The sequence below is a fragment of the Mytilus edulis genome, chromosome 1, assembly GCF_963676685.1.
Source record: "Mytilus edulis chromosome 1, xbMytEdul2.2, whole genome shotgun sequence".
NCBI lineage: Eukaryota > Metazoa > Mollusca > Bivalvia > Mytilida > Mytilidae > Mytilus > Mytilus edulis.
Window position 1 is genome coordinate 122003208 of NC_092344.1, and position 72089 is coordinate 122075296.

General features: G+C 32.0%; 1 protein-coding gene across 2 annotated transcripts; it reads left to right on the forward strand.

Annotated features, from left to right (window-relative positions):
* Positions 1-7023: 7023 nt before the first annotated feature.
* LOC139504829 (orexin receptor type 2-like) lies at positions 7024-59235 on the forward strand. 2 transcript variants are annotated; one of them, XM_071294766.1, is made up of 9 exons: positions 7025-7469; positions 19235-19607; positions 25954-26077; positions 48050-48168; positions 49064-49144; positions 51815-51842; positions 54088-54457; positions 56023-56092; positions 59026-59235. In XM_071294766.1, exons 1-7 carry the CDS (start codon positions 7107-7109, stop codon positions 54170-54172), a joined length of 1173 nt encoding a protein of 390 aa, XP_071150867.1. In that variant the 5' UTR covers positions 7025-7106; the 3' UTR covers positions 54173-54457; positions 56023-56092; positions 59026-59235. The 2 variants fall into 2 exon arrangements, with proteins under 2 accessions (XP_071150868.1, XP_071150867.1); XM_071294767.1 differs by lacking the exons at positions 51815-51842; positions 56023-56092; positions 59026-59235 and having other exon boundaries at positions 7024-7469; positions 54088-54326.
* Positions 59236-72089: the final 12854 nt, after the last annotated feature.

Consider the following 72089-nt stretch of genomic DNA (forward strand, 5'->3'; position numbering starts at 1 on the left):
TTAAATCCTAGACAAACAAAATAACAATAGTACATTAGACAATATCACCTCTTCAACTGAAACATTGGTCAGGAATATTGTAACTATATTGTTCCCGATATTTGCATTATCGTTGTTTATGCACTTAATTTGAAACTAAAAAGTGATAAATTAGCCCCTATGATAAACTAGATATTAATTTGTATTGTGACGATTGATGTATGAAGAGCAAATATACCAGCATTTCAAAAGAAAGAGTTGGTAAGGATGATATGATCAGTTTTCGACTGCAATGCTCGACTACAAAACTCATATCATTTCGATATATTTTCATTACTTTTTTGTTTTAATATGTAGGACTCAAAAGTGCGATGGTACTCTAAAGTGGGATGGTACTCTAAAGTGCGATGGTCACGCTAAAGTACGATGGTCTACGCTAAAGTGCGATGGTGTCAGACGCTAAAGTGCGATGATTGTTTGTTTTTTAAGTGCGATCAGAAAGCACGCAAAAGTGCGATGGTATGACACGCTAAAGTCCGATGGTATAACGGGAATGTGGTTCAGGCAATGGTTTTCTTTTTTTACTGACGTCCTATTACATTTTCGTTTATTGTTTAAATTATGTGTCAAGTCGTAGTCTTTCTCTTTTGAATTGTTTTACACTGGTCATTCTATACATTGTAACCCTATATAGCTAGTTGCGTCATGGACCAAGGCTTTACGTTGACAGCCATATGAATATCAGCTGCATACATGAACAGCATTTGGGATTTGATGGATAGTTTATTCTACATTTTCTTATGTTTATTTAAAGTACGATAGTTGTCCAAAAGGTGTAATGGTTACACTGTAATATAGTTAGTACATCTGGAATTTAGTGGAAGTCGTTTTTTATAATATATTATAAGACAATGCCCCGTGTAAAAAGTCATACTTAAAGTTGCACATTTCAATGACATTAGGTCGAAGATAGATAGTTGTCGTATTGGTAATCATATACACATCTGCTTGTTAGGTTGCTGTCTAATTGACGTATATTTATCATTTAACAGACATAACAAACCATATAGTATTTATTTTGCATTGAATAATTCAATTAGAAAGTGACTGTTTTGATTAAAGTTATTTCTACAATTTCACAAATTAAGGTAGCACAACACAAAGATTTTTCTCCCCAATCAGACATCTTTAAACTAATGTAATTCCACTCATCCTTCTTTAAATTTTATAAATGAGGTACCAAAAAGAAAGAAGAATGAATTATCTTTCAAATTGTGATAATTTCATGATGACATAATTATTACATAATTAATTGTTATGTAATTAGTTGATATATTGTGATGTCCATACTTGAATGAATTTAGCTTCTTTGTTATTCATAGCATCCCAAAATTCTTGCACAACACAGTTTGACCTCCATTTTAGGGTCTCCATCGCACTTTAGCGTGGCCATCGCATTTTAGGGACTCCATCGCACTTTAGCGCGGCCATCGCATTTTAGGGTCTCGATCGCACTTTAGAGTCCTACATATGTACATAAGAGGTTTAAGATGTGGTATGAGAGTTAGTTACATAAGAGGTTTAAGATGTGGTATGAGTGTCAATTACATAAGAGGTTTAAGATGTGGTATGATTGTCAGTTACATAAGAGATTTAAGATGTGGTATGAGTGTCAGTTACATAAGAGGTTTAAGATGTGGTATGAGTGTCAGTAACATAAGAGGTTTAAGATGTGGTATGAGTGTCAGTTACATAAGAGGTTTAAGATGTGGTATGAGTGTGAGGTACATAAGAGGTTTAAGATGTGGTATGAGTGAGAGTTAGACAACTCATCATCCAAGTCACAGTTAGTAAAGTGTAAAATATTATAGGTCAAATTATGGTCTTCAACACGGAGACTTGGCTATCACCAAACATCAATCTATAGAGGGCCTCAATCACTGACTATTGTAAAACCATTTAACGGCGATATTAACGTAATACTTTATATATAAAACGAGATACGAAAAACACTTTTGACTTACACCAACAAACGATAATCATTGAACAACAGGTTATAGTTTTTGGACAAGTACAAACAAATGCAGTGGTTTTGAACATTTTCATGTACCAACCTTCAACCTAACCTGAAGCGATGGTTGTTAAGTTACGTTTTAGATTTTTATATAACAAATATTTCAAAGGGAAACCCATGGTGGTTTTACCCTCGGTTGTCTTTATTCAATTGATATGTAGTGTTCGTAAGCTGTCTCACTGACCTAGACTCCTTTTAGCTACCTATAAAATCAGGTTGAATCCACCGTTTTCTACATAACAAAATACCTGAACGAGGCAAGAATATTACAGTATTGTTCATTCGTTTGAAGTTTACGTGTCTGTGATTTTGATTTTGCCATTTGATTTAAGACTCTTTTTTGCTATTTTACTCGGAGTACAGTATTTTTGAGATTTTACTTTTGTCATTCATATAATCCGAACTACTAAAGGAAGAGACCTATTTCCTTGAGCACTAATTCCTCTGAACCATACAAAGTAAAAAATATTTTTGATATGATGTATAAAATGTAGTGTTGTGTACTTCCTAGAAACTCTTATAGAAATTTCAAAATACAGGGCTCAATCGACGTACTGGCCGCGAAATTTAAAAACTATTTGTTTCAACACTTGCCTAATTGTACCGCAATTGCGAGAGCAACTTCAAGTATGATATTATATCTGAAGGATAGCATGTCAAACGGATCTGTGTTCACATTATAATCTAACTCATAGTAATATTTAATACACAGGGGAATATCGGCTGTCAACATTAGAACAATTACACCTCTAAAAGACAGGTAGATAGGTCATAAACAATAATTTCAACTACTGAATCTAAGTGTCTGTAAAACTTGTTTCTTTACGTACATGACATTTTCATCAAAATTTTAATCATGGGATGACTCCTCATAGTCTGTTATTTTCCTCTTCTCTTATTTGCTGTCTACGGAATTGATGTAAAAGAAGTACAATTCCGGTTTACAATGATAAAATATTTTTAATAAAGATATTTTCGTTTCGAAAAATCTTTTAAGTAGTATTCCATTTGTGATCTGTTTGAAAACATCTTTATATTACTGTTAGATATCATGTGATAGAACTGCAAACGAAGTTCGAAATTACAAAAGATATAAATAATGACTCAATATATCATTTAAACTTGACTATTAACTGTAATTACATGAGGAACACGATGGATGCCACATGTAGAGCAGGATCTGCTTACCCTTCCGGAGCACCTGATATCACCACCGTTATTTGTGGTATTCGTGTTGCTGAGTCTTTAGTTTTCTATGTTGTGTCCTGTGTAGTATTGTTTGTCTGTAACAGGCCAACAATTACAATGAAGTGTAGAAAGCACTGAAAATTGAACAAAAAATGATTGTAACCCGCCATTATACACGTATGAACCAAGAATTGTAACTCACAATTGTGCAATACTGTACCGAAAGTTGAAACTCGCAACTACAGAAGAATGAACCTAATGTCTTGCATACATGTATGTTAAATATATAGCACTGATTTTACGAATAAACGTATTTAATTGCCGAAAAAAATAATTTTCAGTGGATCAAATATGTTTAATTTAAAGCGTGGTTATATTTGATTTGCTACATTAAAGGGCAAACACACATTTCAAAAGTTAATAGCACTTTCTATGATAAAATGTTTCTATTTTGAACGCATGCATGATATTTATAGTAGGATTTAATAAGATGATACATTTAAATTTACAAGTAAAAGAATTGTTGCCCTGAGATTTTGATCAAAGTAATTCAAAGCGATTTATGTGTTTATGAAGTGTTTCCCCAAATACATTCTTGCAGGAATGGATACCAATCCTTATTTTATGTAAACCTGTTGTGTGTTCGCTGTATACCATGTTACCTAAGTTCAATATCGTAGCAGCTACATAGCGGCTACGTATCTGCTATTATAAGTTATATGGTTCGCTACTGACCCCCTACGGACCCATAGAGGGTAGGTAAAATCCATAGGGGGTGAGGCCGGAGGATTTAATTCACTCTCTATGGATCCGTAGGGGTCAGTAGTAAACCGTATAACGAATGTATCGCACGCTGGACTTTTTCTGCTGCGTTTTGTTGAAAAATAACCAAAGAAACACAACAAGATTAATAGATGACGTCACCATTACCACATCACGAACCCCCTATGAAATTTACTAACCCCCTACGGTCTCATAGGGGGTCACTACATGTACGTGACGGCGTTTAACCAATCAAAACGTGATAATTTACCCGTAGTGCGATAACAATATCTATGTAGCAGCTAGTCTATAGCTACACGTTCAATAGTCAAAATCTACGTAGCACTACGTAGTAGCTACGATATTGAATGCGGCCCTGGGTTGTGTTTAATATCGTAGCGGCTTCATATGGCTACGTAGATTTATGACTATTAAATGTGTAGCTAGCCTAGCTGCTACATAGATATTGATAGTTCAGTAGACAAACATCTACGTAGCACTACGATGTTGAACGCAACCCTGCTTTAACAAACACTAGGACACATTCTTGATCGAATCATACATACCCTGCTGCCTGATTTCAAAACCAATACGACAAAACCTTGTGCGATGTATACCATGTTGCCGGATTTCTAAACACATAGAGGACGTGTAGTTTGAGAAGTGTCAAAAATTGTAAGTAAGAAGGAAGCGTTACGTAAATTTATTGTGAAGATGTTTTTCTTTTTCCAATATCAGGATAAAGATCGATTATTGATGGGTTGTATTTGTCAAAGGTCCAGTGACAAATATTTTAGGCATGATTATTTCACATGTATATCTTTGAAAAGTGTTTATTAAGCAGCATTATTTCTTTTTGTACATCTCTGCAGACAATGATTTGTTTCACGTTCATGGAATCATTTTCAAATTAAGGATTAAATTTACTAGTTTGACTAGTATTATGGTAGGCCAAGGACGGGATTGGGAAGTACAATATTACAAAACAAATCAGTTAACAGAATTACACTACAGTAGTACAGACTCGGGGATAATTATCTACTAGCAGCGGTACTGACTCGGGGATATTTGTCTACTAACAGCAGTACTGACTCGGGGATAATTTTTTACAAGCAGCGGTACTGACTAAAGTATTATTATCTACTAGCAGCGGTAATAACTCGGGGATATTTATCTACTAATAGCAGTACTGATTTGGGGATACTTATCTTCAAGCAGCGGTACTGACTAAAGTATAATTATCTACTAGCAGCGGTACTGCTTCGGGGATAATTATCTACTAAAAGCGGTACTGACTGAAGGATTATTATCTACTAACAGTAGTACTGACTCGGGGATAGTTACCTACAAGCAGCGGTACTGACTCGGGGATAATTATCTTCTAGCTGCGATACTGACTCGGGGATAATTATCTTCCAGCAGCGGTACTGACTCGGGGATAAATATCTTCTAGTAGCAGCACTGACTCGGGGATAATTATCTACTAACAGCAGTAAAAACCCGGGGATCATAATCTACAAGCAGCGATACTGACTCGGGGATAATTATCTTCTAGCTGCGATACTGACTCGGGGATAATTATCTTCCAGCAGCGGTACTGACTCGGGGATAAATATCTTCTAGTAGCAGCACTGACTCGGGGATAATTATCTACTAACAGCAGTAAAAACCCGGGGATCATAATCTACAAGCAGCGATACTGACTCGGGGATATTTATGTTCTAGCTGAGGTACTCACTCGGGGATAATTATCTGCAGTACTTACTCTCGGATTCTTATCTACAAACAGCGGTACTGACTCGGGGATTATTATCTTGTAGTAGGAGTACCGACTCGAGGATAATTATCTTTTAGTAGCGGTAGTGACTCGGGAATAATTATCTACTAACAGCAGTACTGACCCGATGATATTTATCTACTAATAGCAGTACTGATTCGGGGATACTTATCTTCTAGCTGAGGTACTTATTCGGGGATAATTATCTACTAGCAACGGTACTGACTAAAGGATATTATCTACTAGCAGCGGTACTGACTCTATCATAATCATCTACTAAAAGCGGTACTGATTCGGGAACATTTATCTACTAAGAGGAGAACTGACTCGGGGATACTTATCTACAAGCGCTGGTACTGACTCCGGGATAATTATCTACTAACAGCGGTACTGATTCGGGGATAATCATCTTCTACCTAATAGCGGTACTGACTCCGGGATAATTATCTACTAGCAGCGGTACTGATTGGGGATAATTATCTTCTAGTAGCGGTACTGAATTATGAGAAAAATTATATGGTATTCTGTTAGAACAATGAATTTGCCTTCTTCACTGTGTATTTCAGGCATTTGAATCAGGTTTGTTTGGGAGATAAGTTGTTAACTATTTTGATTAGTTCAATAACATATTTTGTTTATTAAGTTGTAAAAGCTAGAAATTAAATTCGATATACAGATGCCGTACATCGAATGCTAATTACTTTCATTCAATAAAAATCATACGTAAATAATACACATTTTTAAGTCTTTAATGTAATTGGACATTGACATACGCAATTATAGTAATTTTAAAGCAATACGCACAAAAGAAAAACAATTTTATGATATGTTTAAGATCTAAATTTTGTAAGATTAATCTCATATGTAATGCTTGGCTCGTTTGATTTCAAATTTGAAACTACATGTTATCATATTGGGTTAGTATGAATGCTTTTATAGCAATTACACGGTTTTGTGTTTCTGAAGTAATTTATTTTACAGAGTATTAATTGAGCATATTTCATATCTAATGTCAGAAGCATCCTCGATTTACATAATCTCGACTCCTTGTTTTAATAAGTCAATATGCTGACAGTTTGAATACTTCTTTAAGTTAAGTATCACTTATCGTAGGGTTCTGTGAAGATACTCGGCTATAACATTTCTGTAATTTACCAAACCATCTTATTTACTCAGTTGATGAACATGCATTTATTATAATTATTCGAAACAGATGTAATTTGTTAATTAAATTCAAGTGAAATATGTTTGGTTGATTGATATATATGACGATTAGTGTGTGGGTATTTCAAGAAGGGAGTTAATCAATACGTAACATCATTCATAATGAACGGCACGAATGATACCACGGATTGTCATCACTTTGATCTTCTATGTTTGGACAGACATAATAAAACGGACCAGGCATACACAATTCTTATGAAATATATTTTCCCAAATTTGTATGAATGGATTTATATTGCCTTATTTAGTATAGTTTTTATATTTGGTTTAATTGGTAACATTTTAGTATTTTACGCTGTATGGAGTAATGTTCATCTACGGAATACGACAAACTTTTTCTTGGTTAATTTGTCCATAGCCGATTTCTTGGTTCTACTTGTATGCTTGCCACCAACCGTTATACATGACATTGCCCAGACATGGTTCCTTGGAGATACAATGTGTAAGATCATTACATATTTACAGGTAAGACTTATAATATCTCTCTCTCTCTCTCTTAACAGGTAAGTAGCTGTTGTGTTAAAACAAGTAATATCTTTCTGTGCAAGAAAGAAAGGGACATATCATTGGGGAAACACCTTTAACTGAATAAATATTACTTTGCTACTACCGATTTAATTTAAAAATCTCTACTTTTCGTTCTTAACGTATGGATTTAATTCTACAGTTTTTTTTACAACAGATTTCAACACAAAAGAGTAAATAAATTTCTTTTCACAACCTGTCTTTATTACGGTCTATACAATTGTATATATTTCTTTAGTAATGGACTGTATTTTTACAACAATGATAACTTGTACAAATCTTATTATAGGAATAGAAACGATCGTTAGGAGGATCAAACGTTTGCATATTATAAAAATCCTTATATAAAGAAATATACTTAGTCTAGTGTTAGGTTCACAAAACACATTCGAATTTAATCCCAATTGAGTCTTTTCTTACATATGACCCATGTAATTACGTTTACCTTGCTGATATTTTATGCCCATGAATTTTGCTGAATAAGTTCGACAGTGATTCGTATATTTTGAAAAGTTTAAATTGGTTCAACTGTTTACAAACATATTTAATCAAGCCGAATGGGTTCAACAGTCACACAATTCTTTTATGATATTAAATGTTGTAAGAATACAATTAGAATGTTTTCGTCTTGCTTAAATATACAGAGGGAAAAGTTATATCGGTTCTACTGCTACCCATACATTTTGGAAATCTGAATTGGTTTGACTGTTACAGGTATATTTGGAAACGCATGAAAAGTTTACAACTCTTCATGCGTAATTTTTTTTACCACGTATATATAATACGCATTTTCGCACATTTTTAATTAGAACTTTAAAGACTTGTTAAGGACTGTCACTTTTTCTTTCAAGGGTTCCACGTTAATGGTTGTTATATAAACAATCATTGGTTGCTAGCACGATGTTAGAAATAGTTTATTATCAGTGAAGCCAGTTTCTCCAGTGCATTTAAAAACGGGTTGAATTCAGAGATTTGGAATTGAAACAAATTCTATAAGAATTTACAAAGAAACTCATTATAGATACCAGTATTTTTTAGTATATACGCCAGACGCGCATTTCGTCTACAAAAGACTCATCAGTGTCGCCCGAATCCAAAAAAGTTAAAAAGGCCAAATAAAGTACAAAGGTGAAGAGCATTGGGAACCAAAATTCCTAAAAGTTTTGCCAAATACAGCTAAGGTGATCTATGCCTGAGGTAGAAAAGCCTTAGTATTTCAAAAAATTCAAAAATTTGTAAATAGTAAATTTATAAACATAACCATATCAATGACAACTCATGTCAGCACAAAAAGTGCTGACTACTGGGCTTGTGATACCCTCAGGGAAATAAATCTCCACCAGCAGTGGCATCGACCCAGTGGTTGTAAATAAACTACACTCTCTTCCTTCTGGGTCACCTTCCCTTTATATATTGGTATTGTATATAAAAGTGGACATCTTCCATTATCAATTTTATCTTATAATATTGCAAATAAGACCTCTATATGGCAAAGATATGATAAATGACAAGTCACTATACAGGTACAGGTTACATAATTTAACATACTTTTAAATGTATTCACTGCCGACTTTATCTATTCTTTAAAGTTATATATGTATCATTTTCCCATGACGCAACAAAAAAGGAAAAAAACTTCCTAGAAATAGATATGTTTCACAATGAAATAAGATTTTGTTCATTTGACCTTACCCTATTTGATTTTCTAGTTATAACAATACTATGAGTATCCATTTACTGAAAGAGAAGTATGTGCATATTCACTGACATGCTTATAATTCATAACAGTAGACAATTTTTCTTCGACACATTTTAAAAAAAACGCATGTTTTTGTCAAAAAGCTGTTGGACCAAATCGGTTTTATTTTTTAAAAACGAATATCCTGTGTACCAATGTATGCTATATTTTTTTTCTATAACATATTTAGTGAATAAACACAATTACTAACAAACATGTATCTTTTCTGATGTAATAAGATATTTATATGAAATGCTTCATTAATGCATGATTTTCTACCACAAATGTTTAAATTCTTATCAGGAAGAAATTCATCTTGCATGATTTTATATTTTTCTTTGATTTTTTTTTAATACCAACATTTGAGTTTAATTACAAATTTCAACTTCAAACACTTACACAAAATGAAAAGGTTGTGTTTGTTATGTGAAGCCATACTAATTGTCGCATCAAATAAATGACTGTATGTGTTATGTGAAGCCAATTAATTGTCGCATCGAATGAATTACTGTATTAGTTATGTGAAGCCAATTGATCATTGCATCGAATGAATGCCTGTATATGTTAGGTGAAGCCAATTGATAATCGCATCGAATGAATGACTGAATTTGGTAGGTGACGCCATAAATCGTCAAATAAACGATAATATAGATTTGGATATCATATAATAATCACATTTGATTATGTTTGAATGCTTTTAAGTTTCGAAAACAAGTGCAACTGTTTTAATGTCTTGTTTTATTTAAAATCAAGGTAATGACCGCTCTTGATGGCCATATATTTTTTCTCAGGCGAAAAGAATGACCATTTCTATAAAGTTGAGTGGTCACACATTCAATTGGTAATCAAACACTACAAACCATTAAAAGTCTGAAATGGCCTATATCTGTACTCGACTGTACTGATTTTTACTCGACCAGTCTGAATTCGTCTGAGATTTACTGGATAATACTCGACTGTAGTCTGAACCATACTTAACAGTCTGAATGTGTACTTGACCAGTACTTAACCATTTTATACTAGTCTGAACCGTACTCGACCTAGTCTGAACCGTACTCGACCTAGTCTGAACCGTACTGGACCTAGTCTGAACCATACTCGACCTAGTCTGAACCATACTCGACCAAGTCTTAACCATACTCGACCTAGTCTGAACCATACTCGACCAAGTCTTAACCAACCTAGACCTATTCTTTGTATCTATCAACTGAATTTTATCAATTTAGGATTTTTTTTAAATAAAAATGAAATTTGAACAACAAATTGAAATTAAAAATGTATTCAATACAGTATTGAAATTAAAATTTCACAATAATCAATCATAATATAACGTCAACACAATATTAATCAACACTTACGTAAAAATATATATCAACTTTTAAAATATAAATAAAACAAGCTGATCACATAATCCAAGGATGTGTATAGTATCCTTGCATAATCTAAAAAAAATGAATTGTGACTAACAAATGACTAATATTTTTTAATATTTATTCAAAATTTTATGAATACTTCGGAAGTATTTTATGGTAACTGGACTATTTTCACCATTAACTTAAACCTAGTAAAGATTTAGTTGAGTTGAATTAATAATGCAGTGAATGTTTTTTTTTTATTAATATATATATAAAATAGTATATAAAACAACTTAAAAAATTAAAAAAAATGAGAGCTTAATTGTTTTGTTTTATTAAACCAAGAATTTAATGTAATCATGATAATAGAATTTCCATAGCAATCCTTGATAACCTTTTTAAAAAAAGAAATGTATTCCAAAGTAACAGTAAAAATTTATTTCAATTAATTTAAGTAATTTTTTTTGTCAAATTAACATGGCATACAGAAAGCACTTTAATATGTTCTAATTACCTCAATACATGTGTGTTTTACAGGTAAAAAGAAAGCCCTATTTTCTTAAATTCGTGTATTACTTATCTAGTACATACATGTATATTTGAAAGGCCTTGTTTTTTAACTTAAACAGGATGTTGCAATTTTGAATCAATGTTATTTAGAATTTAATACCTCTGACCAGGTGTGATCTTATTTATGAGTTTGCCACAAGCAGAGGTTATTCTTTATATTTCACCACTAATCAGAAAAACAATTTTATTTATTTATTTAATATTATCCCTTTTTGATATAAGTTTTATATAATATATTTTTTTTCATCCTAAATATAATCATAGATATATTTCTAATATAAGGTTAAATTTTTTTATAAATTTTGTTGGCTGTTGTTATATATGTCATTAAATAGAAATTTATTTTAACAGTTAAAAAAGTAGAGTTTTTTGGTCTAGTAGGGTTCAGACTGGTCGAGTACTGTTCAGACCTTTGGTTAAGTATGGTTCAGACTGGAAAAATAGGTCGAGTACAAGTCGAGAATGGGTTAAGACTGTTTCAGATTGGTCGAGTAATAGTACAGACTATTTTCAACGGCAAAGATAAGGGTCAAGTACGATTCAGTACAGTCAAGTACGGTTCAGACTGGAGTCGAGTAATGTCAAGTAAAAGTCAGACCAATTCAGACTGGTCGAGTAAAAATCAGTACAGTCGAGTACAGATATAGGCCATTTCAGACTTTAATGGTTTGTAGTGAAAGTATTATACGTTTATTTCACGTGTATTTCTCTCTATTTGTTTTATTTAGTTTATGTCCTATACTTTTAAAGTGCAGGTTAGCTTGGTAACAGCGTTCAGTAGAATACATTTATAGATATCTAGTGGTTTTTCTGAAGTACGTCTATCTTTGAATTCAGACAGAAGTTGGTTAAACTTGTGATTTGATGTCTTCGAAGTCATTGGAAATTTGAAAAGTCTTAATTGCAAAGTTTTGCTATTAGGTTTCAAGATTCTTGTCAAAAGAATGTTTGATAAAAGTCCAGTTCACATTGCCTTCATCTTAAAATGATGAAAACTTTGAATTATCTTCATTAAGAAGTAAGACTTCCAAGTCATGTAGAGATAACCAAATCAATTCAACAATTAATGTATTATTACATTAAATGTCATTTGAAATATTGATTCCGATGGGAGTTAGAACGCATCTGATTCTAACCACAATGATAATTATGTAACAACATTTTCTTGTTACTTGCACTGCTTGTTAATGTCAGCTATGGTTGTCTGTCTCAGCATGATAAACGTTTTGATAACATTATATCCTTGAAAACTATAAATATTTAAAAAGTAAAATCACAAAAAAAACTGAAATCCGAGGAAAATTCTAAACGGAAAGTCCCTAATCAAATGGCAAAATTAAATGACAAAACACATCAAACGAATGGGCAACAACTGCCATATTCCTGACTTGGTACAGGCATTTTCAAATGTAGAAATATATTGTTTCTATTTAGAGATTCGTGCCTCCTTCTCTTAGGCCTGTATAAAGCAAGTTTTATTATAGCTTATTACGGAACTGAAAGTAGAGAAGATGCTGTCGGAATTCCAACATCATTTTTTTTCTGTTTGATAACCTTCATGGATTTGCTGGAAAAGTAATGTCTATAATGCCCTCTGATTACTTTCAAAAGTTACAAGCGAGAGGTTTAGGTAACTCTAGAACCATGTTTAATCCACCATTTTTTTCGGTCGCATAATAATATTGCTGCTTGGACCAGCTTGCAGTTTGAATCTGAACCACATAACTTTTTTTAATGTTCAGTTACGCGTCTGGCGTATATACAAAATTTAGTCCTGGTATCTTTGATGAGTTTATTTACGACAATAAAAGAATTAGAAAATGAACTGAAAGCCACTACCATTTATATGTACATGTTTTATTGCAATAGGGGGTGTAACCAAGCTTGAGTCATAACTAGACCCTAAACATGCTTACATATAAATATGTAATATAGAAACGGCATCAACAAGTACATATATTGTAAAACTGTACTTCAAGGAATAAATGAACTTTTTTTAAACGTAATAATAAAGTTTTTAAATTGTTAGCTTCCTTGTCATATAATGGATTTGTTCGAACTTTGAAGACTTTTAAAATGTTTTCATAAAGTTTAAATAAATTTTCCTTCAGATTCAAAGACAGCAATGAGAGTATTTTGTTCTGAGATTGCAAGACCGATACGAGGAAGAATCTGATTTAACTCAAGTGTCAATCAATCAGCTAATGATGAATACAGCTTTAATACAATAAAATGTTGACAAATCCTTAGTGTTGATTATTGTATACCTCTACTTATACTAGGAAACAATTAACTAGAAAATACTCTCATGTTCATTACACGCTACTCAAAGTACATTCCTATCATTGGTATTACAAGTTAATTTCTGTAAACCCGAGAAAAGTCAACAGCTATATCCTGTCATTTGGTCTAACAAAGTTCAAAAGTGATAGAAAATAAATAGAAGAAGCCTGAGAAAAATAATGATACATTGGCAGCAACTGTTCAATTTGTCCGCCATATTTGATACCAGACATACGGTCTAATTGATTTAAAAAGTAAAAACACAAAAATACTGAACTCCGAGGAAAATTCAAAAATGAAAATCAAAAATCAAAAGGCAAAATCAAAAGTCCAAATACATCAAACGAATTGATAACAACTGTCATATTCCTGACTTGGTACAGGCATTTTCTAATGTAGAAAATGGTGGATTGAACCTGGTTTTATAGCTAGCTTGATTTAAGTGTGCTCGTTTTTTCACTAGTACCTTAAGTTATCTCATTATTTAATACAGCATCATATACTACGAAAATAAAACCAGCAGATCATATGAACATTATTAAAGATAAAAAAAATATGAAAAAGAGACATAAAATTTCTTGAAAACTTGTTGTTTTTCAATAACTTGTAATCCGAAGAAACACGTATACCAGACAATATTAGCGAAGTCTTATCAATATTTCATTATCGTAATGTTAAAGGGCAGAATCTATCCTGTTCATGTCTTTTTGTCTTATTGTTTACGATATCATAACTGTACATATGTACTTTTAGGCTGTAAAAAGATGATGCAGTATTTTTAACAAGATTATACTTACTTAATCATGGCTCTAAACAGTCGTTTTTAAAGTAGTTACATGATAAGTAATAATTTAAAACAATTTTGTTCCTTAAACTAATGTTAGATTATATCTTGCGAACACTTAAAACGTTTATTTAGGAAAGTTTTGAAACTACACATACATTGTAGATTGTTAGTTGTGAGAAAGACTTTTAGTTTGATGCAACAAAACAATATTAGTTCATGGTATACTTCATATAGTTCGAGGCTAAAATGTTTTATATGATTAACTCGGTCCAATAAAGGGTCGAATTAAAAAATATTTGAATTCTTTCAGATGTTTGTAGAAGTGTTTACAATATATGCATAACAGGTAGCTATATAGTATAAAAGGGTATTTCCGATATTCTAAGTTTAATAAATCAATAAACAGTAAAAATTTCCATTTTGTATTATGGTAATAAAAGAGAACAATTACCCCATAAAGACATTTAAATTATCATTTTGTAAAAGCTATCGTGTCCTATTATGTCATTAATCGCCCTCTTTTGTTACATAAGTCATCATTATTCGTTTTACAGCGAATTCTTGGAAAATGTGTTAACTTTTCACAATCATTGATGCATTAAAAAAACACGATCAGTGACCTACAATTGTACAATTTTTTATTTATAGTTGGAAATAGTAATATATAGAGTTATATTTTGGAAATGTATCAAAACGTTCGTGTTGTATTTGGTTTACACCCAATATGTACCATAAGAGTTTATATAATACATACCCATACACCAATTTTTCTCTATTTATACAAAATGGCAAAATGTACGCATAAAAACATTGAAAAAATGGTGAAAACAGTTCGTACTGTAGTCACTAGTACACCCAATTGGGAGTATCTTGGTTTTATTTGAAAATCTGTAAAATTACAAGTTCGAGAAATGAAAAATGAAAACAGAACAGTTAACCCTATACCCCCCCCCCCCAAAAAAAAAGAAACACATCATTACATGGAACTATTTTTATTTAAAAATCTATTGAATTGACAACGCCATGGCTAATAAAGAAATAGACAAACAGACAAATATTTTCTATGTCAGGCGACCATTTTTCATTTTCTATTTCTTTCATTTCTGAGATGTTTTCCCATTTTTTACTTACTTATAATTTCTACTATAATTATTTCTTATTTTGCAGTTGATGCAGTTAGCTATATATAGAATAACGATGTTCTAAAATATATTCTGTTTGTAATTTCTTTTAATTTCCTCATTTACTTTAACAACATTCAGCTGCTGAATTATCATAGAAAATGTTTTGTTATCAACAATGTTTACAGTCTGCCAATTCTGTTTGTACTACGTTTACGACCTGCACATACATAATAGTTTTCTTTTAATTGATTGGCGGTAGTGTATCGTGTTTTTATTAACATCTAGGCAGAGCTCCTCCTGAAGTGTTTAGCAATTTAAAATTCAAAACTGTAATTTTGAATATAGTTCAGTATTTTACCAAATACAGCATAAAAAAAAACACACGCCCCTTTTACTTCATCATACAGCGTATATATAGCCCAACTCGCTTTCAATGCCCGTGTGTGAAGTAATGTCATAATTTGATCGAGCGTTATCAATGCGTCACTGGTTAACTATTTTAAAAGGGATTTCGTTACAAACTTTTAATAAATTCTTTCATAGATACAAAGATTTGATTGTACATTTGGCTGTACCTGTAGCAAACTGTGTAAATTCATCGAACCTTCAAAAAAAGTTATAAGTAAAGCTTATCTTACCAATGTTGTAATTAGATGGTTGAATGTAGTTACGTTTCGAACAACGGTATAATACTGTTGCCTTTATTTACATTGGCACACATATCGATTCTGTCCTCAGGAAATTTAAACATTGTATTCTTTTTAAGCGGGATGGATATACACATCCACGTTCATTTTGTTTTCTATAAAGAAGTTAACTCCTAACTATCCTACTGCCTGTCGAAACATTTATTTTTGGAATTTGTACAACTCGTTTCTCTTTGACCGTTCATGACGTTGAAATATTTAATTTCTAGTTACACGTTTTTTATATATATAATCCCGTAGGTTTCCCCGTTTCAATGGTTTAGTAATATTGGGGGCCTTTTATAACTTGCTGTTCGGTGTGAGCCAAAGCTACGTATTGAAGACCGTACTTTGACCTATAATGGATTACTTAATCAAATTGTGACTTTGTTTGAGAGTTGTCACATTGGTATTCATACCACATGTTCTTATATTTACCCTCTACACTTCCCAAAGGTAAGAAGGTAAAAAAGTAGTTACTTTACTATTTCTTCTCATGCATTTTTTACACGATACATACACACATTATAGTAACACGCATGTAATAACCTTACAGCGTGAAAAACTTACATTTGCCTAACAGCGTGAGATACGCACACTGTCCTATTGGGTGATATTCATATAATTGTAGGGATTTGAATTTATTTATGACTTGGCTTCTTTTTTATATAGTTAATGAATATGTTGAATAATGACACCAGTAGCAATGGTTTTATTCAAATGAATTAAATACTCATGTGTATTATACAATTATAGTTAACAAATTTGCATATTAAAAGTTAAACTGATGCAGACTGCTGGTTTATATCCTTAAATTGGAGATTTAATTTCAGTCAAATTGTGCTAGAACATATTATTTTATCCATACACTTCATAAATTGAACGATTGTGGTTAAATCCTCGAAATAATCATTAACTCTTCACGAAGAATGATATTTAAATCTGACCAGCTCTACTACATTGGTTCATTTGTAAACAAAACTGTATCGATATCCATCAGATTGAAAGCAATAAAAGTAGAATGTTTTTGTAATTACACCACATCAAAGATATAAACTTTCATTCATCTATACAGTGGATGGTGATAAGTTGTCAGATTCAATGTCAATACAATCAAAAGTATTTTTATAACTGACAAGCTTCTGCTGAACACGTTTTTTTATTTTCTTGATCAATTTTAGAAGTCGGTTAATTTGTTACCGCACATTAGTTTTTTTATTTCAGAGATTTGGTTCGGAAGTCCTTGTAGTAACTTATAACATTTGAATAATCACTATTATTATGTTTAAATAGTTTGTCAATTCAGGTACGATTCATTCAGCTATCCGAATGTATAATGTTATTCGTACCAGATTTGTTAAATATACGCTTGGTATTTTTTGATAAGATCAATTGACCATATTTATTTCTAAATAAAAGAAAACAAAACCGTTCATAAAATTACCGACAGTCTGAATATATCCTTGACCCATTTTCAAAAGAATTGCAGTTTACGAGTTGGTTGACCGTTATGGAATAACCATTTCACAAATGATATCGGATATGTTCCTTACGTCGTGACTACAATCCCCTTCCCTTTCAGAAATGTGACCTACCGAATTAGACTACTTACCGGATTCATTATCTGATAAGCAACACGACGGGTGACACATGTGGAGCAGGATCTGCTTGCCCTGCCGGAGCACCTCCGATCACCCCTAGTTTTTGGTGGGGTTCGTGTTGTTTATTCTTTAGTTTTCTATGTTGTGTCATATGTACTATTGTTTGTCTGTTTGTCCTTTTCATTTTTAGCCATGGCATTGTGAGTTTATTTTGATATGAGTTTGACTGTCCCTCTGGTATCTTTCGTCCCTCTTTTACATTGATTAACACAGAAATATTAACATAAATCAGAAATAATTTTAACTATGGATTTGCCAGTTAAACCATAAAAAATGACATGATTTAATGAGTTAGGTTTCGTCTATACAGATACTTTTGCATAGGTACAAATCAAGTACTGGAAAATACAAGTACCTAAATATTACAATAATTTCAAAGTCAAGAAATAGTACTTAATATTACAATTAAATTTCCAGTACTACAGATTTTAAGTACATAAATAGTACCTATGCAAAAGTAGCTGTGTATACAGTCAATAGTTATGTGGTCAAAATTTCGATGACAAACCAATTCAGATTTCTTGTCTAAATTGATTATAAAAAATAACTGAGGGAAATGAACCAACGCCTGGTTGATTGTGTTTTAACGCTAAAACGTCTCCAGTAGGGTTATGAGGAATTCTATACTTCGCAAGTGTTATGATCAGTATCACGAACCGACCTCGAGAGAGAAATATTTAAGCGGTATTAGATCTTATAAAGACTCCAGAATACTCATCTGATCTATAAATTTACCGGTTGTGGCTTACCATTTATTTTACTGAGTCTGGATTTGCAACATCGGGTATGCTTGCAACCAATAGACACATGATAAAAATAACTTTAATATGTGTTATTTCCATGTAAAATAAATACCTTGGTTCTCTAAATCCATAACCGGTCACTAACGTAATCTCAGATAAAATGAGAACCATTATAGCATCTAAAATTAGAATTGAAAATGGATGAGTCCTGATGCTACCATCTTTCTTGTGCATATTAGTTGATTGCATTGGAACACGATCTAAGTTGTTTTTAAAAGCCAACATCGCTGATATCTTTGTTTTATTATTGTATAATATTCTATGGATTTTTTAAATCCTTTCGTGATTTTAATTACCGAAGCCTTAAACTAATGATTGATGACAGATTAAATTTTTGTTCAGATTTTGTTGTTTTATATTTCTTTTTTTTTTAAACATTACAAAACTTTCATATATCCTTTTGAAGTTATATTTTTTTGAATGAGGATAGTTAGTCTGCTTCATTTGGGAATAATTTACCTTAGCTGTATTTGGACATTTTTGTGGTAAGGATGTATAACTACCCTGCCAAGTTCACTCTTTGTATTTTTTTAAATGTATTTCTGGTTTTTTTTTTATTTGATGAATCAAACCCTTTTCTTCTGATTTTGTACTTTATAATTTTCTCTTGTACTCGAGTTAATATACGTATATATTTAATTGCAGGATGAAGAATACTGCAAATATGTATTAATACCTTCTTATCCGTTATTTTTCAGTGTGTCAGTGTGCTAGTATCTGTGGTGACTTTGACTGCTATATCAATTGAACGATACTTAGCTATCTGCCGACCATTGTCATTCCGAGGCTCGAGGTTCCGAACAGCTTTTGCTGTATTGATAATATGGATACTTTCTCTAGTATCTTCGTGTCCATATCTGGTGTTTATGACATCAATTCATGATGATTTAGTTCCTTCATCAATTGTATTACTCACAAGTTGTGTATCGTCCGATTTCAACCAAGAATACATATTCCAGATATTTTTGATGGTAACATTTTTCCTGATTCCATTTCTCATAATGACATATACTTACATTCGCATCGCTTTGTGTTTATGGAGAAGCAGTACATCAGGTTCTGTTGTTTTAGGTAAGTGTGAATACAGAGAAACAATTTATAAAAAATAACAGAATGTGAAAATTAAACAAGTTAATAATCAAAGCGAGTGAGTATAGCTATATATAAGACACAACACGTCAAAATGTACGACAATGATGACATTAGTTAAACGTTGTCAAAATGTACGACAATGATGACATTAGTTTTAAAAACGTTGTCAAAATGTACGACAAAGATTTCATTGGTTAAACGTTGTCAAAACGTACGACAAAGATGACATTGGTGTCACGTTGTCAAAATGTACGACAAAGATGACATTGGTTAAACGTTGTCAAAATGTACGACAAAGATGACATTGGTTAAACGTTGTCAAAACACAAAACAACCTCATAACAAGCTAAGTTTCTTTAGCCGTGTTTGGCACAATGTTTTGAATTTTTGGTCCGAAATGCGCCTCAACTTTATACTTGTTTGGCTTTCTAACTATCTTTATCTGATCATGAGTGTCAATGATGAGTCTTATGTAGACGAATTAACTTATCATAGATAACCAGATTAAAATTTGGTTTTTGCGGAACGCGCGTCTGGCTCACCAAGCCTGGTAACTTCTAACAAAAGGTGTGTCAAAACGAATTAATTTAAAGATGAGGTGTTTTGGAATTCAACCATTCGCTTATACTTTTTTATAGTTACTTTTAAACTTTTTAACTGGAATGGAAGCATATCCTGTACTTCATGGCTTATATTATCTGCAGAAAATGAATTTGAATTTTAGGACATTTTTATCTAAACATAGCTGTACTAAGTCAGGAATATGACAGTTGTTATCTATTTGTGTGATTTGTTACAGCTTTTGATTGGAACTTTGTAATTTCCTTTTAGTTTGTTATGTTTTGTTAATCTACTTTTTACCTCTTCATTGGTCCAAAAAGAGGGTTATATTCTGTCATCTGAAAGTGTAATCTTTCTATCCTAATGTTTGTGATTAACGTTCTAAAAGGATAAAAAGGAATAGTAAAACTATGTATCTTCATTTTTATGTTCCGAATGTGTCATAAATAAAGACACTAAATGAGGTAGTCACATTCTAGCTAGCTAATTGCAAAGTTACCTATTTAACTCTCTTTCATCTTGTTACAGTATTAAAACATTTGACTTTTCTACTCTGTACACTAGTATTCCACATTCCAAACTAAAAGACAAATAGAAAGAGTTGGTATTGCTTTGCTTCGTAAAAAAGAATGGCCAACGTAGATACAAGTATCTTGTCTTAGGGAGGAATACATCCTACTTTGTAAAGGATCACTCTGATTTGAACAAAAAATTCTCTGAAACTGATATTATCAAGATGCTTGATTTCTTGATTGACATCATATTTGTTACGTTCGGAGGTCGTGTTTTTCAACAGACTGTCGGCATTCCAATGGGAACAAACTGTTTCCCTCTACTTGCCGACTTGTTTATTTTTTTTTATGAGGCTGACTTCATGCAGGAACTTCTTAGGAAGAAAGATAAGAAGTTAGCAATATCCTTTAACTCTACTTTTCGCTATATAGATGAAGTTCTTTCCCTAAATAATTCAAAACTTGGTGACTATGTGGAACGCATCTATCCAATCGAGCTAGAGATAAAGGATACTACAGATACAGCTAAGTCGGCCTCATATCTTGACTTATATCTAGAAATTGACAATGAGGGTCGGTTGAAAACAAAACTTTACGACAAAAGAGATGATTTCAGCTTTCCAATTGTGAACTTTCCATTTCTAAGTAGCAACATTCCAGCAGCACCTACATACGGGGTATATATCTCCTAATTGATACGATATTCCCGTGCTTGCATTTCCTATCATGATTTTCTCGATAGAGGGTTGCTGCTCACAAGGAAGCTATTAAACCAAGAGTTCCAAATGGTGAAGTTGAAATCATCCCTTCGTAAATTTTACGGACGCCATCACGAGTTGGTTGACCGTTATGGAATAACCGTCTCACAAATGATATTGGATATGTTCCTTACGTCGTAACTACAGTCCTCTTCCCTTTCATGAATGTGACCTACCGAATTAGACTATTTACCGGATTTCACATAAGCAACACGACGGGTGCCTCATGTGGAGCAGGATCAGCTTACCCTTCCGGAGCACCTGAGATCACCCCTAGTTTTTTGGTGGGGTTCGTGTTGTTTATTCTTTATTTTTCTATGTTGTGTCGTGTGTGCTGTTGTTTGTTTGTCTTTTTCATTTTTAGCCATGGCGTTGTCAGTTTATTTTAGATTTATGAGTTTGACTGTTCCTTTGGTATCTTTCGTCCCTCTTTTCTGATAAAACTCTTAAGGCATTCATTTTATCGAAGAGGGTAGATTCCTTATTGCTGGGGTTATATATAGCATATGTCTTCGCCATCAAAATAAAAGCAATAATACCAGTACCGTTGAATTGTTAGAATCATTTTTCAGTACACCACCCTCAAATTGGCTTCTAAAGCGGAATCAATTTCGATGCAAGAGAAATGGTAGTAGTAATTGGTGATAAACGAGAAAAGGGCAGGATTTTACCCATCGCAATAAATGTATGATTATTGACAAGCTATTGATAAACCAGTTCGACTGCCTAGACCACTGGACCAACGTGACCCGATTTTTATTGGATTAATTTCCTTTACAATTTTGCTAGAATCCTGGTGTTTTTCATTTCAACTTTTTATCTTTAGTACCATCGTTTGAAAGTATTTCTTTAGATAAAACTAATTTTAACCTGTTTTGAAATTTGAAATCAGGAATATCTTTGTAAAGTATTTTAAAAGTCTGGAGAACTTAAATATACGATGTAACGAGAAGTCAGACTTAGATTGTATGTAACAGGTTGAGGAAATCGTATTTCTTAAAACTATGTTCAGGTTGTTGTATCTTTGACACATTCCCCATTTCCATTATCAATTTTATATGTAGTACTATTATGATATATGGTGGAACATTCATTCTCAGACCATTCCTAGAATCAAAGTTAATGTTTGAACAATGTTTTGATTATGTATTCAAGAATCGTTTTTAACGTTTCCTATCTTAAGTAGCGAGAAAAGTGTCTTAACAGTACTCTACAATATTATTTTTATTATCAATTCCACGGAGGCATCCATTCTGCTGTATTTATTAACAAATATGAGCTAGCTACAGATAAATATTTCCGCAACAACAAAAATATTCCATAGAATTTAATAGCTATCAAGAGAAATCTCTTCAATTATAAATTTGATACCATAAAGGGTTTTTGATGTTAAATAAAATTATCAAATAATATCAGTTTTTTGTTTCCAATTTCAGAAGTTTAAAATCAATTAACTTCAAAGATTCGATGTTGGATATTTCTAAACAGATTAAAAAATTCTCCAACAGATGGAGATTGATTGTTTGTATAATTTCCTTTTGTGATAAAGTGAAATATAAGTTGTAATTATAATAGCATAAGATTAGAATTAATATATTGCTTTACTTTTAAATCTCAAACTGACTGCCAAATACAGCGTTTAATGATAACTGCAGTGTGTAAACTCCTCCCCCAAAAACAACAATAATATAAACATTAACATGGATATAAGGAAAATATGAATTTTATATAATGTTGTATAATATCTTAAACATTATTAAGTCACATAGTGTTCAAACAATAAGTGTGAAATACAAATCCATTTATTTGCACTATATTATTCTCGATCATGCATATGTGTGCAGCTCTTCGTTTATACTTGGAATGTGGCTTGTTTGTGGGATTTTGTCACCGTCCGGTCTCTATTTTTAGATACACGCGAATATTATTATACCATAGGCCAACATTCTTTGTATAATAAAAAAAAAAGTGTCTGCTTTTTGGTCGGGTTGTTGTCTCTTATACACATTCTGCATATCATTTCTCAATTTAATTTTCCATATAAACTTACTTAAACACATTCATTGATTATGAAACAATGAAACATACATAGTTTGAACTACGAGATAAAAACTGCGATATTCTTGACTTAATACGAGATATTTTAAGAAACAATTATGGGTTTTGTGGCTTGCCAAGCCACGCGCTTTATGGCAATGATAAATGTACCGCTAAAATTACAGTATTACATGACGAGAAATAGTATAAATAAATGCAAAACACTCAGGTCAGAGAAATACATAAACAAATAATATAATAGTACATTTCGACCAGTTAACCACAGAATAACAACGAATAACTAAAATTAATTAAGGACAGTACACAAAAATAACATAAAAGAATTACGAACTGTGTATCTGTCACACGAATATAAGTAGCAACATTCCAGCAGCACCTGCATACGGGGTATATATCTCCCAATTGATACGATATTCCCGTGAATGCATTTCCTATCATGATTTTCTTGATAGAGGGTTGCTGCTCAAAAAGAAGCTATTAAACCAAGAGTTCCAAATGGTGAATTTGAAATCATCCCTTCGTAAATTTTACGGACGCCATCACTAGTTGGTTGACCGTTATGGAATAACCGTTTCACAAATGATATCGGATATGTTCCTTACGTCGTAACTACAATCCCCTTCCCTTTCATGAATGTGATCTACCGAATTAAAGGATTTAATTTTAGTTAGATTGTATTTCTACCAGATTGCAAAAACAATGTGTCAAATCAAACAATAATGATCATTTGATAAGGCATGCAAAATTTAAAAGTTATTTACATATCTGTAAGAAGTGTGATGTCTGGAAAGGGTAATTGTGTCAAAAATGATAACACCGAATTGATGTTCATAATAAGTTTTATTATCAATTTTTCAATTGTTTTAAAATGTATATACAAATGGTACAAATGAGTAGATTTCAGATCAATATATTTGACAAGTTGAAGTTCCAAAATATCCATTTATGTGGCCGACATGAGCTAGTTCATTGACATTAGAATATAGTCTGATTTGCAGATTTCCAGAGGTTGAATTAGCTTCATTAATTTAAAAACAACATAGAATTTAGTATTCACTTGATATGGAGGATAAAACAAATGAACAGATTGGCTATACACACCTGTCCCTTATGTTATCTTGTTTTTAGCTCTACCTTTTTTTTTAGCTTATTGTTTATGTTACAATCTGGAAAAAATCAGTATTGATGCAATATTCTAAATATATATTTATAAGTACGTCTGAACCAGTGACCACTCTACAACAGATTTATCCATCGGAATTTACCTGATTTGTTATCACATAAGCAACACGACGGGTGCCACATATGGAGCAGGTTATGCTTACCCTTTCGGAGCACCTGAGATCACCCCTAGTTTGTTTGGTTTTTTTTTTTGGGGGGGGGGGGGGGGGGGTTCGTGTTGTTTATTCTTTAGTTTTCTATGTTGTGTCATGTGTGCTGTTTTTTGTTTGTCTCTTTGATTTTTAGCCATGGCGATGTCAGTTTGTTTTAGATTTACGAGTTTGACTGTCCCTTTGGTATCTTTCGTCCCTCTCTTATAGACAATTGTTATGTGTCACAATTGTTACATTCCTCTGTATTCTAATCTTTGATTGTATTGATTGTTCAATGCCCTATTGTTAATATTGCTTTGTATTTCTCTATTATATAGAGGGTACATCATTCCTATCTCTGTTGGTCTTTTAGGGCCTCTGGTTACTTTTGCTTTATATTTCTCTGTTATGTAAAAGGTTCATTATATTATCTCTTATAAAAACATGGTTTATTTTGATCGTGGCGGTTTAGCGATAGACATATTATATTGACAATTGTTTTTGTTTTTGTGTTCTATTCTTTAGCCGTCTTTAGTGCAGTATACAATCCATCTGGCTTTATTCGTCTTGTTCTTGATTCGAATGCTAACACTGATGTTTACTTTACTACATTGTAAGATAAATCAAGTAATAATAGTAAAGATAACTGCTAAAGCTTAGAAAGGATGAATGAAGAAATACTAATTGTGGTATTGCTTCTGAGTCGTTTGTCTTACACAAACTTGATTTGTTATTCTCATTTTCGACTCTCTTAAACAACTTCAAACATCTGCAATCAAGCTGTAAACCAGTACTGTCTAGTCATGTGAGTGAATCCAACGAAGTAGACTTGTTGTCTGATCTAACACCAATTACTAGTGCAAAATTCTCAACGGACAAACATAAACTGATAGCAAAAGCCACCAGCGAGATTCTTCAATAAGATTTCGCACATGTTTGTTACATAATGCACAGTTATAAAGGCAATTCATCAAAGAACATGAAATCTTCCTTACATGCGATGTTCCGTTTGGGAAAATAATGACATATTACTCTTTATCTTTACTATATACATCATAAATTAATTATAATGTGTTTGTAAGCAGTTACGTCTGCTTTTTATTTTAAGTTATTGTTATTTCAGATAGTAGATCTGAAGCAGCAACGATACAATCCAGAGCGAGAAGACGAACTGCCCGGATGTTGATAGTTGTAGTTATTGTGTTTTTTATTTGCTACATTCCGGTTTATTTGAGTAATATATTCAGGTAAGGCTACCAGTAAAGAAGTGTCATGAAGAGTCAACATTGGCCTTTAAAAAAAATAATATAAAAAATAAAAAATAGATTTATAGAATTAATCGAAGAATTCAAATAGAAAAAAATGTTCAACGAGTAACCGAACAGCACAGTAATTCACGAATGCGCGTAGCGCATGAGTTAAATATCAGTGATGTTCGGTCAGGATTTGAATATTTTTCGATAATTGAATTCTTTAATTAGTTGTTCTTTTTATTACATTGGAAAATTTATGTCAAACATGTATAAACTTTATCTTTTTCTACGCATTCAAAATGTGTTTTGATCCGCCGTTATTGACGTCTTGACAACACCTATTGATGTAAGAGATCGAAATAACCACGTTTATTTCACATGTGAAATTATCGGTTTTTATTTAACTGGAAAATCAATGGAATTCCTTGCAATCAATGTAATAAATATATATATATTAGAAACATTATAACCCTAGCTTGGTAAATGCCGCACCTTTTGATTGGCTAATAGCAGGTTGTAAAAAAAAACGTAGCCCCGGGTGTGGTTAACCCATTTATCCGGACGTTGCTACCCTTTACCTCACAATTTTGAATACTTTACCATTTCGCAAAGCAGCCTTATAAACCTTATTATTATATCAGCCATTTGAATAGAAAAATACATAGCCAAATAATAATCATGTAAATTTACCAATAGCTATGTCAACAATGTGTTGGTATGTAAGTGGATTGTCGATTGTTTTTGTCTTTTGTTCGTGTACAAATGAACATTGTCTACTTTAAAAAAATAATTGGCGACCTTTTCAATTAAAAATTGAAAGCGTAACCTTAGTAAAATCGCCATATAAAACAATTAATCGTTAAACCACTAGATTCAAAACAAAAATGAAAACAAGAAGAGATTTATCATGAGGGTTGTGTTTTAGATATTAAAGACCTTTATCTCATTAGTTTGCCTGAGTTTTAAACCTAACTTTAAATTGTATTGCATGTGCATAAGCTTTAATAAATATGGAAGTAAAAACTAAAACCATGGTCCGACTTTATTTGAAGTAGAGTTATAAATAAGTTAAAAAAAAAATGCTTATATATTTTGCGCATGGGTTTTTCGGAATTTCCGTTAGAAATGAATTTATGTTGAAATCAATTTCTGCCTTATCAAAATCTAAATCGAACAGACGCTAACGTCTTCCGTTTTTAAATCATTCGTTAAAATATTGCTTTGTTACTGACATGATTTATAACATACTTTTCTTAAATTCTTCGCTGTCAAGATTTTAAACTGAAAGTATCAGTAATCATCTCACACTTCTCAATCTCTCTCTTGTTATTTTGTTAAAATAAAATCAATAACATTAAAAAAAAAAAGCGTTGTATTTTGTAATATTGAAAATTGGCAAAAATACTGAATTTAAGAAAACCTCACAACGGAAAGTCCCTAATCAAATGGCAAAATCAAAAACTCACAACACATCAAACGAACGTAGAATAACTTTCATATTTTTGTCTTGCTACTGACATTTTGTTCCGTAGAAAATGATGGTGTATTAAGCCTGGTTTTATAGCTAGCTTAATCACTTACTTGTATGTAATTTATTAAGTAAATCGAAAAACATTAGTTCAAACATATTTATTCATAGTGGATAGGAAAACAAGTTATTGCAACTTGTATTAATCCCTTTCCACTTTGCGGGGGCAAATGCTGCCGTGTAGCGACATTAGCCTGATCTTTTTCGAAATCTATAAGGGCGTATTGTACGTGCAAGATATATTACTCTTTCTTTACACGGGTCAGCTATGTATTGTACCTTTCCGACGGACTATCGTCGTTTCCTCAAGACTGGAAAAGTAATACTCATGTTAAAGGCAACAGTAGATATCCAACTTATATGTGCTTTTTCGAACAGAACGAAAAACTGTTAAGAATTTTTATATATTTAATAAAAGTATTTAACGAGATTTTGGAACATAAATATTTAATACATTCATGCATTATGGCTTTATTATCAATTTTGAAGTATTTTGTTCCTAACTGATATGATCACCACTGATTTTTGTTTCATTCGTGGTTCTGTGATTATATACGAACAATTCAAATTCTACTGATAAAAAAACGTTATGGGTAATAATATAAACATGCATATAGTATTATTGTAATGTGTAATTTACTTTGTCTTTTGTGTTGTCCAACGATTTTTCTAGCTTCAATGGGGTATTTGTATTTCGTTATTTTACAAATTCGTTTAAAGTAGTATTGAAGGAAAATGTTTGCACAGTCAATCCATCAATAATGACATCATGTCCGTGTTGATAACAGTTCTGCTTGTTATAAACAGTTGACAAAGCCATCAGTATCATTATAGTCAGATAGCAAATAGAAATGATAGCTCATTCAAGTTCTCTTTAATGAATAATCAAAAGAATAGATATAGTAAATATACGTTATTGATCACGAGAAAGGAAGTCGTCGACACATAGTACTAAGTACTTTGTTTTAACATTTGTCGACAAACATTACATAGCAATTTGTTTTAATATATATATGATAAAAGTGCGTGTAAAATAAAAAAAGTTTCCTTCGTTATAACAGCTATAAGCAATGAATTGGTTTACAACTGGGGCAAATAATTTATTCCGGATTTGTGGTCGCTTAATCAATTGATTACTATTTAACAACGGTGTATTACTGTTGTCTTTATTCGATGCATGGTCATGACGAGAACAAGTACAGTATACAGAGGATGCACTAAGTAGTTGACCATATTTATAGGTGAGAAATTGAGACTGCAACTGGATCATGAAAGTAAATCTACAAACCTTTCACAAAATTTCATGGATTGTTATCGAACATAGAGCATCGTATATATAGCGCTGTTCTCATTCTGACAGGAAAAGGTGGCGTATCTAAACATTTCTCACAACACAGCACACGCACCACTTTTACAAGTATTTAAATGCCGATCGCAAAAAAGATCAATGGATGACCATGTTTGTATACTGCAGTCAATCATAAATTTAAAAAAGTTGATTCAAGAACAAGAACTTAACAATATGTAAATACGTATTAATATTATTCACATCGGTCACTTCTATTTTCTTCTTTGCTTTATGGCATATATTTAACTGTCTTTGGTATTTAGTAAAAACTTCTTAAAGCAGAATAAACAAGCTCAAAACCGCAATATTCGACGAAAACAAATTTATTCTAGTTTAAATACTTCCCGTTAAGCTTTATAGTCATGATGTATCCAAATATTTCCACTCCAATTCAGAACAAACATTATTATAAATGGGAACTATTAAGATGACAAATATGTAATTTTAATGCGTTTTTGTTAATTTCAAGTGTATTTAGTTTTCTGCAATAATGATTAGATATGCATAAAAAGAAGATAACAATTTAAGTTTATGAAGTTATTATAATTTTAATTAGGCATCTTCACAAAAAACAATAATAGGAGATTGACTTTGGTATAATTGCTAATTATGTTCAGGCTAATTTTAAACCGTTTTTTTTTTGTTAAGGAGTTTGTTTGTTATAAATATATCAATTTTAAAAAGCAACATAAAATTATAGTGGTTATATAACATTGATAATATCGCATGAAAAACAAACTTCAAAGAAACAGAAGAATATATTAATAAATTTAATAAAAAACACAAATAATTTCATTGTAATAAATATTATAGCCTTTAGCCGCCGTTTTTGCTCTATAGAGCATAACAATATGTATTGAAGTCCTTTATTTTATTTCTCGTATGCTTACAATTTAATTATATCTTCAATTTGATCAAGGTACAAATTGATCAAATTTATGAATAAAACGATTTGATAATTTTATTAAATAAGATATGAAGTAACATACTGTAGTTAGATAAGATTATTCGTCTTGCATACAAAAACAAATTCTATGAAAAAAAAAAGAATGAATATTACACAGATACACCAATAACACATATGTTCACTGGGGTAAAGCTGATGACCGTAACTGCATTCACGGTCATCCCAAGATGTCGGATGAAAAATTAGGTCAGTTTCTGTATTGTCTGTTAAAGTGTTTCTATATCATTTTCTTTACAAATCATACATTGAAACGATTTAAATTTATAAAAGAATCACTCGGAAATCACTAATTACTTCTGAGAAATGTGCATGAAACGGGAAATTCGATTTGAAAAAATCGCCAAGATGACTGTAAATCACAATCGAGATGACCGTAACAGAATCAGCGATTCATAACAAGGCTGACCGTAACTGCTATTAAGATGACCGTAATTTGTAAATGATGACCGTAACTTTTAAAGGATGACCCTCAATTCTAAGAAATATCTGTAATTATATAACTACCTTTTTGTATCAAATGATTGCCAAAAGACATGCAAATGAACAGGAAGGGAAAACCTGCCACAAAAGCGCGATAAAATGACACCTTACAAGCATAATAAAAAAAATGGGGTGCACAGCCTTCAACTGCTCGACAAAAGATTTTTGTTTGTTTCTGGGATTCCTTTTAATGACATATAATAAATACACATTTTTAAAAATGCCAAAAAATTGCATGTACACCCATTGATATTATATCGTCCTTCATTTTGTCGTGCAAATAAAATAACAGAAATATTTTGAAAATATCATTCGAATAAACTAGTGAAGGTGAGCTCCAGCAAAGTAGATCCTTAAAATAGTATTGTACGAAAAGCGTATCACAAGGCGAAACGTTGTCAATTTGTATATATACAGAAATGTTATTCATACAGTCAGGATTCTACTTCTTCAAAATTATCTCCCCATTACGCCAATTCATGCTCACAATCGTAGAAATGGAAGCCATTGTAGGGATGACGCTCTGCCAATTTTGCTCTTGAAAACTGATAAATTTATCCACATAGCACCATTACAATCGATCGTTATATGTCAGTTATATTTTAAAAGACGAATGTATCTACTAGCTAATGAGCATTAGTTAATGATCTTGTCTGCATTAATTCAACTTAAAAATATTGTCTGTTCGGATGTCAGATGGAATTTTTGAAAATTCTTAAGCATTTAAAAAAATTCTAATTAAATATTTCGTGGAAGGGCAGACTAAACATTTTCAGTGGTTGAAGATTATAAACCCTAGTTATCACACACAAGAAAATCATATTTTTTCGAAGATATCCATTTTCATCATCCAAATTAAAAGACTGTCGTCAAGTACTTTTAGAAAAAATAGCTACTCGAACACACCTACTCTGTTTTTGTGATTCATTAGAAAGGTATCTCACTTGACCCATATATATCATCTTTTCGTACTGTCATTTTTTTACCTTATAAAGTCAACCTGTAGCTTTGATATATAATAATGATAGAATCTGAAGCGAGATGCTATATAAAATACTCTTGCTTTGTACGTTTTAAAGACAAAATATACACCCCAAACATGCCTTAACATAAAAAGGTGCACTCGATTTTTCTCTTTTCGATACAATCGTTACCTGTTTTGGGGAATTTTTTCTTGATTCACATAATGGAAGGACAGACACGAAAATTTCTGAACTAAAAGATTGATATGTTCTCCGTCCGTGATAAAAACAAAATCGGAGGTTATGCATTTTCTACATCCAACTTTAGATACTATATATAAAAAAGAAGATGTGGTATTATTGCCAATGAGACAACTATCCAGAAAAGACCAACATGACACAAACATTAACAACTATAGGTAACCGTAAGGCCTTCAACAATGAGCAAAGCCCATACCGCATAGTCAGCTATAAAAGGCCCCGATAAGAACCATGTCGTCGACTTGATATCTTATTGTTTTGCATTACTATGTAATAGATACATTGAAAACTTATGCAAATGGTGTTTTTAAAATAAGAAAATTGTCGTTTTATTTGTTTCTATTAACTTTTTAAAATTTTGTTACTATATCAAACATTACAGTTAACATTTATCGCATTCTCGATAAACACAGAGCTTCGATTCTTTTGTTCTATTTCAAAAGTGTTTCCGCCTGCATATATCAAGACAAATTAAGATTTTAATCTGCTTCCTCTGGAACCATACACATGGCCTCGATTACCAAATATTCGTATGTATTATTAATGTTTTTAATGCTCCATTTATTGGCATTATGTTTTTCTGGTCTGTGCGTGCGTTCGTCCGTTCGTCTGTTTGTTTGTCCGTTTGTCCAGCTTCAAGTTAAAAAAAATTGAAACTTAGTACACATTTTCCCTATGGTATGATCTTTTTAATTCTAAAGCCAAATTACAGTTTTATCCCATTTTCAAAGTCCACTAAACATAGAAAATGATAGTGTAGATGAGGCATCCGTGTACTAGGGACACATTCATGTTTCTTCAAATTTTCGTCGTATCGCTGTCAATTTGTGTTTAAATTTTAACGTCGATATCAATAAATATTTCATTGTTGACGAGAAATATGCAATTTACTATTATTGTTATAAATCCTAAATATGGCCAATTATATTATAGTTCAAAACAAGAGGCTGTCACAACGACAGCAAACAGGATTTATTAATATTTATTTGTGTCCTGGCAATATCACAAGAACCATTACTGATGAATGGTGAAAGTGAAAATCGTCAATATCAAATTTGACCTCAATTTTGTCATCAGTATCAACATCTTAAAATTTGAAAAGCTTAGATTGAATGGTTCATGAGTAAATGTAACAACGTGAATGGAAACGCCATTTCACAATCTTTCAAGAACCATAACTCCTGAACGGTAAAAGTCAAAATCGTCATTATTGAACTTGACATCCATTTTGTCATCAGTAACAACATATTAAAATTTGGGAAGCTTAGGTAGAACATTTCATGCGTAAATGCACGGACACGACTGGAAACTCCATTTTTCAATCTTTCAAGAACCATAACTCCTGAACGGTAAAAGTCAAAATCGCCATTATTGAACTTGACCTTCATTTAGTTGTTAGTAACAACGTATTAAAATTTTAAAAGCTTGAACGGTTCATGAGTTAATGCACGGACAACATTTGATTGCCGCCCGCCCGCCCGCCCGCCAGCCCGCCGTACATCCCCAAATCAATAACCGACATTTTTGTCACAAAAATCCGGTTAAAAAGAAATTTATGAAACATATTTATATCCGCGCTAACCGAGCCCTTATTGAGATCGACAAACTCAACAAAAAAGCTTTGAATACAATACGGATATTTCTTAGAATTGATGGTCATCCTATAAAAGTTACGGTCGTCCTATATAAATTACAGTCAGTCTTTACAAATTACGGTCATCCTTTACAAGTTACGGTCATCTTTTTACCAATTACGGTCATCCTTGTTTTATGTTACGGTCATCTTGAAAATATTTTGTTTATGATTTACGGTCATCTTAACGATTTTTTCAAATCGAATTTCCCGTTTCATGCACATTTCTCGGAAGTAATTAGTGATTTTCGAGTGATTCTTTTATAAATGTACATCGTTTCAATGTATGATTTGTAAAGAAAATGATATAGAAACACTTTAACAGACAATACAGAAACTGACCTAATTTTTCATCCGACATCTTGGGATGACCGTGAATGCAGTTACGGTCATCAGCTTTACCCCAGTGATGTTATGCAATAATCATGTAATATCGGCCCATAACTAACAGGGAAAATGGCTAATTGAGTACCAACTTTGAGATTGATCGAGAAAACGTAGGCCACTCAGAAATCAATGCTGAATGATTATCTGGCCTTTCTTTGGTACAAATGTAAATTAGATAAAGCCCGACATTTAAAATTACCTTAAACAGAAAATCTTTCTGGTTACCAGAGTTTTTTTTTGTGTATAAATGTACACAAATAATGCCATTTGGACAAATTATTAGGATGCTGTAGAAATCTTCCTTTTCTAAGGTCATCGTTCATTGTAATTGTAATTCATAAACCTTGACATATTGTTCCTGTTTCTCTTTATGAATCTCAACTAAACACCAAAAATTTTAGAATGATTGCACTGATTTACGAATATCTATTTCCCTTAGAAGATTTAAATGTTTTTGGTGTCGACTTAACTACCACAAGAAATAAGCAAGGTTTTTTTTTATATCTTTCTTCTTGCTGTCAGGTTGATATACTGAACTTTGTTTTGATTGCATATTTTACTTACAGTTCTGGTATGATGTGCTAACACAAATCTTTTAATAAAGCGATCTTAGGTTTCAACAGTCATTTGATTTTTCGAAAAACGTATATAATTGTATATACCGATGTACAGATGGGTGCGGTCCTAACCTTGACAAAAGTTAACTTAGAGTTAACTTGTTGACTGCTTTCTAAGTTAACTTGAGAATTTTTAAGCAGTCAAGCAAGTTAACTTCGTCGTTGGTGGACCAGACCTACGGTCTGCTTTTTTAGGACTGCTGCAGACCTATCGACAAGTCTGCTCCAGACCAGACCTGTGGACAAGTCTGCTTTTGACCAGTCCTGAGGACAGGTCTGCCCCAGACCAGACCTGTGGACAAGTCTGCTTTTGACCAGTCCTAAGGACAGGTCTGCACCCTTAATTTAGGTGAACAAAAATTTGTTGTTATTATATTGCAATATTGCTGTCCATTGTCATGATTGTATTATACATTGAATCCTGACATAAAAAATATGGCTGATTTACTATGCGGGTATATAGATTTACAAATTAAAGTGCATATATGGTAAGTTTTGGTGGATGCGGTCAAATAATTTTGTTGTAAAAGTCAACTGGAGGCATTAAAACTACTGAAATTTTGTTACCTATCAGTATTTTAAGTAAAAAGGGGACATGCTGGCACCCTTAATTTAGGTGAACAAAAATTTGTTGTTATTATATTGCAATATTGCTGTCCATTGTCATGATTGTATTATACATTGAATCCTGACATTAAAAATAAGGCTGATTTACTATGCTGGTATATAGATTTACAATTTAAAGTTCACATATGGTCAGTTTTGGTAATGTGGTCAAATAATTTTGTTGTACAAGTCAGCTGGAGGTATCAAAACTACTGAAATTTTGTTACGTATCAATATTTTGAATAAAATGAGGACATGCTGGTATCCTAAATTTATGCGAACTAAAATTTTTTGTTATTACAGTCGATTCCACTTAATTGCATACCGCTTAATAGCATAATTCGGTTAATTGCATACTTTTCTCCTGCACGAAACCATTTCCCATTCACCTAATGTTAAATTGTCCGGTTATATGCATAGCCTTACAAGTGGCATTTCGGTTTATTGCATAGAAAATAATCGCCAGCTAGATATGCTCTGTTAAAACTGACGAGATTTTTGACCGGAAACGGCAATTTGGTAAGTATATTTTACTTGAATGCATCATAATTTTCATTATTATTTCACATTTACTTGTGTGTTATTCAAATAAAGTTTTAAAACAGTATCTTTCGTGTTTATATGATTATAAAAAAGTCCTCGATGTGTACACAGGTAAAGTTTCCCATATTCTATTTTAAGCCTCGAGGTCATAAAAATGTCAATCAGCTGATTGTTGTAAAAACACAACCATTCTATGATCTTCTATCTCAAAAGGTGTTAATTATTGATTGGATTTCAAACATTGTTCATAGATTCCATTTTGGGTGAATTTTTAAAACATTAACGCCTGCTAATTATCGATCATTATCCAATGTGTAATCTCGTAATTCAGCTTGGGTGATCTACATTTATGTTAAATATTACAGGGCTTTCATATATGGTTGAAGAATTTTATACATTAATCTTTTCTTTTTAATATTTTTTAAAAGAAAATTAACTTGATTATTATATATTTCTCACTTTCAACACTCGTGTCCAGCAAATAACCCGTGCATGGCCCCATCACCTGTGAACTGCTTTGCATAAACGAAACTAGCGGTGTTAAAGTAACAGTGTCACATCACTGTGTAATCGGTAAATACTGAATATCAAAGGCAGTTCATTGCACAATTATTGTTTACAATGATTATAAACTGTGTAGTATTGTAAAACAGTTTATTTTAAACAAGGTGTAACAATGTAATTTGTACATCTGGGTCATAGAAACAAATCTATTTTTAGAACAATTTTATTTTCGTATCTCAGGTAAAGGAAAAATCGGTACATAAATAAACTAAACAAAATGTGTTTATAATCTTTATTGAAAGAATACACAATGAAATAAAATGTATGACACTAGACAAATAACTTTTATTAGAATAAATAAGCATTCAATATGTTGTAAGTGGACTATGGACGTTCATCTTCCTTCTTTGTTGATCTGCACTATCGATGTTATTTGACTCCGTAATTTGGCATTTCGGATATAAGCATACTCCGCTTTATTGCATAATTTCGTCTGACAAATAGGCTATGCAAATAACCGGAATGTACTGTATATTGCAATTTTGCTGTCCATTGTCATGATTGTATTATACATTGAATCCTGACATCAAAAATGTGGCTGATTTACTATGCGGATATATAGATTTACAAATTAAAGTGCACATATGGTCAGTTTTGGTGGATGCGGTCAAATAATTTTGTTGTACAAGTCAACTGGAGGTATCAAAACTACTGAAATTTTGTTACGTATCAGTATTTTAAGTAAAAAGAGGACATGCTGGTACCCTTAATTTAGGCGAACAAAAATTTGTTGTTATTATATTGCAATATTGCTGTCCATTGTCATGATTGTATTATACATTGAATCCTGACATTAAAAATAAGGCTGATTTTCTATGCTGGTATATAGATTTACAATTTAAAGTTCACATATGGTCAGTTTTGGTAATGTGGTCAAATAATTTTGTTGTACAAGTCAGCTGGAGGTATCAAAACTACTGAAATTTTGTTACGTATCAATATTTTGAATAAAATGAGGACATGCTGGTATCCTAAATTTATGCGAACCAAAATTTTTTGTTATTATATTGCAATTTTGCTGTCCATTGTCATGATTGTATTATACATTGAATCCTGACATAAAAAATATGGCTGATTAACTATGCGGGTATATAGATTTACAAATTAAAGTGCACATATGGTCAGTTTTGGTGGATGCGGTCAAATAATTTTGTTGTACAAGTCAACTGGAGGTATCAAAACTACTGAAATTTTGTTACGTATCAATATTTTGAATAAAATGAGGACATGCTGGTATCCTTAATTTAGGCGAACAAAAATTTGTTGTTATTATATTGCAATATTGCTGTACATTGTCATGATTGTATTATACATTGAATCCTGACATTAAAAATAAGGCTGATTTACTATGCTGGTATATAGATTTACAATTTAAAGTTCACATATGGTCAGTTTTGGTAATGCGGTCAAATAATTTTGTTGTACAAGTCAGCTGGAGGTATCAAAACTACTGAAATTTTGTTACGTATCAATATTTTGAATAAAATGAGGACATGCTGGTATCCTAAATTTATGCGAACCAAAATTTTTTGTTATTATATTGCAATTTTGCTGTCCATTGTCATGATTGTATTATACATTGAATCCTGACATCAAAAATGTGGCTGATTTACTATGCGGATATATAGATTTACAAATTAAAGTGCACATATGGTCAGTTTTGGTGGATGCGGTCAAATAATTTTGTTGTACAAGTCAACTGGAGGTATCAAAACTACTGAAATTTTGTTACGTATCAGTATTTTTTAGTAAAAAGAGGACATGCTGGTACCCTTAATTTAGGCGAACAAAAATTTGTTGTTATTATATTGCAATATTGCTGTCCATTGTCATGATTGTATTATACATTGAATCCTGACATTAAAAATAAGGCTGATTTTCTATGCTGGTATATAGATTTACAATTTAAAGTTCACATATGGTCAGTTTTGGTAATGTGGTCAAATAATTTTGGTTGTACAAGTCAGCTGGAGGTATCAAAACTACTGAAATTTTGTTACGTATCAATATTTTGTATAAAATGAGGACATGCTGGTATCCTAAATTTATGCGAACCAAAATTTTTTGTTATTATATTGCAATTTTGCTGTCCATTGTCATGATTGTATTATACATTGAATCCTGACATAAAAAATATGGCTGATTAACTATGCGGGTATATAGATTTACAAATTAAAGTGCACATATGGTCAGTTTTGGTGGATGCGGTCAAATAATTTTGTTGTACAAGTCAACTGGAGGTATCAAAACTACTGAAATTTTGTTACGTATCAATATTTTGAATAAAATGAGGACATGCTGGTATCCTTAATTTAGGCGAACAAAAATTTGTTGTTATTATATTGCAATATTGCTGTACATTGTCATGATTGTATTATACATTGAATCCTGACATTAAAAATAAGGCTGATTTACTATGCTGGTATATAGATTTACAATTTAAAGTTCACATATGGTCAGTTTTGGTAATGCGGTCAAATAATTTTGTTGTACAAGTCAGCTGGAGGTATCAAAACTACTGAAATTTTGTTATGTATCAATATTTTGAATAAAATGAGGACATGCTGGTATCCTAAATTTATGCGAACCAAAATTTTTTGTTATTATATTGCAATTTTGCTGTCCATTGTCAGGATTGTATTATACATTGAATCCTGACATAAAAAATATTGCTGATTTACTATGCGGGTATATAGATTTACAAATTAAAGTGCATATATGGTCAGTTTTGGTGGATGCGGTCAAATAATTTTGTTGTACAAGTCAACTGGAGGCATCAAAACTACTGAAATTTTGTTACGTATCAATATTTTGAATAAAATGAGGACATGCTGGTATCCTAAATTTATGCGAACCAAAATTTTTTGTTATTATATTGCAATTTTGCTGTCCATTGTCAGGATTGTATTATACATTGAATCCTGACATAAAAAATATTGCTGATTTACTATGCTGGTATATAGATTTACAATTTAAAGTTCACATATGGTCAGTTTTGGTAATGTGGTCAAATAATTTTGTTGTACAAGTCAACTTGAGGCATCAAAACTACTGAAATTTTGTTACGTATCAGTATTTTGAGTAAAAAAAAGACATGCTGGCACCCTTAATTTAGGCGACCAAAATTTGTAGTCATTATTTAAATGAATTAAACTATTGCTGATTGTGGCTGCATAGTTCAATGATGTATAACTAACAAGGACGTATACACCTAACATCAAATATACTTCTTTTCAAAAATATACATAATATGATTGAATTTGATCTCGGAATATATATATATATATTCAGTGCCTGTTATCATTGTAACCGAGATCGTTTTTATAATAGATAGATTGTCAGATCACAGATAAATTTGTGTTACATTCTGTGCGTACTTATTTTCAATTATTTGTGTTTAATCCTGTTCATAAAACGGAAGTATTAATTTTCAAATTACTTTATTTTCGATGTTTATACTACGAAACAAAGATATTAAAATTTTTTTTTTTTAAATCAACGAAGAGCGGTCCTGGTTACAAGTTAACTTAGTGTTGACCAGACCAGTCAAAAGTTAACTTGGGAACAGGTCTGGTTTTGATCGGATTTGTTCAAGCAGAAGTTAACTTTGTGGCAGGACCGGTTTCCAAGTTAACTTATGTTAACTTTATGACAGGACTGGTTCCGAAGTTAACTTATGTTAACTTATGACAGGACTGGTTCGAAGTTAACTTATATCAATAGCGGACCTGTTTCTAAGTTAACTTTTTGGCAGACATAAAAACAGTCCTAGGTCCAAGTCCGCTTTTCAAGTTAACTAGATTTTGGTCCTAGGACTGGTCAGAGCAGTCCTATATTCGGTCACAGGTTAACTTTGACCAGTCCAAATGACTGGTTATCAAGTTAACTTGCTGTACAGGTTAGGAGTGCACCCATCTGTAAGTGTCTACAGGTAAAAACACAAAATAATATGACCGAGAACATTAAAAGTATAATAAGAATAATTTTCATAACCTATAATCTGAACATTAGTAAATATTGAAATGTAAGAATATGACAATAAATCTGAACGCTAAGGTTCAAAGTTCTTCGTTGTTTTGTCATTCATGTCCAGTGAAGGATGTTTATTCAATATTGTCGACATCGCGATATGTACAATGTTAACACGATATAGTGTCAACATTGTTTACATTGTTTGAACCCTTATATAATGTATACATCGTTGACATCGCGATGTATACAATGTTAAAACGATGTTGTGTTAACATCGTTTACATTGTTTGAACCCTTATATATTGTTTACATCGTTGACACCGTTAACATTGCGATGTATACAATGTAAACACGATGTCGTGTCAACAACGTTGACATTGTTTGAACTCTTATATATTGTTTACATCGTTGACATCGTTAACATCGCGATGTTTACAATGTTAACACGATGTCGTGTCAACATCGTTTACATTGTTTGATCCCTTATATATTGTTTACATCGTTGACATCGTTAACATTGCGATGTATACAATGTAAACACGATGTCGTGTCAACATTGTTGACATTGTTTAAACTCTTATATATTGTTTACATCGTTGATATCGTTAACATCGCGATATACACAATATTAAACCGATATCTAGTCAACTTTGTTAACATTGTTTGAACTCTTATATATTGTTTACATCGTTGACATCGTTAACATAGCGATGTATACATATAAGAAGATGCGGTATAAGTTCAAATGAGACAACTTTTTATTTAAGTTACATCTTTTATAAGTATACCCCTATAGGTTTGACATTAATACGGAGTTTTGGTTTTTATCGAGTAGCAAGCTATGAAAGGCACAAAAAAACACTAGTGTAAAACTATTTGAAAAGGAAAAATAAAGGTCTAATGTAAAAAACATGAAACCAGAAACACGTATGAACAATTCAACAAACGACAACTACTGAACGACAGATTCCTGACTAAGGACAGGTGCAAACAAATGCAGTAAGTTTAACGTTTATATACGTACCATAGACTCAATATAAAATATAAACACGATTTTGACACAATATTGTTAGCATTGTTATGTGAACAATTTAAACAGAAAGGTATTTATAAAAAAAGAAGTGGTATGATTGCAAATAAGTAAAATTCCAAGTACATACATACTAACTGGCACATCTATAGATAACCGTATGGCCTTTAACATTGAGCAAAGTTTATATGGCATAGTTAGCAATAAAAGACGCCGACATGAAAAACGGAAAACAATTTTAACTATATAACTAACTGCTTAACCATGTTAACTTATTTAAAAAAAAAAAAGAAAAAAAATGTATATACAACAACAACAAGATGTTGACACTATATTGTTAACATTACGATGTATACGATGTGAACGATGTAAACAGAAAGGTGTAGACACTATATATACAATATAAACACGATGTTGACACACTATTGTCAACATCGCGATGTATGCGATGTGAACGATGTAAACAGAAAGGTATAGACTTTATACATATAAATACAATATAAACACGATGTTGACACGATATTGTCAACATCGCGATGTATACGATGTGAACGATGTAAACAGAACGGTATAGACTCTATATATACAATATAAACACGATGTTGACACAATATTGTCAACATCGCGATGTATACGATGTGAACGATGTAAACAGAAAGGTATAGACTTTATATATATAAATACAATATAAACACGATGTTGACACGATATTGTCAACATCGCGATGTATACGATGTGAACGATGTAAACAGAAAGGTATAGACTCTATATATACAATATAAATACGATGTTGACACAATATTGTCAACATCTCGATGTATACGATGTGAACGATGTAAACAGAAAGGTATAGACTTTATATATAAATATATATACAATATAAACACGATGTTGATACAATATTGTCAACATCGCGATGTATACGATGTGAACGATGTAAACAGAAAGGTATAGACTCTATATATACAATATAAATACGATGTTGACACAATATTGTCAACATCGCGATGTATACGATGTGAACGATGTAAACAGAAAGGTATAGACTTTATATATATAAATACAATATAAACACGATGTTGACACGATATTGTCAGCATCGCGATGTATACGATGTGAACGATGTAAACAGAAAGGTATAGACTCTATATATACACGATGTTGACACAATATTGTCAACATCGCGATGTATACGATGTGAACGATGTAAACAGAAAGGTATAGACTTTATATATATATATATATATATAATATAAACACGATGTTGACACGTTATTGTCAACATCGCGATGCATACGATGTTAACGATGTAAACAGAAAGCTATAGACTCTATATATATACACAATATAAACACGATGTCGACACGATATTGTCAACATCCCGATGTATACGATGTGAACGATGTAAACAGAAAGGTATAGAACATATTGATAGGATACAATGTAAACACAATAACGACACTATAAAGTTGACATTGCGATGTTGACAATATCGACAAAACATCGTGCACTGGACATAGTTCGGCATCATTGCAGAGACATTATTTGTCAAAATGCGGTTTTGATGCAGAAAATCAGTATCGTTAAAGTTAAATTCGGAAAAGCTGAAGTCCAGAAAACATCAAAAGGAAACGTAAGAAGAATGAAAAATGACTGTCAATTCCTATCTTTGCTTTTGTATTTGCTTTGATTTTAATGATACTTGAACAGGATTAACATACTATCAGTATGTAAAAGTAGCCTACCATTGGTTTACTTCGTTAGCTTACTATTGATATAATTAGATTTTAATTAATTGAAATAACGCTGAAAGTTTTCAATGGCAGTGATTTTATTTAATTAACTGTTAATGCGCTACAAAATGGGTTTCTTTTAAGCTTATATCGTTAGGAAATTCTGCAAATGACTTCCGGATGCTTGCAACCTTTCATGTATAGACTATAGAAGATAAACAGATATAAAAGTAAACAACGACAAAAGAAACTGTTGTGCCCTTCAAATGAAGATAAATCCAGAAAAACGTTTCGAATATTTGAAATAACTAATTTTTTTTTAAATGTTTTACCGAACTAGATTGATATCATTGCTAGTTTATTCAATTTTGACTATTTCCACACAAAACGTTTTCTTCCAGCAGGTACACGTTACCTTAAACTTATTTGATACATCTGTTCAAATCTCTACTTTTAAATGCACCTCATTTTCCTATTTGTTTTGTTTTTACAAGTGTTTCGATTCGAGTTCCTCTGATGATTCGTATGTTCGTTGGGCGTATCAAAATATGTTTGATGTATGTAAACGCGCAATTTAACACTAGTACTCAAAACCCTCCTTCCTTGATGCCTGCATTTTACATAGACAAATAAAATCATATAATATAATCAAAATGAGGATGTTAATTTGATGTGTGCTTCTTCGTTACATTTGTTGTTTTAATAGTGATAAATATGATAACACAATGTTAACTGCTGTACCCCTATTTTTGACATTTTTAACTATTGTGTCTGTTTGTTTTGTTCAAGCATCGGTGACAATATAATGGAATGTGATACGACTGTCATACAAGTGAAAGGTTTAGCTAGCTATAAAACCAGGTTCAATCCACCATTTTCTACATTTGAAAATGCCTGTACCAAGTCAGGAATATGACAGTTCTTGTCCATTCGTTTTTGATGCGTTTGTTATTTGATTTTGCCATGTGATTATGGACTTTCCAAATTGATTTTCCTCTGAGTTCTGTATTTTTGTGATTTTACTTTTTAACTTTCATGAGATTTTGCTAAAACAACATATTTAGTTTTATAAGTGTAAAAGTACCATTCGGAATTCAATTTTGGTTATATTCATTGTCCTATGGTTAATTTTTGTATTTTTGTCTGCATTGTTGGTCATTTACTATGTCTATATGCCATTTTGTTTTTCTTTGTTGACATATTTGTTTGTTATTGTATAGATTAGGAATGAAACACAATATTGGTGGCTGAACCCGTATTTTCTATTTTGTGACAATTTGACCTGTTTAATTTGTTAACAAATGGTTGTCAATATAATGAAATTGTATGATACTGTCATACTATAGAAGGTTAAGCTAGCTATAAAACATCAATCTTTTATTTTCTACATCAGGAAATGCCTGAACACATCAGGCACTTAACAGGTGTTACATATTCATTTATTGTGTTTGAGATTTTGATGATGTTGGTATGTTTTTTTAACGTCCAGTGTCAAGTTTTCCGTTCATATATTAAAATCATTTCCGAAAAGCTAAGGTTTCAACCCCCTAACAAAAAGTTGGCTTTCGAAGGATGCTTGAGTCTTCAAGGTTAAGGTTAATCTGGAAAAGTACATCAGTCGCAAATAATTGATAAAGTGTTTATATAAACATTAGATTAACTTTGTAATTGACTGACATGCTGCGCAGAATAATTTTATATAATAAACTTATTTGCTCTTTTTAAAAATTACTTTTTTAAATGCGTAATGAAAGATCTTTTATGCTTGATAATGTTATTGAAAAGGTTATCTTTTAAGCCTTGATGTCGTTATATACCTAACACAAATTATTTCTGTCAAAGGGTTACGTTTAATTGGGTAAATGTTACATAACTCTGGATAAAGGGCGTTCTTTGTTGTTACTACCTCCAAGCATCTCATACGCATTTTTTCAAGTCTTATCTACTGATTGTTATATACAAAATATGTTTTAAAAAGAGCAAATAAATCGGTAAATGGTATTACATTATGGTTCCTCGACGCCTTAGAAAAACTATGGTGTTCATGACATTCTTTACATAGTCCGTCATGACATTCCGTACACCACACTATGCATGGTTTAGTGATGAGTCGGAGGTATAATTATACAATTATTTGCGACGGATGTACTTTTGTGGATTAACCTTAAATAAAGGCAACAGTAGTATACCGCTGTTCAAAACTCATAAATCCATTAACCTTGAAGACTCAAGCCTCTTACCATAATAATCCCGATAACTTTTAATTTTATATATTACTTACATTTAATATATCAAAGTGAGCTTGAAATTAAAGATACTACTGACACAGAGAAATCTGCTTCATATTGAGTCCTTTTTCTCGAAATGACTACTGATGGTAGGTTGACAAAGGCGATGATTTCAATTTACCTATAGTCAACTTTCCTTTTCTATGAAGCAACATCCCGGCGGCACCAGCATATGGAGTATATGTGTCTCAATTAATACGTTACTCTAGAGCTAGCTCAAAGTACGTTGATTTTGTTGAACAAGGAATACTGCTTTCTCAAAACTTTCTAAGACAGGGCTATGAATCAATCAAATTAAGGTCATCACTCAAGAAATTTTACGGTCACCATCATGACCTTATTGACCTTTATTACTAAAGTGTGTCAGAAATCATATCTGATATTCTTCCTCAGTCATAGTAAACTTCCATCATTACCTAACTGAACAAAGAAATAACACGACGGGTGCAGTATACAGTACAGGAAATACTTACCCTTCCGGAGCACCTGATTTCACTCCCCGTTTTTAGTGGAGTTCGTGTTGTTTCTTATTACTTACTTATAACTGTTGATGTAAATCTCCTTTAGTTTTATGAGTCGTTGTTTACGCCTTTGTTTTGATTGTTATTGTCTCTTACAACAGTACACAGATGTCAAATACCAGCTTCATATTTCAAGGTATAGAAATATATAGTAGGATCCTTAGCATGTGTACCTTAGATGTGTGTGGCAATTATTGTATATCCCTTTTGGTAATACAGCTCTTCATGTTTTGCTGTGCTGATGATTATTTGGCTTGTTTTGTTTGGTTTTGAGAGATTCTAACAAGGGTAAATCCATAAAAGTACTTCAAGAGCATACATTGTATAAAGTGTTATTACATAGAATGGATATTTCTGTTGGTGAACTTGAAGTCCTTGATAGTATCACCTCAATGATCAGTGTTTCGGATACATATTTATCGGGATTATAATTGCTTATTCATAAAATATTGCTGCAAATGCATTTACTTATAATAAAGTCTCACTTAGTTACCGTGACGTTTGTTACTAAAAAGTGTTAATACTGTTATTTTCTATGTATCAAGCTTATATTCTTCTAAAATATGTTATGAAGGTATGATACTAAACCCCTAACGGGGAAGATTGTGCCTAATATTCATATGATGAAGACATAATTTTTCAACCACTTTAATTGAAGTCTGGAGCTGGCATGTCAGTTAACTGCTAGTAGTTTGGTGTTATTTATGTATTATTGTCATTTTGTTTATTTTCTTTTGTTACATCTTCTGACATCAGACTCAGACTTCCCTTGAACTGAATTTTAATGTGCGTATGGGTATGCATTTACTTTCTGCATTGACTAGAGGTATAGAGGGAGGGTTGAGATCTCACAAACATGTTTAACCCCGCAGCATGTTTGCGACTGTCCCAAGTCAGGAGCCCTTGGCCGTTGTTAGTTTTGTATTATTTCAACTTTTAGTTTCTTGTGTACAATTTGGAGTTTAGTATGGCGTTCATTATCACTGAACTAGTATATAAATAAAGGAAGATGTGGTGTGAGTGCCAATGAGACAACTCTCCATCCAAATAACAATTTTAAAAAAGTAAACCATTATAGGATCATGTACGGTCTTCAACAGGGAGCCTTGGTTCGCGTCGAACATTTTTTTAGGGGCCAGCTGAAGGACGCCTCCGGGTGCGGGAATTTCTCATTTTTGTCAATTTTCTCAGTTGCATTGAAAACCTGTTGGAGACCTTCTGCTGTTGTCTATTCTATGGTTGGGTTGTTGTCTCTTTGGCACATTCCCCATTCCCATTCTCAATTCTATTAACATGGCAAAATAAGCACAGACTTTCTTTACGTCCATATTAAATATAGAACGCACTTGGTCTCGACATTAATAAAAGCCGAGGATGTTTATGCAATAGCTAGGTAGAAAGTACACAAACATTCCTTGATTTGTTTTGATAGAAAAGATATTCTTAATTTTTTTATACAACCACAGTCATCTGAATTTACCATTTGAAAATTAAAGACACCCTTATGTTAGATAGATAGGTATTTAAAATCATCTTAATGGCTTATATATTATTACAATATAGACACTTTTGATATAATCATATTTCCTTCAATAAATCAAACAACTTATACATAGAACAATAAAAGAACTATAGTGTATCAGGTATGCAATAAAAGATGCTAAAATTATAGGGCTATATATTCTGAAAAAGAGTGCAACATGAATAATTTCCTTTGGTCATGTTATGGATTAGATATGTATATACTTTTTAATGTAGTATGGTGTGTACTCCTAATTTTCACATTATATCTGGGTTTGTTTTGTTTGTACATAGTTGTCAATACATATGCTACTGTCATAAGGTTAACCTATCTATAAAACAAGACCCAGTCCACCGTTGCCTATATAAGAAAATATCTGACCAAGTCAAGAATATGACAGTTGTTATCCATTCGTATGATGAGTTTAAGCTTTTTATTTTGGCTTTTAATTAGGAACTTTCCATTTTGAATTCGTCTCGGAGTTCAGTATTTTTGTTACATTACTTTTTAAACAGAATGAGACTCGTTCATACTATTATGTGAAGTGTTAATATCTTTTTATCTTACTAAACAACATACATGTCTTTAATACGTACGTCTGTCTCTCTGTAACGTTTATGACAAACACTAAAAATATAAACCTATAGTTTAGACTCGAGTGGAAAGAATGCGATATAATAAGTTTCATGCAATACACAGCGTCTCGTCTTTTTTACTGTATTTTTAATGGTTTAGCGAAAGCTACATTGTAAATTGTCCTTGCCTCGTTAACTCTTACAAAGAACAGAAAAAGAAGATCACCAGTGACCTTCTTTTCAGCTTAATTGTTTTGTTTTGTATTAAAAATATGCAATGACATATTTAAGTATACTCGTAGCGACAATAACATTCCATCCTCTATTGTGATATTTTATTTCCTACTGAAGATTTGCTGGTTTGACCAATACACCTAATCAAGATGTCATTGTAGTAACTATAATGTACCATATAATGTTTTATTGTAGATATGCGGGTTTGACAAATACAACCAATCAAGATGTCCTTGCTTTAACAACTTTAACGTCTCATCTCCTTTGCTATTTCAATAGCGCCATCAATCCTGTTATTTATAATTTTATGAGTGGTAAGTTCTTCTGTAACATTAGAAATTAATATATATAAACTGGTTAGAAAGATGCACTTTTGCATAATGTTATACGGATTCGTATAAGTAAGGGCAGATTTGTTAGTGAATGTCGGAATGTATAAATAGCGATTTACTAGTCCGATCTTATCCTGTAACCAACATCTATTATTTTCGTATTTGGTACCAAATGTTATGACAATGTTTTTGTTATATTGATATTGAAATATTATAGTACTTTATCGTTACGGTAGCTTTTTCGGTATGAAAGTCTAATGTTTATCAGGTTATTAGTCCGAATAACACCAGTTTTCAAAAAATAAAATAATGCTAGCTTTTCTTGTTATAGTTCTATCATTCTATGATTAACCATTCAATTTCAAATATCAGATAATGAAACTAAAATTATTTAGATGGAAATCTGGTAAATGTAAGGGAAAGTCCTCTGCAATAATATATTTCGACTGATAAATATGTATATCCCCACTAACAAAAACAAATGCAAATGCAAATTAAAATGACCAGTTGTACTTCGAAAAGTAAGACGTCTTTGGTGTAAAACCTCGTACAAACTTGAAAACACCCTCCGTACAGACACGACCCTTGATCATAGAAATAGTCTACTACAGTGTCGATTGCGATACGATACTACTTCACTTCTGACAACTCAATTTTCAAATTCACAATGCCTGCCACCCATTTAACTATTTGATTGAAGTTTTAACTGTCGACATATGAAGAACTAGGATCAAATGTACCACATGCTGATGCTAAACAAGTAATCTACAGGTCTGGAATGTATAATCAGTCTTATGATTTGAGATAAAATACAGACAATTAGAAATTAGAAAATCATGACATACTAGTATTATGACAGTCAAATATTGTTTTTCAGAAAAGTTCAAAAAGGAATTTCGTGTGGCTTGTAAATTTTGTGGCTTAGGACCGACACATGGAAGACACGGAACATTAACAGGTAGATTTAAGTGTTAAATCGACTCCATATATTGAAGATATTGTTTGACGTATGTATTGAATTGTTTGCATTATTTTATCACCGACCCATTGTTGATAACAGATACATGGCATCTCATTTTTTCTTTTAGATATTTTTACCGTCATGACCAATTCATCGAGACAATAACAAGATAAAATAATGAGCGGTCGAAACATAATGCAGGTTTTGTCTCTCTTCAATATTGTTTTCTTCTCCAACTCTCAAATACTCGTGAAAATTCAATAATCATCATTTTGTCATGTTGGCCATTCATTACTATACGGAATGTGTTTTACTCATTCTTAAACACTATATTGTTGTTTACAAACTTGTCCTCCGTGATCTAGTGGTAAGTTGTCACATTCGAAATTTTGTACAAAACAGGTGTAAATCATGTTTCTATCGTAAATGCAGCAAAACAAAAATAAAATTTCATTCTAGGTTAATGTTTTAAGGTAATGATTGATTTATCGTAGTTGAATATATTTAAACAACATTCTATTATAGAAAAAAATATTTGCAGACGAAAATAAAACCGAATGTTTAAAATAACAGCTGATGCTGAAAAAATCGTCGTTTGAATTTGTGCATAATATTTTGGAATAGGAAATGTTTTAATCATTTTGCACAAAATATTGAAAATATCAAAGTTCGTCTTAGTAACAAATAGTCATCAGAAATTAACAGCGTTTGTGTCTGTCTTGAATTCAACCAAAGACTTTGAAATGTAGTGCTATGTTAGGTAATTCCTTCTATATGACGCCACTTTACTACACGACACTTTATATAATTAGAAATCGTTATATCGTTGATGATTGATGATTGATCAACTCATTTATTTAATGAAATTCCAGAAAACTTTAGTTGGCTAATATTACCATTCAATCTTTAGCTGATACTTATAAAGGAAGAAGTCTTGTTCCAATTAGGTGCTTTAATGATAGTTGATGTGAGTAACGGGAATACTTAAAGATTGCTTCAGTTTAAATAACTAAGTTGTGCCAGCTCAACTTGTGTTTCCATGCAGTCCAAACAGTCATCCAGTTAATAAAAATAGGTTCTCTCTTGAAAACAGTAATTGTTCGACACTTGATTGATATCTTCATTGTTTACTTCTGTACAATCATAATTACGAATAATGTTATATTGTTCAGTTGAAGACAAAGAAATACAAGTCATTTACAAATGGCAATTTCCAATAATATAAAACAACACGTTCGTCTTTTTCTAATAATTACATCTCAATGACGCTCAAATGACATCACAAATTACTTCTCTGTATTTGTTGAAATACACGGCATAGTTGAATATGAAGGGTTGAATTATTTTCATCTTCATGCAATTTTAGGTGTCTAATCAAAGGCCTTTCAATGCATTTTAAAAGTGTTATCTAAGGGACGCGGGAGTTTACTCGACTGATATAAAGTAACATATTCGAGAGACTACTTACCGGAGTAGTTAGGTTGATTAACAGTTGCCACATGTGAAAGTTTGCAATTAGTATTGCCAATGTGTTTTTTTCACGACTTGTTCAGGTGGAGCTTGCGTTTTAATTTGCATAAACAACAGATGTACAACAAATCTAAAAAGTGTATGATATGAAACAAATATTTTTTGGGTAATTTTAATAAAAAAAAAGGAAAGGAAATCCATAATAGTTTATTTTCGATGGTAATTTCTTTTGTAGGTTGTTCTTATAAGATATTATACATTTTCCTTTTAATTTATATCGTTGTTTTTTTTTTTCTTCATTTTGATCACATTTGATGCCTAACTAATCGTTTTCATGTATGTAGAAATAAATGCAAATTGGAAAAGGTTCACAAAATAAAATATACATGAATTCATTGAGGATTTACACTGTGAGTATTCTCTGTATTTTACCTTAACCTGTTTTTATCTGTAACATGATTTATCATGACATCCTTGATGAATACAGATAATAAATACATATAGCTTGTATTAATCATTCAAAAGGTTGCCCCCCCCCCCCCCCCAATCTTTGTTCTTAATATATGTATCAATGTGCGTGATTCTTCTTGTGTAAGTAATTTTAGACGATCTACATTTCTTGGTATAATGAAATAAACACAAACATGGTAGTATGATGATAAAAGGTATACGTAAACAAAATATAACAATTACGAAATAACCTTAAATAAACCGTCAAATTATCTAAGTAAATCAAGATATGAAGAAAATCTAAATGTGACGGTGGTATCTCTAACTGCATATTTAAAGGGAAAATAGATGCTATAATCATTTTAACTAAGCTTTAATTATTGCATCAAAGACATCATTGGTATAGTGTAAAATCCATAGACAAAGTGCCTTGCATTTTACGAAGTTTTAATTCTAATTGCGGCATTACTTTGTCATTTATTTTTTCAATTATATTCCTGTCATTTATCTGTTCTGAGTTTTGACAAATGTGTTTTTGAATTGATTAGTTCAAAATGTCATTTGACTTGTTACACGAATTTAGTAAAAAATAAAACAGGTGCTTAATGTAATATAACTATCTTTTAAATGGGTGTAAACTTAATTTACTTGTATTTCCTCCAACATTTATTGATGTATGTGTATGAAAATTCCCTTTGCATTTCTTTTATTCGATACATAGTGTCATCTGTTTTATCTTCCATGCAGCTAATGTCAAAATGGACACTGTAACAGAGTAAGTATCAAATAATAAGGTTTACAGGGATAACGAGGGATATTTAACAAGGTTTACAGGGATAACGAGGGCTATTTTACAAGGTTTACAGGGATAACAAGGGCTATTTTACAAGGCTTACAGGGATAACGAGGGCTATTTTACAAGGCTTGCAGGGATAACAAGGGTTATTTTACAAGGTTTACAGGGATAACGAGGGTTATTTGACAAGGTTTACAGGGATAACGAGGGCTATTTGACAAGGTTTACAGGGATAACGAGGGCTATTTTACAAGGCTTACAGGGATAACGAGGGCTATTTTACAAGGTTTACAGGGATAACGAGGGCTATTTTACAAGGTTTACATGGATAACGAGGGCTACTTTACAAGGTTTACAGAGATAACGAGGGCTATTTTACAAGGCTTGCAGGGATAACGAGGGTTATTTTACAAGGTTTACAGGGATAACGAGGGCTATTTTACAAGGCTTACAGGGATAACGAGGGCTACTTTACAAGGTTTACAGAGATAACGAGGGCTATTTTACAAGGCTTGCAGGGATAACGAGGGTTATTTTACAAGGTTTACAGGGATAACGAGGGCTATTTTACAAGGCTTGCAGGGATAACGAGGGTTATTTTACAAGGTTTACAGGGATAACGAGGGTTATTTGACAAGGTTTACAGGGATAACGAGGGCTATTTTACAAGGTTAACAGAGATAACGAGGGCTATTTTACAAGGTTTACAGGGATAACGAGGGCTATTTTACAAGGCTTGCAGGGATAACGAGGGCTATTTTACAAGGCTTGCAGGGATAACGAGGGCTATTTTACAAGGTTTACAGGGATAACGAGGGCTATTTTACAAGGTTTACAGGGATAACGAGGGCTATTTTACAGTCTCACAGGGATAACGAGGGCTATTTTACAGTCTCACAGGGATAACGAGGGCTAATTTATCAATACACTACTCTGGATTTATTTATTTTCGTAGGTATCAATTTTCGTGGATTGATGAGAACTTGCATCTTCGAGATTATGCATACAAAGCCTATTGAAAATATGTTATTCGCTGGATATTTGAATTCGTGGTTAACGTGTACTTACTAAACTTGATATCGAATAATAATGAATCCAACGTATCATAAATAAACTCATCATAGATACCAGGATTGAAATTTTTGATTTGCGCAAGATGTGCGTTTCGTCTACAAAAGACTCATCAGTGACTCATCTTAACTATTAATAGTTTACAAAAGATTAATGTCAAGAGGAATGTTAAACAAAAATCATTTTTCTGTAATTTAAATCTTGAAACGGATTGACTGCTCATTATTGAGAGATAATTGTAAATGTTCCAAATTATCAGTTATGTGCAATTAACAAAACGTTTACGCCTGTCAGAGCCAAAGTCATATTTGTAGAAAGAAAAAAGTATAATGATGTATTTCGTTGCACGAACTTGGAACGATTTGTTTTCAGTGAGAAAAGTTCTTGTAATTACATTAGAGAATTTTCTGAATAGTTTTGTTAATTTTGATATGTGAATGCGTTTATTTTGGTTAATAATGATATTTTACAATTATGTGGCTTAAATGAAGTATGAATGCATAAAACGGTAAATAGAAATTTCCAAAATTTTAGACCGTTCAACAGACCACACAAACCACCAACATCGTACTCCGAAGAGAAGTAATCCGTACAAACAAATATTAATAACAATGAACGTGTGGTCCGTTAAACTTTGTGTCGGCTTAAACACAAACTACTGTGTGATTAAATCAGTTTAAACGTGCTCACCTTTTAATTACTTATCTAAATCATGTGTTTTTATACTTTGGATCATCTACAAGAGGAAGTATTTCAAAACTGTATGTATAAATACATAAATTTGGGGAACTATTTTATAGATTATGTCTAATAAAAAGAACATAATTGTAGGTAGTAACGGTTTACATATTAACATATTGAAAATTACACAAAGTTAAATGCCTTTTCTTCATAACAATATCAAAGGTATGAACAGATGGGTTTACTCCTCTGGGATAATTGAGTTTATTCCTTGTATGATAAGATGAAAATCAATTTTCTGTTGTTTTGATGTTCGTGTGTCTGTGTTTATGTTAAATTATCTCATCTCTATTCCATACCATCATTACCTTTGGCGTTTTGATTTACTTTTATGAAAAAAGGTCGTTCAACTATCTTCCGGTCTATCTATGTATTCTTGAAATTCACTGAATATTTTGACGTTACATTTCAGGAAACTGTGCAGTGATCGTTCTATAAAGAGATGCCCTTATCAGAATTCAAATGAAGCATCAGAAGACTCACGGTTTCTCCGTTAAATGAAAGGATCAATTGAAATACCTTGTCATCTATCATGGCTTCACAAACATGTAACTTTATAACAGATATGCTTTCTAAAAATATCACATTTTATCTATTTGTGTTTGTGATGTTTAATGTCATTATGACTGTTAAATACATTGTGTAACTTCAGATCATGTTTTGTTTTTGTTTGTTTTCCAAATTTAAGACAATATTTATATTTGAAGACATTAGGAGGACCACCATTTAAAGAACAAATCATAATACCTGAAGCATTAAAAGGGCTACCATCGTACATGTTGGTGAGTAGAATTTTTCTTTATTCATATGTTCAAAGTTGTATTGAGTAGAATTAAGATACAGATACACAATAAGATGAATGTAACCCTATATATATACATATAAAGTACCTATGCAAATGTAAAATACTTCAGCAGGAGCTGACATGCTGCTACTAAAGTAAAGGATATAAAATAATAAACATATTTTATTTCATATACATGTATATTTTGTAGATTTTTTGAATACTAAGTGTTATTAAAAGTATTATTGAACTGTTGTATTGCTTACTATGTAATGAATTTCCATGTAAACCTACAAATAAAACCTCGGATCAAAACCTTTTGAAAATAAAAATAGAATATTTATGACACCTAGCTTTTAGTTTAAGGATGTGCTTAGGTGAGGTTTTGGAATAAGTGTCAAACGTTCGGAATCCTTGGTGTTTTTCCATACGATACCAGGTAAAATATTTTGCCCCATAACACCTATTTATCTTTTGACATAGTACTTAATAGCTTAAAATGGTCATATGACAAAATTTAAGCAAATTCGTGATTTTCTTTCTTTTGATTTAACACCCAAATAAAAGCAATGCAAATATAAGGTAAAAGTCCGTGTCAGCCCTTTTCCTACTTTTTATCAGCTATCAAATATCTCTAAAAGGAGTTCCATGAGTCCTATTCATATTTTAGCTTATTTTGATCCTAAATCAATACTCTTTCAGCTTAAATATCAATTTTAAATTCTTAATTTATTTAATTTTACCTAAGATCACCTAAATACATCTTTAAACGTCACAACAGTCACATACTTAGAAAGTTTGATTGCATCTTTGTTCATTTTCTTTTAAATTTGATATCAAAAGGAATGACAACTGGTTTCATATCGCCATTTTAAATTATTCACGTCATCGTTTGTAAAATTAAGACGACACTTAATAAAATACATGTCTTTTCTGGATTTACCTACATCAAAACACGCTCAAAGCCCGAATAATTTAAACTCTGCCAAACAATAGTTTGGTTGCAATTTATTTAAGAATTGAATGCTTTTTCTTATCAAATTATTGTAAAAGCCTTGACCGAAGTACCGTTTATATAAGCGCGGTAGCGATGTTGACGAAGTGCGGAAATTTCAAAAGAATTAGTTGCAAGGTAATACATACCAAGTTGATAGAGGCCGATAGTTCCGGGACAATATAGTTCTACATCAGCGGTATACAGTATGTGCTGTAAAACTTAAAAACAACACTAAAACTATAAATAACATGCGTTTGAAACGTTTTCTAGATATGCATTCACAACCTCAAAGCCGAATGTATAAAATCAAAGGATGTATAAGAATAAAAACAAAAACATACACATAAAAGGCCGCATTTCAAATATCAGCAAAGGTAATATTAGATTTTCTTTTTGGTTCAGAAAATAATCTCTTCCGCATACAGACTCATATACATTATCAGTTCAGGATTTTGGGAATCTCATGTCATCATTGTAACATATAAAAAAAATCAGTTACAAAAACATGAAAAGTTTGTTTCAACTGAATGATAATGTTTTATCTCATTATTTTATAATTACAACAGGAGAATTACCAGAGTCTGGTCAGTGGTTACGTAACCTGTCACTTAAAGCTGCAGAGGGAAGTAATTCTGGGTAGGTATTATCCACAACAATTTCCCCACAAACCGTGGCATTCTAGAAGCAGTAAGTTAGCAATATAAAACTACTTGTAAGCATCAAATTTGGAAATGTCATTGTGCTTTTACGCTTTAGGTCAACCCCTATGTGTCGATGTTCGGTTTCTTTTATGTCATTCATTGTTATTAATTGAGTTCATTTTCATACACATATCTGGCATTTCCACTAATCGTATTTATATTTGTTCTTAATTACTAATTTATTTTGAATGTTGAAACAAGATATATTTTTAACATTTAAAATGTATATTGAGATAGAAATCAATTTATAATAAAACCTGTGTATTGTATATGCTGGCTATAGAAATGTTTATTAAACTTACATTATTAATTGAATCAATGACGTAATAATCGCTTAAACACAGTGAACTGGCTAACTTCTCTTGAAAATTCTGTGCCTGCTCTTGAAGTTGAACTGGACAGGCTAACCTCTTTTGAAATGTATGTGCCTGTTGTTGATAATGAACTGGACAGGCAAACTTCTCTTGAAATGTATGTGTCTGGTGTAAATGTTGAACTGGACGGGCTAACTTAACTTCTTTTGAAATGTCTGTGCCTGGTATTGATATTGAACTGGACAGACTAACTTCTCTTGAAATGTCCGTGTCTGGCGTTGATGTTGAACTGGACAGGCTAACTTCTCTTGAAATGTCTGTGTCTGGTGTTGATGTTGAAAATGGACAGATAACTTCTCTTGAAATGTATGTGTCTTGTGTTGATGTTAAGCTGGACAGGCTAACTTCTCTTGAAAGGTCTGTGGCTGGTGTTGATGTTAAACTGGACAGGCTTACTTCTCTTGAAATGTCTGTGTCTTGTGTTGATATTGAACTAAAACGTGACTCTGACAAGAAGAAACCGTTGGGGAAGTATGTGGTTTGACACGCTTACTAGTTTTTGCTTTTTAAATACGCATGCGTGTATGTTTATAAATATAAAGTGCATTTTTTATTGTTGTATATAGATATAGGAAGATTTGGTGTGAGTGCCAATGAGACAACTCTCCATCCAAATAACAATTTAAAAAAGTAAACCATTATAGGTTAATGTACGACCTTCAACACGGAGCCTTGGCTCACACCGAACAACAAGCTATAAAGGGCCCCAACTACTAGTTTAAAACCATTCAAACGGGAAAACCAACGGTCTAATCTATATAAATTTAAAAAAAAAAGAGAAACGAGAAACACGTACAAATTACATAAACAAACGACAACTACTGTACATCAGATTCCTGACTTAGGACAGGTTCAAATATGTTTTATTGTTGTACTTACATTTGTACTTAACATTGAGGCTTACATTATGAATATCATTGAAAATTTCTATTGGGGTGTCCCAGGGACGGATCCATAAATGCTAATAAGTGAGGGACCACTGACGGCCTTAGAGGGGCTCCGCTCGAGTCATAATTCAGTGATTTCCTATTTAATTTACCAAATTGTTGGCACAAAAAAAGTGGCTTAGACCTCCTGTTACCCCTAAATCCGCCTCTGCGTTCAAAAAGCGACATAATCTATACTTTACTTACGTATCACACTTTTTCATTTGACGATAAAAAATATTAAACATTTGAACTTTTTTAACACTTTAAAAATCTTATCAGGTGAACGGGAGACAATTCTGATATAAAACATAACAATTGTCCACTTCTAATTTATTTTAGAATTGAATGCTTTTTTTTGTTAGTACATTGGGGTGTAAAAGCGTTGACCAAAGTACATTTTGCATGAGGCATGGAAGCGCTTCATTCTTAAAATGTGCACAACCCTATGAAGTTACAAAAAAGAGCATTCAATACTTATAATTACATTTTTTAGCTAGGATTATGATTTTTTTTCAAGTTTTTGTTTTATTTACCTGTGCACTCTATTGTGGGACCTTGTGTCATCATGAATGACAAATTCTATTGTGTAATGAAGTTGTTTCAGGAATAACACGAGATTGCAGAGCAGCCAATCAGAATCATGTATTATAATGACACATATATCTAATGTAATAATTTAACAATATCATCCGACTTTTACATTGCGTTATCAATAAAGACTCTTGTATTAAGAAGTGTTATTAAATATTATAATTCCTTCTTACCTGTCATGTATTGTTTGAGTATGAAAACCTATTGCATGTCTAATTCTGCATGAACTCGTGTTGTTTTCTGTGAAGGGATGAACATGTAATCGTTATGTGATTTGGCTGCGTCTAATTGTTGTCGTCTTTATATTATTGTGATTTGTTTATATCACATTGTAATAGGTTTCAGTGACAACTTTCGTCATGAAAATATAAAAACGTCAAGTCATCCATTTTACTCCAAACAACCATTTATAGGAGGACATTAGGATGACGGCTTGTGTTTAATTATACGTTTTTAAAAGATGTTTTTATACCAGTATTTCTTTGAATTCTGTAAAAACACGAGCTCGGTACTAAGAACTTAACTTGCATGAAACTAAAAATTTCTAAACTTAGATAAAATATATATATGAATGATCTCAATTTCGATTTACACGTCGTTATACTAAATTCACACTGCTTCTGACGGATTGATATGCTTGATCGTACCCAATATGTGCAATGCTGTTCGCATGATTGAAATGAAACATTCATTAATTTTTTTAATGTAAAATTTTAGTTACTAGTAAAGTGTATTCTTGAAACACATGTGCATGGAAATCAGTAACATACTGATTCTTTTTACTTATCAATAGAGTAAAATGAAGATAAATAATGTGATCTAACGGACGTGACTGACTGTAATACATCGTCAGGGGTACAAGGCCTATTTCTTCAGAAAGGCATTTGATAAACAAAATTGCCATATTCAAACAGATTGAAATATAAATACTTGAAATTTGACCATGAATAATTCATTGTTTTCTTTTATTATAGAGTACGACTCTCTGGTAATCCAGATAAAGACTAAAAAAAGAAACTAAGAGAAGCATCTTCTAGATTTTTCAATACACGTTCTAGTATGAAAAATAGGAACTGGGCAAGCAATAATAAGTATATATGGAACGATTAACCAGTGTGATTTATTGTTTGTTGAATGGTTGTTACAGTTTTTAATTATTGAATTAAATGTGTTTTATTATTTGTTTTAAATGTTTCTATATTTGTCCACGCATTCAAACTTGTACTTCATACAGTATGTTTAATGCACGTTAATGACTTACTTTTTTAATTACAAAATAAAAGTAAAATCACAAAAATACTGAACTCCGGGGAATATTCAAAAAGGAAAGTCTGCAATCAATTTGCAAAATCAAAAGATCAAACTCATCAAACGAATGGACAACAACTGTCATATTCCTGACTTGGTACAGGCATATTCTGATGTAGAAAATGGTGGATTTAACGTGGTTTTAAAGCTAGCTAAACCTCTCACTTGTATGAGAGTCGCATTAGATTCCATTATATTGACAACGATGCGTGAACAAAACTACTAGTAACAGACATAATAGGAAAAAATGTCAAAAATAGGGGTTCAGCAGTCAACATTGTGGTATAATCTTAATCACTATAAAAAGACATGTTCATGAGAAGGTTTAGGGCTTACAAACATGTTAAAGCACGCCACATTCGTTATGTGCGCGTCCCATGTCAAGCCATTGTATAGCCGACTATACGGTATATGTTTTTCTCAATGTTGAATGTTGCATATAATTGCTTGCATTCACTTGATTTGAATTTGGATGGATAGTTGTCTAGTTTGCAATTATACCACATTTCGTTATCCTTATACTGTTGATTAGGATCGCTTTTCTCTATTTGGAACGCTGAAAACAAAAATTTGTAGCAAAAAAAAATTCGTAACACTTGAGAAACAAGGTAATAATAATAAACCTAAAAGAATAAACAAAAAACATGCAAGATCTACTTTTGCTTTAGACATTAGAACATTAGTTTCTTGATCTTTTTTTAATATTTCTTTTAGAAATCTAATGGTATAAATAAAGTCATTGTCAAAGTGGTGCGTTATTTTAAATGTTTTCCCTCTGTAAATGACAAAGACGTAAACTGCAACTGATCCAGGTGTTGTTGAACTTGGTTAAATCGTCTAGATAAGGGTTTCGGTGGGAAGTCTTACAGAAAAAAACACCCTTAAAAGTTAATTAATCAAAGCTCAATTCAAAAACAGACAGTCAACACCTTAGGTAAAAATAAAAAGCTCAAACACATTTCAAGCATATGATGAGTGTTTTGTAGATGAAACGCGCGTCCGGCGTAAATACACAATTTCAATCCTAGTATCTATAATGAGTTTATTATCAAACGAATGGAGAAAAATGTCATATTCCTGACTTGATACAGACATGTCCTTATGTAGAAAATGGTGGATAAAAACTGGTTGTATAGCTATCTACTCCTCTCACTTGTATAAAAGTCATATAGAATTCAAATGCAAATATTAGGCGCTTTGTATTTCTTTGAACCTTTATTCAGTAGATACGTTTCTCTAATGCTATGGAAATTCATCCCTTTCCGAACCCATTGTATAAAAAAATTAAATCAACGTGTGGTTGCCGATGATCTTAAAAGATCATTGAATGATTTTAAGGGTCATTACCTTTTTAGCTAACTGCATGAATCAGAATATGATAGCAGGTGTTAATGAAATTGACAACTTTGTGGAATGTGAAAAGCACTGGAATGGGATTTTCGTTTCACAAAAAAAGAAAATTTATTTTTAATCATTAGAGAAACAGATTCTTACATATTTACTCGTGTATTATTGGATTTATCAAATCTCGATAGTCAAATTATCAATTTTAAAGTCCTCGCCGATTGGATAAATTCGATAATCCAATGGTATCAATGTAAGAATCTATATTTCTATAATTGTTAGAATACTTGATACAATCACTCTGAACAAGTCCTTGAAGTAGAAATCCATGTTTATAGGAGATTGTCAAAATCGAAAAAAAAATGTATATCCCTTTTTCCTCGGATATTTATTCAAAAAACAAAAAAAATTTAACTGTGCTTGTTAGTCACTAGTATTTAGAAATATAAGCAAGGAACTAGTAAGGCATTACCGAATTATAAATTCAGTGTTTATAGACATTACGACTTGTTGAGATGTTACGTAAGTACGTGAAATAACATTTATTAACAAAGTCACGAGAAGCAATTTTCATAAAGCCAGGTATTATGGCCTGTAGAATAGGATTTGCTATAAAATAACAATAACGTACATCTACAGATAAATAGTATTATGTAATTTATAGGCTTTACTATCCACTAACTGTCAAGAGAGAATAAAAATGTTTCATTCTACTTGAGAATTTAGAGTAGAACACTTTGGGGTCAACGTACGCTTTCGACATATGCCAAGATGTCAGACTCAGTATATATATACAAGATGCAAACAGATTTCTCTGTAAACTGTCTGCAATTAAGATTCAAAACCCTCTTTCTTCTTTTATTATTTTCTTATATACATTTGTTGAGGTTTAATTTCCACAATCAAGATTGATTATTTTTGCTCGCGTTTTTGATACATTAATAAACACTGACGAGATCTTGGTTTGGGACATAGAATTTATGGAGGATATTTTTGGCTTTTAAAAGACGTAATTTTGATGCTTACGATCGTCCATATCTTCATGTAAGATATGAGTTATTCAATTCACTTTTCAAGGCCTTATATAATTATCAAGAATTTCTCTAATTGTTGTATGATGTTCATTTAACTTACTTTCATTATTTCAATATCAATCTCGATACACTTAATGTTTAAACTTTTTTTTTTAGCTAATTGGTATTTTTCATATTCTTGTCTGCTATATTTTTCTTCTAAACCAAATAATGATATTTCACAATAAACTTGCCCGACCTTTATAAATATACAGGCAATATACTTCTTCTTTCTTAGTTGGCGTAAAATAAAGGCAACAGTAGTATACCGCTGTTGAAAACTCATAAATCCATGGACAAAAATCAAAATCGGGGTACCAAACTAAGAGATTTGACTGGACAACATTAACGACAAAACTATGATTAGTCTCAAAGTCACGTGTTATTTTATGCCAACTAATTGCATGGTCGTGCTGTACCCTTGATAATGAGGTTAATCCTTTTTAAAGTGAAAAGCGACTTCATTTTTAAAATTTTGTTTTTGGTGGAAGTGACTAATGAAAGCGTACTACCAATAATATTTCATAGGAGATTTATATTTCAATGAGGCATTACTAACTTATAACATGAACGATAATATTTCCCTTTGATTGTCGAGTAAGCATAATTCTGTTATTTTTAGAGAAGTTCATTAACTTAAAAGAGGGACGAAAGATACCAACGGGACAGTCAAACTCATAAATCTAAAACAAACTGACAACTCCATGGCTAAAAATGAAAAAGACAAACAGAAAAACAATAGTACACACGACACAACATAGAAAACTAAAGAATAAACAACACGAACCCCACCAAAAGCTAGGGGTGATCTCAGGTGCTCCGGAAGGGTAAGCAGATCCTGCTCCACATGTGGCACCCGTCGTGTTGCTTATGTGATTACAAATCCGGTAAATAGTCTTATTCGGTAGGTCATATTCATGAAAGGGAAGGGGATTGTAGTTACGACGTAAGGAACATATCCGATATCATTTGTGAAACGGTTATTCCATAACGGTCAACCAACTCGTGATGGCGTCCGTAAAATTTACGAAGGGATGATTTCAACTTCACTATTTGGAACTCTTGGTTTAATAGCTTCCTTGTGAGCAGCAAACCTCTATCAAGAAAATCATGATAGGAAATGCAAGCACGGGAATATCGTATCAATTGGGAGATATATACCCCGTATGCAGGTGCTGCTGGAATGTTGCTACTTAGAAATGGAAAGTTCACAATTGGAAAGCTGAAATCATCCCTTTTGTCGTAAAGTTTTGTTTTCAACCGACCCTCATTGTCAATTTCTAGATGTAAGTCAAGATATGAAGCCGACTTAATTGTATCTGTAGTATCCTTTATCTCTAGTTCGATTGGATAGATGCGTTCCACATAGTCACCAAATTTTGAATTGTTTAGTGAAAGAACATCATCTATATAGCGGTAAGTAGAGTTAAAGGATATTGCTAACTTCTTGTCTTATGTTTTAATTATTGTCCATTTGTACTTCCCAATCCCGTCGTTGGCCTACCCTAATACCAGTCCAACTAGTACAAAACTTAATCCTTAATTTGAAAATGATTCCATTGACGTGAAACAAATATATGTCCGCATAGATGTACAAAAAGAAATAATGTGCTTTATAAACACTTTTCAAAGATATATCTGTGAAATATGCATGCCTCAAATATTTGTCATTGGACCTTAGTTAACATCAATCATCAATAATCGATCTTTATCCTGATATTGGAAAAAGAAGAATTCCTTCACAATAAATTTACATAACGTTTCCTTCTTTTTACAATTTTAACGCTTCTCAAACTACACTTCTTATTATTTAGAAAGCAACTTACAAGGTATACATCGAACAAGGTTATGTCGTATTGGTTTTAGAATCAGGCAGCAGGGTATGATTCGATCAAGATTATGTCCTAGTGTTTGTTAAAGCAGGGTTGCGTTCTAAATCGTAGCGGCTACGTAGTGCTACGTAGATTTTTGTCTACTGAACGAGGAGCTAGCCTAGCTGCTATCAATATCTGTGTAGCAGCTGGGCTAGCTACACGTTCAATAGTCATAAACTTACGTAGCCATATGAAGCCGCTACGATATTGAACACAACCCAGGCAACATGGTATACATCGAACACACAACAGGTATACATCAAATAAGGTTTGGCATCTACATGTATTCCTGCAAGAATGGATTTGGGGAAACACTTCATTAACACATAAATCGCTTTGAATTGTTTTGATGAAAATCTCGTGGCAAGAATTCATTTACTTGTAAATTAAATTATCAAAACCTACTAAAAAATATCATGCATGCGTTCAATTTCTGAAGAACAGTGAAAGAAACATTTTGTCAGAGAAAGTGCCATTAACTTTTGAAATGTGTTTTTGCCCTTTAATGTTGCAAATCATATATAACCACACTTTAAATTTAACATATTTGATCCTCTAACAGCTATTCTTTTCGGCAATTAAATACGTTTATTCGTAAAATCGGTGTTCTATATTTGACATGCATGTATGCAAGATATTAGGTTCATTCTTGTGTAGTTGCGAGTTACAACTTTCGTTACAGTATTGCACAATTTTGGGTTACAATTCTTGGTTCTTACGTGTATAGTGATGGGTTACAATTCTTGGTTCATACGTGTATAGTGATGGATTACAAATTTTGGTTCATACGTGTACAATAGCGGGTTACAATTCTTGGTTTTTAAGTGTATAATTGTTGGTTACAATTATGTTTTGTTCAAGTTACAGAGTTATTTACACTTCATTGTAATTGTTTGCCTGTTAATTTAGCATCAAGTAGTGCATACATTTTAGAAGAGTGGCGAAAGATCATTAAAACTCATGAATCAAAAACAAACTAACAACGCCATGTCTAAAAAAGGAAAAGACTAACAGAAAAACAATACTACACAAGACACAACAAAAACAACTAAAGACTAAGCAACACGAACAAAACAATTAACTGGGTGATCTCAGGTGTTCCGGAAGGGTAAGCAGATCCTGCTCTACATGTGGCATCCATCGTATTCCTCATATTAAAACCCGGTAAATAGTCAAGTTAAAATATTTGAATGATATATTGAGTCATTATTTATATTGTTTGTAATTTCGAACTTCGTTTGCAGTTCTATCACACGATATCTAACAGTAATATAAAGATGTTTTCAAACAGATTACAAATGGAATTTGACGATTTATGATTTTTCGAAACGAAAATATCGTCTTTTTCTCATTATGTTCTCATTGTAAACCGCACTTATTTTTCTTTTACACAATTTCTGTAGACAACTAATAAGAATAGAGGAAAATTATCGACTATGAGGAGTCATCTAATGATTTAAATTTTGATGAAAATGTCATGTACGTAAAGAAACAAGTATTATAGACACTTAGATTCAGTAGTTAAAATTATTGTTTATGACCTATCCCACTGATAAAATACCATTATGATCCTGTTGATGAGTATTACCAGAACTGATTTAAAGTAAATCACCACAGTATCATAGTTTGTTTACCAACATGGTTAATCTTAAAAAGGTGTATATGTTGTAATTTTGACGGCTGTTATTCCCCTGTGTATCAAATGTCACTATGAGGTAGATTCTTATGTCAACACAGATCCATTTGACATTCTATTCTTCAGATATAGTATCATACTAGGAGAAATTGCTGTACAATGTGTTGAAACAAATAGTGTTTAAATTCGCGGGCAGTACGCCGACTGAGCTCCGTATTTCGAGATTTTCTAAAATAAATTGGCGTTTTCTATGGAATAAATATCATTTCAAAGACACATTTAGAAAGTACAAAATACTACATTTATACTTCATATCACAAATATTTTCTGTTTGGTTTCAGAGGAATTGCGGGTCAATGACATCGGTCTCTTCCTTTAGTAGTATAGATATATGAATAAAAGGAGTCAATGTCAGTGAGACAGCTTATGAACACTACATGTCAATCAAATAAAGCCAAACGAAGGTAAAATCATCATTGGTTTCCCTTTGAATTATCTGTGATATGAAAATAAAAAACGTTACTGAACAACCATCACTTCAGGTTAGGATGAAGGTTGTCACCTTTAAACGTTAAACCCATTCATGTGTACTTATCCGAAGACCAAAACCTGTTGTTCAGCGGTTATCATTTGTTGATTTTCTCGTTTTATATATAGATTAGTTTGTTGGTTTTCCTGTTTGAATGTCTAACATTAGTCATTGATTGGGGCCCTTTATAAATTGCTGTTCATTGTTTGCCAAGGTTCCGTGTTGAAAGCCGTAATTTGACCTTTGACTTATAATGATTTGCTTTTTACTAATTCAGACTTGAATAATGAGTTGTCTCACTGGCACTCATACCATGTCTCAAACTTATTTCTATTGAAACCAAAAAGTAATGAACATATACCGAAATGATATGTTTAGAAGTCGCAAACCAAGTATATCATTCTTAAAGTTAACTCTGATTCTTACTATTAATGGCTAGTATATTTACTGTACACATATTATTCGCCACAATACAAGTGGTATTTAGTGTACCAGAGGGGCTAAAATATAAGGTTGTAGTTTGAAATTAAGTGCATGAACAAAGATAATGCATGTATCGGGTAGGATATATATATAGTTACAACATTAATGACCAATCTTTTAAGTGAAGATATTGTCCAATGTATTGTTGTTGTTTTTTGTCTAGGATTTAATAGAAAATCAAATTTGCCATGATTATTTTCCTTTGTGTGTTAGACAACAGTTTTGTGACATCCAGTAATTTGTTACACAATGGGCAAATATAATACATCCTGTTTTAATTACCTTTGTCCATGTAGAACAAAAGAGGCAACACAAAAAAACCGCACAAAGAATATTGATGAAACATTGTCATCTTTTTGAATGTAATCTCCAGGCTGAAAAAGATAGATATGTCTGATACTTCTTGTAATACACAGAGTTATATCCATAATTTAGATATAATGAATGTATAGAAATATTTGTTTATATCAAAATAGCAACCAGCTGTAATAGTGACACTTTATAAAACTAAGCCTTACAATACAATTATTTATTATCGTCATTTCTTATATTTTCTCCTTGAGATAATAACCAATCATTTTGAACGTCGTAACATAAAAAAGGATTTTAGAATTAGTATTTGTAGTAGATATTGCTTATAAAAATTGAATATCGGGACATTTTCTCGGTACATTTTCAGCTGTAGGTTATACATACATATAACTCTGGTGATAGGTCTAAAATTCCTCTAGCATTATTCGACGCTTATGTAGCATATAAATAACTCTACACTGATATATTTATTGTTGTAAAGATATAGAATTTTTATAAATGTTATATGGTTTTTGTTACAGCCAATGATTTAAAACAGTCCAAATGTTATTAATGTCACAATAACGTCAGTTATATACATGTAGTGCGAATATTGCTGAAGTGTACTTGTTTGCCTTTCGAATACGTTTGACTATTTTTGACATTTTACTGGCGTTTTGTGAAAGGAATACTTCAGTTCTGTCAACTTGTTTTCTATTGTTCTTTTTCTAACTTATTTTGTAGTACTATTTCTAACACCGTTTTTATAGGGTTGAGGACTTTTACAGTTATATTTTTTACTAATGTTCCTGTATGGACCAAGTTATTTATGTTTTTAGATAATCCTATGAGCTTTTTAAGTCCTATGCTATGTTTTTGATATTGTCTCTAGTAAGATCATACAAATTAGAACAATAATACAATGCAGTACTTAATTACGCTGCATATAAGTAGATGTTATGTGTGCAAAATTAGTCCTATGATTTTGGGAAATACTGACAAACTCGATTTTGTTTGATATACAACTGATTCATTATATGATAATGTTGAAATGAACAACACGATGACGTCACATATAATTAGATATTATGTATCTGCCCTGCTTTGTCGATAGAATAAGACCAAAATGCTGATGGATAACCTCCTCCTTTATACAGGCAACAGTAGTATACCGCTGTTTGAAATTCATAAATCGATTGAGAAAAAAAAAATGCGGGTAACAAAAAAAAACTTTTTTTTTCTGAGAAACACATCCAATATAAGATTAGAACTACGACACAACAGAAACTCAACACTAAAAGTAACACAAACAGAAACGAACTATAATATAACAATGGCCATTTTTCTTGACTTGGTACAGGACACTTTAAGACAATAATGGTGGGTTGAACCTGGTTTTGTGGCTCGCCAAACCTCCCGCTTTTATGGCAATGTTAAATATAATTAAAATGACAATATTACATGATAGGACTGTCATACAAATAATTGGAAGAACATATAAGACAGAGAAACACACAAATAAAAGGTTCCAGGTTTATAATTTAATACGCCAGACGCGCATTTCGTCCACACACACAAGATTTATCAGTGACGCTCTTCGAAAGCCAAAACAAGTACAACGTTGAAGAGCATTGGCACCAAAAGCTTCCAAAAGATTTGCCTAATACGGCTAAGGTTATCTGCCTGGCAGAAAAATATCCTTAGTATTTAGAATAATTCATACTTTTGCTAACAATAAATTTATAATATTAACTATATCATAGATATACATGATAACACCGAAGTTGTGACTTACTACAGAATAAAAACCTAAACATAAAACAATCTGAACCCGCACATTACAGCCTAGTTAGCCGAAGAGATCAACGCACAAAGTGACGTCACATCTGAATTTCTAAAAATTTCAAAAAAATAGGATAGAACTCGATAGAATTGATTTCAAGATTATGTTTGTAATACTGATATAACATTTATTGATGACAACTAAAATTACAATACTTAGTAATATAAAATTATGGTATTAATTAAATAATTAATTTGATTGCATAGCAATATAATATTTCCCACAGAAAGTAACCAAAAGTTAGCTTGCAATAAATTCTAATATTACACTAGTGCAATAAATCTTCAAAATTCATGACGTCATCAACGACAAAATCTTAGTTTAAACCTATTTTTACTTTCAAATATTATATTGCTATACAATAGCCCTCGTAGAACATATATTGCACTCGCAAGCTCGTGCAATATAAAATTCTACTCGGGACAATATTCCCCAATATTCATGCAATAACCCTATAGTATCATCTAGCTATGTCGGTTTCCCTTCTAAATCAATCTGTAAACCAAATACATCGTGTAAATTTAGTTGACCCAAACTAAAATCTAAGAATTGAACAGGGTGATTGATTATCTTTATAATAACACAAATACAACAGAAAAAAATAAAATGTACAACTACAAACGATAATCTTGCTCCTACTATAATACCATGATGTATCTAATAAACAAATATCTTTCTGTTGATTAATTATTTTAATCAATATGATCAAAATAAACATATTGTTTCCACCTCTTTTTTTTATATATAAGTATGATATATAAATCATTATTATCTTATTCTTATCATAATGTTTGAATTAATAAAGTAAATTAAAGATAAACATATTCTTACCACGACGAGGAAAGAAACAATGCCTTTTAATTTGAAATATCTTATAATAATTTATTGAGGAAATAACTCAGTTTTGTTTTTGCAGTCTAAGACGCATTCTAGCGCTATGATATTAGTTATACAAGTTCTATATTGAAGGATATTTTCGAAAACCAAGACGCAGTACTACAGCTTATTCATAATATTTAGATATTGGGTTTTTTTCTGTGAAAAATATAAAGTTTGATAATTTATTTTATCTTAGCTTATCGTAGTTTTTGTAAAAATAACTTTGGTATGCTAAAATGACTGTTAAGTTTAATAAGGAAATTCAATCGGTAGCTCTCATACTAATGAACTTTAATTTCTATATATGATAAAGCAATAACTTTCAGAGTTTTTATTACACAGAAATACAATTATAACACTGATTTACAATTCAAATTCTATTCATTGCGAAATACAATACTTAATTGGTCAAAACAAACTTTTCATGGACAAAGAATATTGGAAGATGTCTTTACATGACCATTTGATTTCCAATACAACTTGTCTTAGTGCATTCCTTATGACAATTACAGAGTTGATCAGTGCGGCTATGACATTGTGTCTGGAATACATTATCATTTCATTGAAATTAGTGTCGACAATGTGGTTATATTTAGATTATTGAAACACGGATAAAGGAAAGCATATGTCTATGCTGCAACAAGACAATTTACGCCTAAATAATAAAAAAATACAGTGATACACAATAATTTCGAAATCAATTTCCTTGTCAAACTCCGTATACTTTACTGGTTGTCACAGTCAGACGAAACGGATAAGATAAATTGTGCTAGAAACTTCAATTACTCTATTAAATATTACATATTTTAACCGTATACAGCACAGAGAATATCAGACATAGGTGAGAACTATTGATGACTAGATACTTAACCAAATCATAAGCAAGACAGACATTTTTTTCTCTTGCCTTATATAACAGCCAACGTCATTGTTATATAAGGAATGACAGTAATATTTAGGTAATATAAAAGGTCTTGAAAACGACTTGCATCCAGATTTCTAGTTCTCAAGTGGAACAAGATTGAAGTATAGTTCACGTTAAACAGTAATAAAAGACAAAAAGTATATTTGTTCATATTAAAGCAAGAAATGACACATCAAAAGTGCAATTGCTTGTCGTCGTTAGACAGAGTAAACAGCATATCACCTTCGCTGTGGAAAAGAGGAAAAGAGAGGCGAAAGATACCAGAGGGACAATCAAACTCATAGAACGAAAAAAAAACCTGACAATTCCATGAATAAAAAATAAAAGACAAACAGACAAATAATTGTACACAAGACACAACATAGAAGCTAAGGACTAAGCAACACGAACCCACCCAAAACCGGGGTTGTCTCTGGTGCTCCGTAAGTGTAAGGAGATCCTGCTCCGCGTGTTACTTATGTTTTAACAAATCCGGTAAATAGTCTAATTCTAATAGTCTAACAACTATCGTGACATAAATAGGAGTAGGAGAATACAAACCACTTGGACAGCCACTCACAGCTATCTGTAGAACACGATATAAAACAAATAAATGACAGGACATTTGACATTGATTATCCTCTTTATGATAATTCGCATTCGTCAACCTGAAAACAGGGATCTTATCCGAGGATAATGCAGCTTATGGTACCGTACTAAACAAAATCAAATACTGTTTTGATCCTTGATTGGCGGAAACCGGAAGTCATAACTGCCTTGATTGCATCAAAATCATCCACAGAATCGCGGTATTTATCGGACTGAGTACATCTAGTTCCATGTTTAGATAAATTGTTACAACAATATTGTTATGACGATCCATAGCTCGACCATACTCATATCTCTGCTACGTACAATGCCAATGAAATACTTATCTACAAAAACGTACATTGTTCTCAGATAAATCAGCTTTTCCAAAATCATTGAAATCCACGAAACACAATAAACAACTTATTTATACAGCGACTCCACAGAAATAGTCCAGACAAAGTTGTAAACGTAAGCAGTATACCGACTGTAAATGTCCTTAATGTCAGCTTTACACTTTACTACCATCGACATAGTAATTATATCAAGCATCTGAATTCAACCTTACAAAATTGCTATTTCCACGGCAAAACAAGATTATATGATGAAATTGCTGCTGACATACCGAATAAAACCAAAGGTCTAGTAAACAGGCTTATATCTACAAGCGAGACGCCCGTTTTATATACAAACGACTCAGTGACCAGACCATTCACTATCGTGTAGATTATGTTCTCAGTAAGGTAAGCATAGCAACGTCGTGGCCACTATTTCAAAGTTTGACCATGGACGTCATAATAGGTTGATTTGGATATTTATATTGATAATTTTGTTTCCAATCATTACGTCATGATAGAATAAGTATATGAATGTACACTATGTTTTTTATGTTGTTTCATTTTGACAGGAATCATAAAATGTCAAAAGTGAAAAAACTATATTTAAATTCAATCTTAAACAAACCATAATTCATTTAAAGATAAACACTTTATTTGATTTGTCAACGATACACGCTAACTAAAAAGTCGATATCACGTAAACGAGTTTCAATAAAGTACTTTATTCAACTAAACAGGGCTTTTTAAATGTGAATATGTAATACAATGCCTGAATATATTCCAGTTTATACATAAAAAGATGACATACGAAGATTTGTGATGCACAATTTGGTAGCTATAGGTTTTAAGGCTATCAAGACGTTGAAGCTACTTGTGAGAGTACCTGATGAAATATATTCTTGGAAGACGTGTTTTCTTTACAAACAAATCATACAATTTGGTTTTTTG

Bases quoted from the DNA above. Each gene is read 5' to 3' on its own strand.
- LOC139504829 (XM_071294766.1), top strand. From the start codon at position 7,107: ATGAACGGCACGAATGATACCACGGATTGTCATCACTTTGATCTTCTA. The intron at 48,169-49,063 runs GTAAGTTCTTCT...ATTGTTTTTCAG, and splicing joins TATTTATAATTTTATGAGTG to AAAAGTTCAAAAAGGAATTT. The intron at 49,145-51,814 runs GTAGATTTAAGT...TCTTCCATGCAG, and splicing joins AAGACACGGAACATTAACAG to CTAATGTCAAAATGGACACT.